The 72,089-nt window shown below is 37.8% G+C and overlaps 4 protein-coding genes and 1 non-coding gene across 11 annotated transcripts in view; 4 read left to right on the top strand and 1 right to left on the bottom strand.

Annotated features, from left to right (window-relative positions):
* Nucleotides 1-15,593: 15,593 nt before the first annotated feature.
* Nucleotides 15,594-22,268, bottom strand: znf346 (zinc finger protein 346). The gene is made up of 7 exons (XM_057360108.1): nucleotides 22,136-22,268; nucleotides 21,616-21,719; nucleotides 19,789-19,881; nucleotides 19,559-19,703; nucleotides 17,976-18,185; nucleotides 17,478-17,577; nucleotides 15,594-17,353 (listed from the first exon to the last, which is right to left on the bottom strand). The coding sequence occupies exons 1-7, from the start codon at nucleotides 22,251-22,253 to the stop codon at nucleotides 17,218-17,220; spliced, it is 906 nt and encodes a 301-aa protein (XP_057216091.1). The 5' UTR covers nucleotides 22,254-22,268; the 3' UTR covers nucleotides 15,594-17,217.
* A 127-nt stretch (nucleotides 22,269-22,395) lies between these two features.
* Nucleotides 22,396-40,099, top strand: uimc1 (ubiquitin interaction motif containing 1). 2 transcript variants are annotated; one of them, XM_057360107.1, is made up of 17 exons: nucleotides 22,396-22,976; nucleotides 23,362-23,437; nucleotides 23,528-23,667; nucleotides 24,410-25,174; nucleotides 26,201-26,267; nucleotides 26,673-26,767; nucleotides 26,957-27,328; nucleotides 27,484-27,717; nucleotides 28,003-28,058; nucleotides 28,190-28,296; nucleotides 28,527-28,591; nucleotides 28,871-29,105; nucleotides 29,945-30,005; nucleotides 35,162-35,270; nucleotides 35,370-35,418; nucleotides 35,512-35,557; nucleotides 37,582-40,099. In XM_057360107.1, the coding sequence occupies exons 1-17, from the start codon at nucleotides 22,869-22,871 to the stop codon at nucleotides 37,709-37,711; spliced, it is 2,715 nt and encodes a 904-aa protein (XP_057216090.1). In that variant the 5' UTR covers nucleotides 22,396-22,868; the 3' UTR covers nucleotides 37,712-40,099. The 2 variants fall into 2 exon arrangements, with proteins under 2 accessions (XP_057216090.1, XP_057216089.1); XM_057360106.1 differs by having other exon boundaries at nucleotides 35,159-35,270.
* On the top strand, nucleotides 26,320-26,446 carry LOC130570820 (small Cajal body-specific RNA 14). Its single transcript, XR_008965018.1, has one exon. It is a non-coding gene; the product is annotated as a small Cajal body-specific RNA 14 (non-coding RNA).
* Nucleotides 40,100-46,650: 6,551 nt separating the features above from the next.
* Nucleotides 46,651-58,743, top strand: zgc:77151 (uncharacterized protein LOC337153 homolog). Its single transcript, XM_057361181.1, is given in 10 exon segments — nucleotides 46,651-46,877; nucleotides 49,518-49,778; nucleotides 51,640-51,814; nucleotides 52,708-52,944; nucleotides 54,675-54,790; nucleotides 55,692-55,839; nucleotides 55,945-55,997; nucleotides 56,116-56,213; nucleotides 56,306-56,444; nucleotides 56,534-58,743. Coding segments are annotated over 10 exon segments (2,535 nt in total). The 5' UTR covers nucleotides 46,651-46,856; the 3' UTR covers nucleotides 57,821-58,743.
* Nucleotides 58,744-64,641: 5,898 nt separating this feature from the next.
* dbn1 (drebrin 1) overlaps nucleotides 64,642-72,089 on the top strand; it is an 89,389-nt gene continuing 81,941 nt past the window's right edge. For 4 of the 6 annotated variants that reach the window (XM_057359549.1, XM_057359554.1, XM_057359553.1 and 1 more), the window contains exon 1: nucleotides 64,642-64,805. In XM_057359549.1, coding sequence (XP_057215532.1) covers nucleotides 64,723-64,805 — 83 coding nt within the window. In that variant the 5' untranslated portion in view covers nucleotides 64,642-64,722. The remainder of the gene's footprint in view (nucleotides 64,806-72,089) is intronic. The other 2 variants (XM_057359550.1, XM_057359548.1) reach the window with 1 other exon arrangement.

Genomic DNA, 72,089 nt, shown 5'->3' with positions numbered 1-72,089 from the left:
AGCTGAAGGGGAGGAGTTAACCAATGTTCTGCCCAACCCGTCAAACTGACGTCATCAGAGAGGAATCACCACTCCAGAGCTGAATTTTCAGATTTTGATTAAAGAAAACAGTAAAAAAAAAACGTTTTTACAGATTGACTAGCTCTGATAAATTGTTCACCACAAAACTACAAATGTACACTAAGAAAGCAAACTGGATACATTTTTATTTCATGGGGACTTTAAGAACCCCACTGTAATCCTGTAGCCCTCAAACAGGTGACTTGGTCACATGTGCTCAATCTTCCCACAGTGTAAGTTTAACCGTAGCCTGATGGAGAGGAACAGAGATTTCAGGATGCTGACCTCACTGTGCTGAGGGGTATACACAACATCTGCTGGAAATCACACATGGGGCAGTGGCAACAGGAGAAAGAAAAAGAGAATTTCAACTCTTTTTCCTCTCGTAGGCATTATCTCATCCCATGAGCACTCCCGCGCAATCCTCTGTTGGCCAGCTCCACGCACAGAAGCATTATGCACATCTGTCACCCATTTATCGGCAAATTACGGAAGAAGTGAGCGTCAAAAGCCATTACCAGCAGCCGGTCACCTTGTGTCTTTCTGCTTCTCCCTTTCACCAAGTTTCACTGTCATTATTTGCAAGAGAAAAAAGAACATGTAGGACGGGGCATCATGCACCTTATTTTTTAAAGGGTGCAGTGGTAGGCCTGAAAAACAAAAGATAGTAGTTTCTGTTTACTCACAAAGAGGATGCAGGTTCAAACCCTAGCATACATGCATAAATGCATGTAAAATTAAAGAAAGAAAGAAATAATTTAAATATACATTTGTGCCTTAGGATTATTATATACGTTTAAAAGTGTATGTGAAAATATGACAGTTACCTACAAAGGGACAGGTTTGAATCGCAGCACGCATTCACAAATGCAGTAAAAAAATCTAATTTTCCAGCAGCTGAGGCACCTGTGAAATAATAGTTTTATCATGTAAAATTGCATGTTTCTCATGTTTTTCAGTCTTTTTCTGTAGTTTTTTTTTTTTACCATATTTCAAAAATACACTGTAAAAACTACAGTAAAAAACAGTAATTTTCCAACAGCAGTAAAATATCATAAAATAACAGTGTTGTCACGTGTTTTTTATTTTATTTTTCTGTAATTTGAGAATTTTTTATCATATTACAAAAATCTGTAAAAAAACAGTAAAATTCCTTAAAAATGTATTTAATATATAAAAATATATATAATATATAATGTGTGTTTTTTGTGCCTCAGGATTATGATGTATGTATGAATGTACAGTAGATGACAAAGGTGACGGTCTATTTAGGAACATGGATTAAAAATTGTTGCGTAGTTGTGCTTTGAGACAAATTTTTGGAGGATTGGCAAAAAAATTACACACAACATGATATCAAAACCAGCTGATTTCATGGGAATTCGTAACTATTTGACGTGGTGGCTAATTCATATGAATTCGTAAAACTTGAATCGTACAAAAAAGTACAATTATTAGAAAAAAGCAATACTGAAGCCCCTCCCCTATACCCCACCCCTAAAGATCACTGGCGCGAAAGCAAATCGTACTAAACGTACGAATAAGATCGTACGAATTGATACAAATTAGCCACCTCGTAAAATAGTTTCGAATTCCTGTGAGATTGTGTTGGCAAAACTCATTGAGTCAGCTCACTGAGATCAACAAAATATGAATAACTGATAAAATTCTAGTCAATGTATTATTTCCTTGTGAGCTTTTTTCTGCATTTTTTTCATATTAGAATAAACCCTCATAATAAGGTTTTCTTTTTTTTGCCAAATACTTTTGTCAAATAAATACCTTAAGCAAGTTAGAAAAGCAAACATTGCTCAAAAATGTTCTCAGAATGTCAGTTATTATTGTATGTAAAGGCTAAAGTATATTTCATACTTTCTTCGCATACGCGAGGGACAGCGTACAGTGCACGTGACGCAAATCAGAATAGTATGTGCACTGCCGGAATTTTGTTACCTTGCGAACAAAGTACGAGCAGGTCGCACATTCCATTTCTTGCAGTCATTAGTTTAACCACCAGGTGGCAACCGTGTCCTGGGAGCATCGATTCAAGGTAGTAGAAGAAAACTTGACCCCTGTAGGCCCGGAGAGGTATTGCAATATGTCGTAATACGCACGCGTCAAAACCCATGTGAACGCGTACGAGTCGAAAGCAGTATACTTTGCAAGGCTGTGCGTTCAGCTGTACGCTAACGCTCGCATACACGTTAAAAAAAGAAGTATGCCACAGGCTTAAGTGTGCTTATACTGTATATACGTATATGTGTATCCTTTAAAGGGATAGTTCACCCAAAAATGAAAATTCTATCTTCATTTAATCACCCACAGGTTTTTTCGAACCTGTATACATTTCTTTGTTCTGATGTACACAAAGAAAGATATTTAGAAAAATGTTAGCAATTTTCAGTTCTGGGACATCATCCACAACCATAGTGAATAGAAAATGAGATTTTTTGAAGAATTTAGGAAAACAAACAGTTCTATCCCTTTAACACAGATACTTTTTAGCTCTTTTTTTCACTATACAACCAGGAATCACACAAATAAATTATGACTGAAATATTCAGCATTTTGTTTCAATAAGCACAGGGCCGTCAAACACTCTAACCGTGTAAATGATACAACAAATAGAAGTTAGAAATCGGCTCCAACCTTCAAAATGTTTCACAGTCCCGAGTGTCCTTATAGGGATGTTCCTGTCAGAAATAAATCAGTACTCAACACTGGTGAAAGGAGTTTGTTTTTATGCTGGCACTAAAAGTGTCCCTCTTGATTCACTGGTACACTTGTCTTGGGCTTTTCCCAAGAGTCATAAATCCTCATGTCAAGTTACACAACGTCCCCGTAGATTCACAGTTGTTTGGTTGTGTTGAGTTTATATTGTGGCTGAAATCCACATCAGACAATTGACAACAATAATTGTCAAATAAATCACAGGTATCAAAGGCATCAAATGCATTTTATTTGCAAAACAAAAAACCTAAGTCTCATCTGGGACCAAAAACATCTCATCTTTTTCAAGATTGTACCATCGATTTGAGCCAAGCTCTAAAAGTTAATAAAGTAACAAAGTCCCGTATTTGATTGTGTTAAAGGCCAACTGAAAACATAAGAAAATCCTTGTTAATAGATAAGAAAAACGGCATTGTGAAATTCTCGGGAGAAGATTTCATGAGACACCACAAGCACTTATCCATGATTTGTGACTTTAATAAGAGAAGAGAATTTTTGCAACACCAGGACTTAAATTCTAGCCAAAGTCAATAAAAAATAAAAACATTGAGGAAAATCTTTTTACATGCTCGTTTGTCAAATTTCTTGCACGACACACAAACCAAAATATTTAGAATCATGTTTGGATCACTTGTTTTTGCTGAGATCAAATATACTCAAGGGCAGACTGTAAAACCATGAAGCAAACTTCATTCGTTTTCGCACAGCTGCGCATCTGAACATTCATTTAACTGCTCAAAGGAGCAGACCGGTCATAAAAGTTTCGGGGCAAGAGGCCGTGGAGGATTAAATTGTCCTTGCGCTCCCATATCACCACAAGACCAGAAGTACTTTGCCCCTCAAGTGTTCTGTTGACAGAGAAAATTGTCGAATGGAAGCCAGAGGAACTTTGAGATCCAATTGCAGGTCTCCCTCTGCGTTACTCGGGATCTCCTGGCCTGACAAAGGCACTCGATTCAGGTAGGGGCATAGCGGTGACCTCACGTCACAGAACTGTGGGGTGGAGGGGAGTCGCGGCGAGGCCGGCAACGGCTCAAACCGGCACTCGGGGAACAAAGAAGCACTTATATTGCCAGCAGTGACAGCTGAAAACATCTTTCAGCTTAAACTGTGGTTGTGTGTGCAATGAGTGTGGATGTGTGCATGAAGCATTATGAATGATGTCTTAATTACAGATGATTTAAAAAAGAAACATTTAAAACGTTAATTTGTAATTAATGGAACCTGAATTTACTAAAATGCTTTTGAATCTATTCTATTTGGTCCACCCAAAGATTCACACTCATAGGGACAAGCATTCACACAAGCTACGGAAATTGCTCATCCAAACGACATTTTGTCTCTTCTCTCATCCAAGATCACTCGTGGGGCTGCATGTCCCCTCTTATTGTAAGTGCAGAGATCTGGCCATCTCAAATGGAGAACAGCAGGCCTCCATGCGTGACCATGGCCACGGGCCCAGGTCTCACCCCTCCTCCACTACAGCTGTTGTTTTGGAGGTTTATGTCAGACCTACTGGTCAAGACACCAGCAACGCAGCCTCAAAATTCACTTTTCCACTGTCGGGCCAAATGAGGGCGAGCTAATGCGTTTCAATTGCACTTCCACTGTCACTTCTGGGGTTGCAGGATTCCTTGGGTTTTCCCCAGGGCCAGTTATTGACAAATGAGGTGGGTGCAATGTCAAGGGGGCGGAGTTAAGATGAGCTTACAAAAAACACAAAATGATTATAGCCCCAAAACCGTTCAAACCAAGTGCAAAATGAATTTACATAGGTTCTTGAGTTTGCATACCTAAAGTGATTCGTGCAATTCGAGCATCTGGCGCTCTATCATTTTTAAAGGTCAATAAAATTCCCAGAAAATATTGGGAAATAGATCTGATCTACTTCGATCTGATGTTAAACATATTTAGCTTGTCCACAGAAACCAACTGGCAGCGGCTTTTGAATTCCCTGAATATTTTCTTCAACACACATCGCAGATTTCATTATCGGTCACCGCTGTTTCTCTGACTGTGTTCATTCACACAAGCTGTGCTCACTCATTCTTTCTGACAATTACATATTCCTGCTGCCTTTGCTATCGGGCAGTAAAGATTATGCTGCAAATCACTTCCTGAGGAAATGTCTTGACTGCTAACAGCACTCCTGGAGGGACTGTTATGCTAATCTGGCCTTCCTAATGTTGCAGAATGCATGCGGTGGACGCAGGGAAATGCACCATGAAACGTAATAGCTCCGGGCAGGAAACTGGAATCCAGAGAAGGAAGCGAGCTCGGCATGTTTTCCTTCTAAGCCTACACCTTCAGCTCGCTATAACCCGGAGAAGTGGGGCAATATCTTGTTTTTAGAGGGGGTCCCGTCTCTACCCAATTTTACAGCTGGATGGAGAACTTTAATGGAGTCTCTGAAGCCGGGGTTAGACAATGGATTTGTAGCCAAACCGGCAATCCAACACAGGATTTCCTGGCTTACGACATGAAAAAGTTATTCAGCGTTGCACAATGAGTGAAATCTGGTTATCTGAATTGTGTCTTCAAAAGCATTCAAAGCATATTGTTTTATCAGTATGTGTGTTCACTGGGATTCGAACTCATGACCATGAAAGGATACATTATCGTTTACTTCTTTTTATGCAAAGTGGCCTCCGTTGCGTTCCAGGTATATATTTAGTCAGCACATGCGTTCCCTGTGAATCAAACCCACAACGTTGGCGTTTCTACCCCCATGTACCGCCTCAATGCATGACTGGTCTGGAAAAGCCACCGCCTACGTTCCTCCGCACCGTAAAACCTTGTTAATGGCCTTTAACTGACATTGTGCCAGTCTGCGTGCCGTTTTTTCCAGCAGGATTTGTGCCTTGGAAGTCTGCTGCCAGGCATTTTCTAGATTAACTTCCCATTTCAAAGCGAGGTCCCTGTGGTCTGCCATTGTGAAAAGCAATACTCTTGTATTCATGTGTGTAAGGAACCATTCATCCCTCCATTCTCATTCATTCACTGAAAAGGGTCTTATTTAATGGACCCATCCTTCCCACTGTCTCAATCTACTCATGCAAACAGCACTTCCTCCCAGATTACCGAATAATTATGGACGCTTATGCTCTGCCAAACCCCTCTAGTGCAGAAATCTGCGCTTTTGAAGACGTTTACATCGCCACCTAATCTCAACACCACCAGGCGCTCTGCCATTTCCTTGACTCATTTCAACAATCGGATTCCTCTTTGAAAACCAAGAATAACGACCAAACAGTTCCCCAAGGGAAGCGCAGCTTGTTTGGACCCTCAGAGGTTCTTTTTTCACGGTTCGACTTCTCGCTTTTCAGATACTCCGATCACAGCGGTGACTGCTGATTGGCTGATACCTTCATCCTTCCTGCCCCTTCCTCTTTCGAGCATTCATCCCGTGCTTCCTACCACCCCTGGGTGAGGACATAAGCTTCTTAGAGGCAGGACGGCCGGCTGAAAGGATGGAGAGGAGGGCGGCTCTGTTTGCCTTGTGCCTGGCGTTTGGGTGGCTAAGCAAACGCCGGGGAGGGCTGCTCGAACCGTGCAGCCTCGACGCCTTCAAAAAGGCCCAACAGAGCACCCATTGTGCGCGAGCAACAGGAGAAGTCACTTATAACATGTGAAAGATCCTTCCTGCTTAAAATCCCATGCAAGGCTAAAATCCGAAAGGCAAAGCCGAGCCTATTGTTTCATCTCATCTCGCAAAACAAAAGCTAAAAAGTTAAGCTCATAATTAACATGTAGAAATAAGTGCATGCTGTGCCGGACTAAAACCTTACAATGTGTTTCAGAGCCAAAACTAATTTCAGCAATTCCAAGTTACAAAACTTTACAAAGTTAGAAAATGAATTGTTCCAGTTTTACAATCCCATCGGATTAGTCACTTGTGATGTTGTTGTGGTTTAGTCAGTATATACAGCTGTGGAAAAAAATGAAGAGATCTCTCCGGTTTTGGAGAAATGTTCTCATGACGTTCAAGCAGCTTTTCGGATGCCATTATAAGTATATTGAAGGTGTTTTTGTATATTCTGTGCTCTTTTTGTTTTGTAATAAAAAAGATTATGTTAGCACAATTATATTTTTGACTCTTAAAATGTTTCTCATTTCAGATATTAAAGCAGATAAAAAGCTTTAAAAATACATTTCACTATACCTTTTGGCCAGTAGTGTATATGCATAGTTTTATTCTACAACTTTTCTGCATTACAATTAATTGGTATGTGTTAAGATAAATGGCAATTTTCTTTTATTCTTTGAAATACAAACAGCATTTCTCCCAAATTCAAAGACAATGAACAATTTTGTAGAATGCCCATTAGTCTCAACTTGGTTTTGCCAGCTAAAATCTGGAAAGTCATGTTCTAGCAGTAGTACAAGCATCCGTCAGGTCGTGCCAGCGGTCTGAAAGAGATGCATTGTGGTGGGCTGCTGTAGGGTCAAATCTCTCCCCACACTACTCTCAGCCAGCCTGCTTTCATTATCTCACTGTTAAAGCATAGCCACAGATCTGCTTCACATTGACTGGATCAAAGCGTACGAAACGGCTCCTGCAATGCAATGACCTGCGTCTACAGGGAAGTTTTCTCTGGGAAAGTTCAATAGGTTAGAATATCAGTGAGATTTGCAGGCCGACCGTAACCGCTCACCTGTTGTCTGGTCTGGATGGGTTTTTAGGCAGCACTCCATCTCTACTTCCTGGGACACTTAAACTATCAAAATGATATTCATCTGTTGGCATGATGCAGAAAACATCCTCCTTTGTTGGAGATGCGTCATCTTGCATGAGCTTTAAGGGATAGATCGCATCAAAATAAACATTATTCATCATTAACTTATCATTATATATAAATATTTAGTATATAATAATATATAAAACATCACAGCAACTTCCATTTAATGCCAACTTTAAGGAAAACATATTCATACCAAGAACCCCAAAACTTGATTTTTAATTTCATGGGGACTTTAATGGACAAATTTGATGTTGGGTGAATTCTAACTATAATGGTAAAAGTGTACATGCAATCAATAGGCTACATTGGATTAGTTGTGCCATTCGGTGCCGATCATGTGACAGGGGATGTGACAGGGGTCCTGACAGGTGGCTGTCCTATAGCTGTTCACAGGTTGTAGCACTTACTTCCGCTGCAGATTAAGTGTGTCCATCTGTCAGAAGAATTGGAAGTGGTCTGCAGGAATTCTCAGATCCTGGAAAGATTTGGCCTGGTGGGTAAAAGCGGGCTGTAGGAGAAGGAGGGACCAGAGGGGTAGGGTAAACTTTCATTGGGGTGTAATCTGAAGCCATCAGCCACCTGCACTTGTCTGAGAGCCCAGGAAATGGAGTACATGGGCCTTTCTTTCTGTTCTCCAGATGAACTAATCCTACTTGTGAACTGAATGCAGACATATACAGCTTCTATTATGGGACTAATGCAGAGACGGCATTGTTTTGGTGCAGTATGAAATTAACTCCAACAGCAAGAGAGATGTCTGGACCAGTTTAGAAATATCCTGCAGGTGTTGGGAAATGTCTAGGAGGTACGTAGTACGGTGGCCGTGAAGTGCAAAACAACAAATCGCAAAACTATAATAAATCTAAAAGCAAAATAAAAAATCCAAAATCACAATTACAAATCTGAAAACGCAACATCAAATCTAAAAACAAAAAAGCAAACCATAAAACACAACAACAATTCGGGAAACAAAATAACAAGTCAGAAAACACAACGACAGTCAAACCGGAAAAGGTAGGTCTTTTGTTGGAATGGGATATACTGCTGATTGGACGAAACTCCTGTCAATCAAGATATCCAGGACGCTCACTATGAGGAAGATACAGAGCATATTCATTGATTAACGTTCAAAGGCCACATTTTGTTAATAAAGTTAAAGGGGTCATATGGCGCGAACACGTGTTTTCTGTGTCTTTGGTGTGTTATAACTTGCCCATGCATGTATTAGACATGTAAAATTGCAAAAATGTAAGTTTCGGAACAAAAGATGCATTCTATCTAAAAGCGAATGCTCACCCAGACAAACGCCTCGTGTAACCACACCCCCACAAATCTACATCAGTTCGTGTTCTGATTTGACTAAGACCGCCCAAATGTATACGCAAGTAAGGTGGGCGTACCTGTCAGTACAACTGCTTTGGAATCTGATGTTCCAAATATGGTAAGAGGCGTTACATTTCTGTCACACGCTTGCAGTATTCCACCAATCACTACGCACTGGTTAACTGGCCAATCATAGCACACCTCGCTTTTCAGAGCCATGATCTTTGTAAAAAATCTGTGCGTTTCAGAGAGGCGGAGCAAAGAGGAGATACAAACATGCAGGGTATGTGGAAAATACAGCGTTTTTGAACCTTAAATCGTGTATACACATTGCATTACATCTAAAACAAATGATAATATTCGTTTTAGCCGTGTCATTTGACCCCTTCATCTTGCATTAGGAGTAGATTACCTGTCCGGTGAGCTAATGCTTCACACTGGATCCATGAGCAGAGCCTTCGCGTCGCATGAGCACTGAGCAGCGTTCATAGTAATGCCACTGCGACTGGCATGCCTGTGTACCATGTGTGATTGCTTTCCCCTCACATGGTACATACAATATAAGCATATAACATGATATGTACTTTTTTATGTGTCTCTGCGGGTTATGGTGAGAGAGTGGCTGACTTGTGGTTGTGTTTTCTGACTTGTCGTTTTGTTTACCGAATTGTTGTTGTGTTTTATGGTTTGCTATTGCGTTTTCAGATTTGTAATTGTGATTTTGCTTTTAGATTTGTTATTAGTTTTGTGATTTGTTGTTTTGTTTTGCACTTCATGGCCACCGTAACATTGACCCCCAAAAGTATTTGGAAACATGCATGATGAACATTTTAAAGAGAAACAGAATAAAACAAAAGGTTGTTCGGTTTCAAACAATCAAATAAAAAAACACTACTTCCAAAATTAAGCCCAAGGTTTTTGGAGATAGGTGCTACACAAGGTTCTTGCAATAGAAGAATTAGTTTTGTTCCTATTGAGGTTCTTAAAAGAACTATTACATGCCTTTTTCCACTACTTTTTGTAAAAATGAAATGTTGTACTGTACCGTAAAGGTTCCTTAAGGAAAATGATTCTTCTATGGCATTGTGTTGAAATATTGTAGAATTGTAGAATTTAATTGGGAACACATACAGTATTTGGTATCAACAACTAAAGATTTAAGAAACTTTTCTCCTTCCTTTTTGATAAGCCTGTTAATTTAGACATCTTCAAAATGCACAATTACGTATATGGTGATTTGAATTTTACCCAAACTTCAAACAAACTTGCAACCCAAACTTGCATGTGACAATTTTTTTAAAACAGGTTTTTTTTATAGCTTCTTTCTACACCCAAAAAGAAAGACGATAGGGAATCTGAGAGAGGACACCAGAGGAATGCTGATACACAAGTGCTATCGATCGCAAGCAACATGATATATCACTACCACACCATCCCCATTAACCCTCACCAGGACCTCGGGTCATAGGTTTGATTCCCGGGGAACACACATGTTGATAAAACAAAAGTATATCTTGAATGCTTTTCAGTACCAAACCACATGAACAATTTGTTTTGCAAATGTATAGTAAGCACTCTTACGTTTGACTACTAAAGCAGCCATGAAGCCAAATGTTTGACCGCCTCTTATCAACAGTTCAACATCCTCTCATGTTTGTTGGATCATGTCAGCCAAACATCCGATTTGACATTGTGAAACAGCCTTTACGTAACTGTCCATGAACGTCTGGTGGTGTAAATTCCCGGAACCACATCTCTAGGAAAGTGATGTTTCTTTCTACATAATATGTTCAAATTGAACATGTATAACGTGTGATATTTGTTTCTAGAGAATAAACACTTGGACATTGTTATAAAACCTCAGGAGAAAGAGTCAGCCCTTTTTTTGTGGTTGAAACCAAGTTTTTTTGCTTGTCTAGAGTGAGAAATGTGGGCCAACAGCTGTGTTTGGTGCCATGCCTCTTTGCAAAAGGGTCAAGTAAGGATATTACTTCATTTGCCTGACAAAAATGCAATGTCTGTTTAATCTCAGATGTTATTAAAGGTAATAGGAATATGGATTTCTCTATTATATACTGCGAATGTTTATGATTCTTTGTTTATATAATACTGGAATGACTGAGAATCAATTATGCCCTGTAAAATAGAAGAAATTTATTTTAAGAGGAAATGTTGCCAAAAGCATGAATCAAATAAAAACTGCCAAAAACATGAATAAATCCATAAAGTATATTTTGCATAAAGAAAAGGAAATCATTTTAGCATAATACAAAAAACGTTATTATGTATTTTATGTGAGTATTTATTATTTTCCATCTTTGATTTCAAAAATCATTGTATTATATGTAACTCAAAAATCTTTGTTATGCACCATGTATAGATGTATTAGGGCAATGAGAACATGCGCTCAATTACAGCACAATGCTAAAACTTTTAATGGTCTTAATATGTTAAAACATTGTTTTCATTCTTTAGATTATTTTCTAAAGAGATGTTTTTAAATAGATTCACCCTAAAAAATGACCTCCCATCTGAGAACAAGAGCCCATCAAGCAAATTGGCTGAGAACAGTGAGCTCATTTCCATATAGATGCAGTCCGGTCCTGCCACCTGTGATTCCCATTTGGTCTGTTCTTATACAGGGCTGTTTTGTTCCCTGCCTCACACAGACTTTGACCTCCGGATGTCTCCATCCCAGACAATAACCCTCTGAATCTGTCACTGGGACAAGCAGAGAGGGCAGCCTCCTGCCGCCCTCATGCTCCCCAACAAAATATTCTCTCTTCACTCATGTGGTCAAGAAGATAGCCCACATTTCCTAACTGTCCACAATCCCAAACATATCAAATCAGGTGCCACAAACACAGAGGGCCTTGCCATCAATTACATTACATCAATTACATCAATTACAAATACTGTAACACAGGAGTTATTTCATTTGAATTTCATTTGAATAGCGTTACAATGCTCTGCTTTGGTTACTAAATATAACAAAATATGCTTATTTTAATGCAGCTTTATAATGTATTCACAACTAATCTTGAGTTGTAAATAATTACAACAACAGCTATAACACACTGCAATGGTTAAGAATGGAGTGCAATGCATTTTAAGCAAAAACAGACACAAACTTCATGTACTACAGCAACACTGTAAACATATCTGTAAAAATAGGGCACAATATACTGTATTATTTTTTTACAGCTGCTAAAAGTATTTAGAACTTTGCACTGCATTGCGTTGTTTTAGCTCTAATGGAAATGTCTGTAAAAATAACGGATAATGCAAACAAATTGCAGTACATTTTCCTTTTTTACACTGTAGGCTATATTATATTACATCCAGGTCGGGATGCTGATTGGTTAATAAAGAGTTCCTGCAAAAATATACTAAAATATTCATCTGTGTATAACAATTCAAATCATCTAAAGGTCAACCCCTGTATGCCAGGAACTATATAGCAAATAGATGAACTTTTTTGCTTGATACAATAACATTAATGAACATGCTTTTTTATTATTGAACCGAACATGAGGCCATATTGTGAATATAGTCACCATTAAAGGGATAGTTCACCCAAAAATGAAAATTCTGTATCATTTACTCACCCTCAAACTGTTCCAAATGTTGAACAAGAATATTGAAGAATATGGAAAACCAAACAGTACTGGGTCACCACTGAATACCACAATAGTGCCCCAGCACTGTTTGGTTACAAGCATTCTTCCAAATATCTTTCTTTGTGTTCAATAGAACAAATATATTTATACAGGTTGATACAACTTGAGGGTAAATGAAATTTTCTTTTTTGGGTGAACTGTTCCTTTAAAACAACAACCATTCTCAAAACTGCATTGTGCCTCACTGCATAACAATGTATCAATAAACCCTCTAAAGCTGTTACGTGGATAGATCTAACAAATATTATGATTAGTATTGATAAAATGTATTGATATGGATTCCAATGTGTCTTCATAATGCGTTTAAAATACATTAAATCACAAGGCATTAAAAAAGGACACAGCTGCATAATTTAGCCCATTGATTGACAGTTTGCTTGACGGCTGTTATGTGCAGGTTACAAAACTTGAACCAATAAACAAACACTTCCACATCCCCAACAGAGGTTCAACAAACACAAGTCAGTTCAAACAAACGTCTATGTGGCCATTCAATACACAAGGGCATGTTTAGAAATGAGAAAGTAAACTGAAATGGGTCTGCCAAAGATTAGTCCTCATTCATCATGACCCAAAGCTCTCTGGGTAAATACTGGATAAATGTACTAGTGAAATGTAGTTCAAAGGATTACATTTAAACTACAACTGCTAAAGTAAAGTCAACCAATTCTCTTTTGCAGCAATGAGGTCCAGATCACTTAATTTTTATTAATCTTGCATAAATACAAGATATTCACTTGAGAGCTATTATCTCCGTAGTGTGGATGTGGATACACAAGGAAAAGCTTTAAATGACAGCGGATAGGGCTTGCTCTACACACACAAGAGTCTATGTTCGGCATATGCTGGTCGTATATGGAACAGGGTTGTTTATACACCGTGGCGACTCATTGGAGGGACAGAATCCCTCTCTCTCTCTCTCTCTCTCTCTGTGTGTGTGAATGGAAAGGCACCAGACACCTCCCCCTTTGAGTAAATAGATCTTATCAATGAAAAGAGTGAACCCTCCTCTGGGTGCTTTTTAAGAATGGAAACAGTACCTGGAAAAAACTGGGCTAAATGCATTTTTACAGTACATGAGGGATATACTACTGGAAATAGTAATAATTCTGTTAGAGCCGACTGTCAAGAAAGTAAATGTTGCTTACTTGGTCTGTTAAATCCAGTTGGTGTTTTAATAGCAAATGCAGGTGGATTCACAGAAAATTGTTATGTGAAGACTTGTTTTTAATGTATGATGCCACTAACAACTTGTTTTATTCTAGATATTGCACGGTTGACAAAACTCCATGTATTAAACATAGCCAGCGATACGTATAGATGAATTAAAGTGATTGTTCATTTATTCACCCTCATGTCATTCAAAACTAGTATATTTCAAATAATAATATGTACTATTTTCTGTGGAACACAAAAAGTCAATGGGGGCTAACATTCTTCAAAATATCTTCTTTTGTGTTCTGCATATGGTAGTCAGAAAATACAAGCTTGGATTAATATGAGGGTGATTATATATATATATATATATATATACACACTGCATTATAGTCATATATTGGCTATCCTAGCCCAGTCACTTTTATTATAGGGGAACAAGCACAGTGTGTCTGTTGTAGGGTAAGAAGTGTGTAAAGTGCTCCATCTAGCGGACAAGGTCTGAACCGACCTTTACATTTGGCCTTAAAGGGATACTTCACCCAAAAATGAAAATTTTGTCATCATTTACTCACCTTCAAGTTGTTCCAAATCTGTATACATTTATTTGTTCTGATGAACACAGAGAAAGATGTTTGGAAGAATGCTTATAACCAAATAGATTTTGCCCCCCATTGACTCCCATAGTAGGAAAAATTAATTAATTGAATTTTTTTGTTCTGTTGCACAAAAGAAGACATTTTGAAGAATGTAGGACAGCAAACAGTTCTGGAGCACGTTTGACTATACCAGTGTATTTTTTCCTACTATGGGAGTCAATGGGGGGCAAAATCTGTTTGGTTATAAGCATTCTTCCAAATATCTTTCTCTGTGTTCATCAGAACAAAGAAATGTATACAGATTTGGAACAACTTGAAGGTGAGTAAATGATGACAGAATTTTCATTTTTGGGTGAAGTATCCCTTTAAAGAAACAGTATTATGCTCCAGATTTGTTTAAAATATGAGTTCTAAAATTAACTTTGAACACAAATGTTTAGAACGTGATATTAATGCAGTTACACATTTATTTCCAGTGTTGGGTAAGTTACTCTGAAAAAGTAATTAATTAGTAACTAATTACATATTCAATAGTGTAATTAGTTTACTGTACAAATTACTCCGTCCAAAAAGTATTTGATTACTTATTACTAATTACTTTCTTTATCCAACATCAACCTTGACTAGAATTGGTTCAAGGATAGACATGAAACGGCTTATTTAATTCATTCAAATAAAAACTACATAAATTATACCAAAGTATACAAATGTGAAAAGGATACATTAAAGCATACATTTTAAAGTTAGACTTATAATTTTGATGTCATGTCCACTATTGGATATATGACACAGTATTTAGTTTAAGCACATCGGAAGTAACTATAATTAAATTACAGGGAAAATAAGAGTAATCCCTTACTTTACTTTTTCAAGGGAAAAGTAATTAAATTACAGCAACTAATTACTTAGTAACTAGTTACACCCAACACTGTTTATTTCATAACAAAATGTACCCATAAGGGGATTTTTGGGGTTGTATGGTTCCATAAGAAACCTCTAAGATGAATCGGTTCTTCTATGGCATTACTGCAGCGAACTCTTTTTAGCACCTTTATTTTTAAACGTGTGGACCCAATTAAATTGCTAAAACAGGTCATTGCGAAATCGTCCATCACAGCCACACACGTACACAAACATGTACACAAACATTCAGCAACTTCCAAGTCTTAAAGGTGCTGTGAGCAAATATTGCTTTGTTAAAATAATCTTGTCTATGCCTTGTGTACATTACACATTAAAATCTGAAATTCTCAGGCGTCCTGAGAAACGTATTGAAACACAACGAAACCATTTTCTTTTTCTTTCAAAATATTTTACTGGATGAAACGTAAGGTGCATCTCTACGTTCACACTGTATGTTGAAAAAAATGAACCAATACAACCTAAAGACAAATATGCTACACTGTAAAAAATGATTTGTTGTTTTTTGTTGTTTCAACTTAAAAAAATAAGTTACCTGGTTGCCTTAAAATTTTAAGTTAGTTCAACTTAAAAATATTAGTTCACTTAATGAATTTGTTGCAAACTCGTTGCGTTGACTAATAGTTTTAAGTTGAACTAACTTAAAATTTTAAGGCAACAAGGTAACTTATTTTTTTAAGTTGAAACAACAAAGAACAACAAATCATTTTTTACAGTGTACCAACACATGATGTTTAAAGTCCTTATCCAGCATGTCATTGCTTTTATGCTGCTTTAAAGCCTTAAACATTGCAAGAACATGTTAACAAAACATCTCAGATTGCCAAGCAACACTGTCTGTGCATTACAATGACAAGCTATTGTGTAGCTTTTCTGGCGAGTTTGTATTAATGAGCTCAACATAATATAATATTGACACAATACAGTAAAAAACTAGGTCCTTTCACTTTAAGAATATAGAAAAACACAAATGTTATCTCTCACATTCATAAAGTATTACAGTAACCTTTCACAATAACTCATAGTTCCTAACACGCGTTTTAACTGAAACTTAGTATGTAGGCGCTTAATATGAATGACATTGACATCACAAAGTTTGTCTTAAATACTGTCAGTCTTTTACTACTAAGAACATTCTGCAATGTACATTGCAAAAATAATACAAGCCAAGAGACATAACAGACATAAGCTTTTCAAACTCTTCACATTTTTGTTATTTACTTTGGACTGGGTTTACACAGCTCATAACTCAATGTTACTGGCATAGCAGTTACACATTAGAATATACGGCAAGAATAAACGTCATGAGAACTGAACCTTGCGTTTGCTCATAAACAGAAATGAAATAAATATCACTTTTATAACCTGGCAAAAACTTTCTATCATTTGACGATTTTCATCACAAGGACAAATTCAAAGTATTGTGCAACAAAATGATGTTTGCACCAAAGCACCATTTAGCTTAGCTTAAATCTCTAAGCGTATGAAGTTACATTATAGCTCCTACTTATTAATTTACTCATACATAGCAATGTGATATGCAAGGAAACTATTTTTCGCACAAAGCATTGACTTAAACTGCTTTAAAACAGATATCATAGAAAATAAGATTAAAAATAAAGAATCCTTAAAGAAGGAACCGTAAACTAAAAAACAAAACTAGGGACAAATATCTCCCAAAACTGCCTGCAAGGCTTGCATCTATAAGTGGCGTTTCTGAAAACGATTTTTTGCAAGTTTAACAAATAAGAAACACTAAAACACACTCATCATATGGGACAAAGCAGCATGTTTTAAGTTAAACCGTGTTAATTTTAGTTCTGGACAGAGAGAAAATCTATCTGCTGTGAAAGTCTGTTGTGGTCCATCAACGGAGTACGATACAGTGACCAGAAAGTGATGCGTTGAAAAGCTGGCATTAGGAGATGCACTAGACACGTGACTGTGTCAAAACGGAGGAAACTTGTGACAAATAAGCAGAGAGCAGTGAAATCTGAAGGCATGTCTTCACACACAGCCCTGGCTGAAGTTGTCCCACTCGCCCGAGGCTTCTGATGCATCATGACTGGCTGTATACTGGTAATCGGGCTGGAAGCTCTCAGTGGGGCTGACAAAAGCATTTCCCCCTTTCTTAAGTCTGACACTGTCAAAACAAGGCAATGCGTTATTATGCTACCAATATTTCATCAGTCACAAATTTGCTCACTTTTGATTAAGCTTTTCGACCCCATGTTATTTATTTTACAGCGTGCGAATGAGATACCCACTTGTTCTTGTGTTTAGAGCCGCTGATGTGAGCCTGGTACTGCTCCACCGAGTTCAGTTCAATATTGCACACTGTGCACGGGTAGCCCTTCAGTGTGGAGGCTGATAGAAACAAGTCAATTCAGAGATGAAAACTGCAATCAAATATTTACATTGCCACACTTTTTGACCTGAGGGATAGTTCACCCCAAAATGAAATTCTATCATCATTTATTCACTCGTATGTCTGTCAAAACCTGTATGAACTTTCATTCTTCTGTATAACACAAAAGAAGATATTTTGAAGAATGTTTCTAACCAAACAACACTGACCCCCCATTGACTTCCATTGTATGCACACAAAACCTTTTCTGGAAATATCTTCTTTTGTGTTCCACAGAAGGAAAAGTCATAAACAGGTGTTGAATCACATCAGGGTGAATAACTGATGGCAGAATTCTATTTTTGGGTGAATTATCCCACAAGGGTCTCTCTGGTTGGTGACCCCTCCATGCTCTCACCTGGTGTGGAGGATGCCCCATAGGTCTCCATCAGTTTCTGTTTGGTCAGACGTTTTTTATGTTTCTTGCCGACGTAGTGCTGCTGAGCCATGAGCGGATTATTAAAGGAGGCTTGACAGATAGTACAGAAGCGGTTGGGGTCCTCCTCTGCCGGCCCCTGCTCAGGTGACTCTTCGCCCTTCTTCACTTGTGCTTTGGGCTGAGGTAATGCTGGGAGATGAGTCAAAACACAGCATGTCAGCTTTTCACGTTAAAGTGTCAGACACTTACACAAACAAGGCCCAAAACAGGTCCTGAAATGGTTCGGATCATCCTTTCTCTTTACTGTGCACTAGGGCTGCAACAACTAATCGATAAAATCGATAATAATCGATAATGAAATTCGTTGTCAACAGTTTTGAAGTCAGACGTGTCTCTTCGTGGATGCGTCTCTTCGTGCAGCGCGAGGTGCGCAGTTATAAAGTCACACGTGTCTCTCCGTGCAGCGCGAGGTGCGCAGTTTTAAAGTCCGACGTGTTCTGCATGCATCTCTTCAAGCTGCGCAGTTTGAAAGTTTAAAGGGGAGAGGTGTTTTAAATGACAAAATTAAAGATTATATTAGTAAAACCCAATTTGTGGCATTTGCACTTTGCAAAGTACATATTAGGCAAAATACCCTGATTTGGTGGTTTATTTAGTTCAGAGGTGGGTAACGAAGTACATTTACTTGAGTACTGTACTTAAGTACACTTTTTGAGTATTTGTACTTAAGTATTACCTTTTCTGTTTACTTTTTACTGTACTTCACTACATTTGAATGACAAATATCTCACTTTCATGGCACAAAAAAATGATTTCCTTGGCCGACCCTCCCCTCGCTCCCACGTTTGGGAGAGACTATTGTCAGTTGCTTCTAATATGACACACATGAATCAACTCACCAGGTGTGTTAATTATGGAGACATTCACAACATTTTGGGAGAAGGCTAATGAGTTCAGTTATGTATACTTTTCCCATATCTGATTTACTTATTATAAGCAAAAGATGTAATTACATTTTTACAGACATCAATTACATCCGATTAATCGATTAATCTAAAAAATAATCGTCCAACTAATCGATTATCAAAGTAATCATTAGTTGCAGCCCTACTGTGCACTGCCTCTTGTGTATTACTGCTCTATCGTAACCCTCTTTGCGATTTTTCATCTGTCTAGCAATACAGTTTAAAATATAAGTTCAAATTTAAACAAATTTTATTAGAATATTTTGTATTGGACTGTAAATGTTACTATTGAATCTGTCATCGTTCAAATATTGGTTTGTTTCTTGTTTATTTATAATTGAATCCATTATTTGTTATTATTGGTTATTATTATCATTAGTATTTTTGTTTGTTTTGTTGTAATGTGGACTTGTGTTTGTTATATTTTGTTATGTTTGTATTATGTATTGTGGGCCCCCCCTTGAAAACGAGATGTTTCATCTCAAGGGGTTTATCCCAATAAATAAATAAATGTAAACAAAGCAACCATTTCTTTTTTGTCATTACAGGGTTTAATTTTAATTAAAGCACCAAATAACACAACACAAGTAAGCATACCTGGAGCCTGTGGACCAAAGTTATTTAAGCGAAGATTCTTGGAGTGAACTTTGCCCTGGTAATGTGACTGTGCCACCACTGGGGAGGAGAACGTCATGTTGCACACATGGCAGGCTTTGTATTTGTCCGCTTCATCATCCTCACTCTGCAAAACATTACATTGGACATTAATATGTGCACATCTGTGCTATCATATGTGTTACACTCCATCACATCTGGCCATGACTTACAGTATCATCTGAAGACTTGAACCGTTTTGCAAAGGGCTCCTCATCGCCATGTATGCTCATGTATCGGCGTACTTTGCTTGCATGTTTTTTGCTCTAAAAAAAAATGAATCAAATAAAAGTAGGAAGCTAGTAGATTGTTTTATTCAATGTAACTTATTAAAGTATTTCTGTTGTTTTCTCCAATAGACTTGTGATGGTATCATTTTTCATTTAAACGCTCCAAAAAAATATTGAGTCAAGCATGTTATTATCTACATAACATAACTGGTTCATAATGTTGCCTTCGTGTGCTCTCAGAAATTCGATAGTTCCCACTTCAAACAGGGAAAAGATTTGTGGAAAGGTGCTCTTTTAATGTTGGCAGATACGCTGCTGCCTTCACGTGCTCTCAGAAATGTGATAATTCTCACTTCTGATGTCATGATTCCGAGCTGGTTGTGTTCAGGTGTTTTGTTGTCAGAAAGAATGGAGGACACCAGATTATATGCATGCGTGTGTCTTGGGAAAATGTTATATGGTAATAGTTTTCAACCGTACATCCTACTGTATAATTTTACTAGTCAGCTTGCTGACTACTCTCGATTATTGGTGAAATACATGCTATTTTCGCAGTGTATAAAACATACAGTATGCTTCAAATGGTTATTCATATAAATTCATGTAAATATGTACTAATTTAAAGAGTAAATATAACAATGTACGTAAAATTACATTTCATGCAGTGTGTAATGTTGCTGTGTGTGTATGTAAGCAGTCTACCAAGTTGTAAAGCCGAAAGTGAACGAATAACAAAGTTATTGGCTTGGGAACAAAGGAGTCGACTCTGAATCACGCGAACGAGTCGTCTGTCACTCTAATTTCAGTTCCGGGTCGGATTTGCGTCACTCCGTGTAATGCCCGCCTACATTCCATTTGCCACACTACACGCGGTAGACCAATCACAGCAGACTAGACCATCTGACCAATCAGATCAGAGTAAGATGACAGAAAGGAGGGGATTAGACAAATGAATCGCCAAAGGAATCATTTGAGAGTCAGTTAAGAAGTGAGGTAACAATAACTGCCTATTATTAGAAAATGAAAGTGTTTTTACACCGTGTATGTACGTAATCCTCACACTCCTAATGCACTAATAAAGGCAAATGGCCAAAAATAAATATTTTAAAAAATAACAAAATATTTACTCTTTCACAAGACAAGACAAGGCAATGAAGCTGTTGCGGGAAAACTAATAAATCATATCTGTCACAGAAGAAATCATTCTCCCATCCGCCATGTTGATCATGTAAGACCCGCCCATCGGGTTTACAATTATTTCCCATCTTCCCAATGGAAACGCGCCGTCAGAGGGCGTTAATGTGCAATTTTTACCTCGGAAACTCATATTTCCGATAATTCCGAGAGCACGTGAAGGCAGCACACAAATTCATATGCACCTCACAGTATGCATACTGCGAAAATATACTATACAATTTTGAACATAACCAGCAACTCTCACAAAAGCGACATTGAATGCTAAATCTTACGTCAATGGCGCCGCCATATTGGGGAGGGCAACACACAAGTAAATGACGAGATTTTGAAATAACACTGATCACATTTGAAACCGAAATGTATTTTTAATACACTTAATACATTGTGAATTTAACTCAGCTGGCTAGTGTAAACGTAATTGTGCTTTTAAAAACTACAGCTCCCCTATTCACATATAGCCTATGTGTTTATGGAGCAGGTAACTTATGTACGACTCAAAAGTACTGTACTGGAAGGGAAATAAAGGAAGTGATGCCATCATATAAACACTCTCCACGTGTGTAAAAATCATACCTGGTAGTGTGCAAGTTTCTGGGATTCAGAGATTAAGACAGCGCTACATACTTTACACTGAGAGTCAGAAAACAAGTCACTGTTCTCTTGTATCATTTGGTTCACTGAAAGACAAGTAAACAACAAACACGTAGATTTACTGACCAGAGAACACGAGACATTTTCTACTAAATATCTAAATATAGAGTCAACAATGCTTTTAACTTACAATTAAACGTGCGTAACACTTAACACAGACCTAAAATAGAATTTAGGTAGAAATCGGAATTCGCATCCGACTGCAGGTATCAGTCATACCCCCATGTCTTACATCGACCTTGAATACACTGTCTGATCTTCCTAGACACAAGAGCTGCAGTCCTGAGATCAGCAGCGAAGCTTCAGCTAGGCTACCATGCTTTCACACGCGTTAAAAACCTCAGGAAGCACGTAATCCCAATTCAAGCACACTATTTTAACTAATATATGTTGCACTGAACATCCAGTAATTGATTCTGTGCAGAAGAGCTCAGTGTCTTACCGTCGACCGCTCCTGTAGGTAAATATGAAAGATCTCCGTTCGGCTCTTGCTGCGCCATGTTTGCGAGATACGGATCGCGCATGCGCAGAGAAGACATGCGCCGCACGAGCCTTTTCATTTTTGATGCTAACCCACCTTTATTCCATCTACAAAGTATGTGTTAAGTTAACCTACGTGCTTCACAAATGTATTGTTTATGCACGTCTACGCATCCACTAAGCAATGTAGCACACCGCGATGGGGTAACGTTGAATATGTAACGTTAGGATGGTGTCGTGCTGTTAATTTAATGTAACGAAGCCGTCTAAACTATATTAGCTGGTGTTTTGGCTTGCTTTTGCTCATCGTCACGCTTTGACTTTTTTCTGAAGCAGTTAATTAAGAAAGCTTATTTATAATTAATTTGTAGTTAAAATTAACGTGAATCGCCGTTTAATCGAATTACTTTTACAGACTTGACACAAACATGCGCGCCTCAAGTCTTTTTTTAATTCTCGTAAACTTTCTAACACGCGCGCGTTGTCTGGGTTTGCCGACGTCACGCCGTTCCCCTTGTCACGTGACATTACACCCCAACGTATGGCTTGCAGAAATCCCTGTTTTTCGTTCCTCTCAGTTCGGCTTGGTCGTACGCGGATAGTAAAACGTTTCTGAGCAACTAGGAGAGGTGGATTATCGGGGGATGTGCTCACGTGTGTTAAAGTGAGGTAATTAATGTGGTTGAGGTCGCAGGATGCCCCGCCGGAAGCGCGCGTCGGGTGACGGCGGAAGAAGACCTAAAGTCTGTCGAGTGGAGCACAGTGAGGAAACATTGGTCATATCTGACTCTGACCATGAAGAGGTACAGTAAGGATCATGTGTGTGCATTTGACAACCTCCTAGTGTGTAAATAAATGAGACACGGTCTTGTGGGAGGTTTGTGAGTTGAATGAAAGGGGTGCAACCTGTCCCTTCTTTTAAAAATATCCAGGATAGCCATAACCGTACAAAGTAGCATAATGTAGCAAATTAAATCGGGACCTCATTTGAACGGGGTAAAAAGCACAATAAACACTAAATGAGATGTTTGGGGAAAGGCACTGTCAAGTTCCAATATTTACAAAAGCACTATTAAACGTATAAGACTCGCATTATATTCCAAGGGTTTTGAAGACACATCGAAATTTTAGCAATCCGATCACATAGTAAAAAAATGATTGATCTGACTTTTATTTTAAATCTTTTAGGAGGAAGAATGTTCTGTCAGTCGGTCTTCTAGGTCAGTCCGATGCAGACGGAGGGAATGCAAGTCTCATCTACAAGGTATCACACCTGTGAATTTCCTAACAAGGGTTCATCCTTAATCTACATGTTATACATTTACAAATTTCCTTAATCTGTTGATGTTTTCAGAGATGACCGAAGAAGAGATGCTGGATCTGGCTATGAAACTGAGCGCTCAAGAAGCAAGCAGTGCTGCCCAGAGACGACGACAGCTGGAAGACAAAGACATCCAAAAAGCTATAGCGGAAAGTCTTAATGTCTCTGATAGGGTTTGTATTTATTCTCATTTTATTATAGTGGTCTACCAATATTTCAACCAATCATATGTCAACCAATCATGTCAGGGGTCTTCTACCGGGGGTCCGTGGCGGAACTGCAAGGGGTGCGCTAATAACTGATTACTCACCGGCAACTTTTTGTTTTATAAAAAATTATAAAGAATTACAATAAAGCGGTGTGTTCTGCAACACACAGAGAAGCGGAAGAAAAAAAAGAATGACACTTAATAAAACGGCCTGATTTTACAACAGAATGCGTCAAATCTGCACCAATTTCTTCAGCATCCAGAGACGACCCCTACCTCCACTAGAATAGTCTTTGTGCCATTAACCAGGGTCAGTCATCTCATTGAAGCCTTAATAAAAACTAAGGTTCAAATAAATGTTTAATTGTCCATCTCACAGTAAAATGAAAATGTTTGATGCTGCAAATCCCTTAAAATAATCAAGCAATCTATATTAAAAACAAAAATAATACACAGAAAAGTATTTAGCCTATGTGCAACAATAACATAATAGTGCTAATGTAATGTCTTAACATAATATTGCTGTGACAATAGGGTTGTTACTATTTAAATGGCTCAGTTTACACATTTAGTATAAGGGGGTCCCTGCTCCATGCATCTCTCATCTAAGGGGTCCTCGCCCTGAAAAACATTGAAGACCCCTGCAATAATGAATCAGTACATTAAGTGCGGACTGCGGAGTCAAACATGTGCATGTGTTTTTGCAGGACGGCAGTGTTGAAGCTTCCAGCTCATCAGCTCAACCTCAGCAGAGCATGTCCAATATAATATCACGTTTAAGACGAAAGCTGTCCTACCCTAAACAAACAGAGGTACACAGTGGAAGAGAGAGTCCTGTTGCTCAGGCTGATGAGACGGAGAGGGAAAGCACTAGTCCGCTGCCCGAAATGCCTGATCTGTCACAGATAACCCCATCTCCTTCATCCAGTCGTTCAGCTCAGGTGTGTGGAACTCCTGTACCTTCTCAAGATATGACGCCAGATATACAGCCAAATATCAGAGACTCCAAAGAGGATGAGTTCTCGCAGCCTATCTCATCGTCCCAGCCCTCACCCGCGTTTCCGAAGGACGGGAGCTTCATTCGCCAGCCATTGGTGTGTGTGGAGAAACTGAGTCAGGATCTCATCGATGCCAGAACAGGCTCGAGAAAGCAACCTTGCACACAGGAGAGCATCGTCGGTGCCGAAGCATCTCAGTCGCAGGAGGACTCGTCCCTTCCCAAGAGCCACGTCTTCACTCAGAATGATTTGAGAGAAAGGACTGATATGCTAGAGGACAAACATGATGCTTCAGAAGAGAATGAATCCGATACTCAGATACCTGATGAGGATTTACCAACGTATCAAGGTGATAAAGGTTTGTCTCCGAAAAACACAGATCCGGAGGAATGCTCCTCACCTTCCGGGAGATCCCAGCTGTCGGGAACGAGATGTGAAGCTGAAAATGCCAATGAGGATGTCACTGTGAAAAGTGTAAGTAAGATATTTTCGCTTTGAATGGTCGTTTTGAAATCTTCGCTTAGAATCTCAGTCATCATAGTATGTTTATTTGAAAGACTGTGTTTTAGTATGGGTTTTGTTGTTTGGAATCTGGTTTATAAATAAGATTTGGATGTTTTCTTACAACAATATTTGCAACAAAAAAAGAGTTTAGAATGGTACAGAATATTTATTGTTTAGGAACATAGGGTGGGATTTGATTTGATCCAAGGTTGATTCATTTGTTGCATTGATTTTTTTTACGTAGCAAGTGGTGAAAAGTTGCGCGTTTTGATGACAGCGTTTTGAAAACAAACCTTTTGACTTGTTTTGGGGGTTGCTGCATACTAGGGATGTAACAAACACTCAGCTAACAATTCAAAACAATACAGAATGCTGTGGTTATGATATAATAGTATCACAACATTTTTAACAATGGTAAAATCGACAACATTCAATGTTCAATGGAATCTTTTGTATGGTAATTAATAAAAATAAGTCTGAAAAATGTTTTAATATACATTTTTTATACAGAATTGTATTCAAATTTAGTTTGCTAAGAAAAAACTTCTTACAACAAGCAAAAGCACATGGAATTCAAACAAAGCGTGTTGACGCAGATCACTTGTTGGCAGATCAACCAATAGGATTAAACGGATGACGTATAATAAAACCCAAATCATTTTTACATAAACCAAAATCGTTTTTGTATCATGATATAACGTGTCACAATATTTCATTACTCCACTATTGCATATTGTACATTGATAAATACCACCAATTCCTTTTTATTAAGCAAATAAAATGTGAAACTTCATGTTGCTTTTAAACTGAAAGGTTTCTCAATCCTGTCCTTGAACGTTTAACTTCCTGTAGAGTTTCCAACCTAACTCACTTCCCTGTCTGTACTTTTAAATCAGACCCCAAGACCTTGAATGTCTCATTCAGGTGTAAGCTTAAAGCTAAACTCTGCCTTATTGAGCACTCTTGACTTACTCTCTTCTGTGATCATTTTAATAGAAAACTCCCGATCTAAAGCAGGTGGAAGATCAGATCGCTCAGGATGAGAATTCAGCCGCTGATGCTGGTATGTTATTTATTGCGCACACTAAAGATACTGCTGTAATGTGACCGTCAGTGTGGTTCCTCTGTTGCTGCAGGACTGAGCAGTGTTCTGCAGTATTTGGCACCACACAGAGCGAGTTTGGTTCCTGCCGACAGGGCCTGTCGAGTAAATGGGTTCTCTGTGCGATGGTTCCATACAAATGTCAATGTTTTCACTCACTAGATAAGTTAGACATGCATGTTTTTTGTAGGTGAAGCTATTTAGATATCCTTCACATAGTTGGGACTAAATGCAAAGTTAAAAAAATGAAAATGTGTAAGCCCTGGTGTTTAAGTGTCCTCTTATATAATATAGTCAATAATGTCAACCTATACATTTGAAGAGGACTCTGAAATTAAACCATTTTCTTCATGTTTTAAACTTCAGAAAGTGCTCAAAACACTCGTTCATGGGATGGATTTTCTAGTTTCATGGTTGTGCTTTTAACCGATGATGATGAAGAAGAAGATGGCAGTGAAGAGGTAGGATTTGCTCTCTTTCATACATGCCAGGTTTTCTATCAAACCAATAAAAGTATGTAGGATTTATTACAGGCTTTATACAGGACGATTACATGCAGGTGCCCTTATAATAGTGCTCTCAATTGCTGCCTAAATTGTAGTCTGCCCCAGTAAGGAAAGTTAGTACATCATCCATGTCATCATTTCCAGGTTCTCCCTCCGAGCCCAGACTTAGACGACAAGACAGCTTTAAAAATAGTTCCTCAAACCCAACCCCGCGTCTCTTCATCTACCCTTGAGCCTTTCGAACAAGAAACGCAGATATCCCAGCATGCCTTGCAGGAAGACTCAGAAACATCCAATGACCTCAAATCCAAATCTTCAAACTCAAAACCGCTGCATACTGGAGTGGAGAAAGGAGATCATTGCACTGTGTCATACTACTGGGGAGTGCCTTTCTGCCCCACGGGCCAAAACCCGGACGACTACACGCGCGTGATCATGTGTCAGTTGGAGGTGTATGAGAAGAGTCTGAAAGAAGCCCGGCGAGACCTGCTGCGTAAGGCCGTGTGGAGTCAGCCTGTGAGTGACAGCTGTCAATCAGACTGATTTTATAGTGTGACATGAGTCGACAAACTATTTTTCAGCATTTTTATTTTTTCTATGAAATCTGTAATGTTACATTGTAATGGATAACATGTTTTTTTAACATAGATCGTTCACATGTTTTCTTTCAGGTTCTTCCTGCCCCCGAGAGGCCGTTTGGCCCGAGGAGACTGAAGCGCTACAGACCTCCTCAGCTGTCAGAGGATGAGGAGCAGAACGAAGAGGAGAGCGGGAAGGAGAATAAGCGATCGGAGGTGCAGGCGGAGAGAGAGGAAGACAAGGCAGGCTCAGAGGGGGCTGCTGAGGGTGGACCGAGTGAAACGTATGTAGTTCTGTCTTCTCCCGAGGCTAAAGATGAAGACGTGGTATGTGTCCAAATCTTTGTGCTACTGTAATCATCAAATTCAGATTAATTTGTTAGGTTTAGTGAATCATTTCTATTGGAAGTCCAGTTAAAAATGTGTAATTCAAACGGCTTATTCATCTTTTGTACATTGTCATAACATTTGGATTTTTGAGTTTGAGTTTTTTAGGGAGCTGGTAATGTCCTCATCCACCACAAGGTGGCACTGTTTAACTCAAGGTTATAGACAGGAAAGACAATATTGTTAAGAATTTTGTTGTTGATAAGCTGTTTGCATTCCCAACAGCAAAAAAGCCCTTTTCCAAACCAGGACAAGACTACAGCAGCAACTGCACATTTGAGGTAATAAAAGAAATCGTGTCAAACCTCATCCTTGCCAAATTCATTATTATATAGATTCAGAATCTGAATCTTTGCCAAAAAACATTGACATTCAACTGAATTAGACCTCAAGCCAATGCCGTCTTTGACAGAAATGATCAACGGGATGCACCAGATAACACTCAAATAGAGCGTGCGGATGAAGAGGAGGAGACCCAGAATCATGACCAGTTTGATGATGATGAGACCGTATGTCCAGGTACACGAGTTATCATCTGTGTTTTCACTTGATGGGCATAAAACATGGATATATCCTGAAGTAATGTTAATTGTGGCATTAAAATGCATCATACTACATTTACATGTATTAATTTAGCAGATGCTTTTTTCTAAAGCGACTTACAAATAAGAGCATTTAACATTAGAAGTTCAGTAGTTGACAGCAGATGATCGCTGTGAATTGAAATCAGTTTAACTTTGTTGACGCAGAGACGCAGTTGACTGACAACAACACACCAGAGCTCATGATGACCAGTCCTGCCAGTCCAGAACAGGTAAGAGTCCTCACTATCTGCTGTACACATGATCTCTACTTTAAAGGTCCGGTGTATGAAATTTAGCGGCATCTAGTTGGCTCACTGCAACCCTCCCTTTCGAAGCACTACGGTGGCTAACACAGATTGCATTCTGTCAGTAGATCCCTCACAAAAATGACACACAGCACCTTTAATTCAGCATTAATAGAAATGAATCCAGTAGTGATTGAATTTAAGCTTTATAAAAAGATTTTTTTTACGTCAATTCAAACATGGACCTTCTTCACTCATTTACAGGATCAGACTCGTGCTGACAGCGAGGTGATGGAGGTGGATGAGGAGGAAGGTGCTCCTGCTGCAGAGGAGGAGGTGATGGAGCAGGAGAGTGTGTCAGCGGACACGGCACCTTCTCAAACTGAGAAGATGGAGTGTCCCATGTGCTCCAAACTCTTTTGCCTCAGCAGAATCGAGATGCACGCTGCTTTCTGTGATGGGGAGACAGAAGACCACAACCAGGAGGAACAATCACAAGGTATGTGCTGCATAGTGGCTCTTGCTCCACGTCTCCACTAACCTTGACTTTAAGATGTTAATTACTGATCATCCTACATGTACACTTGGCTCAGAGCTTGTCCAAAACGCATATTTTTCTCTCCGTTTTGGCCTTTTGTCCACATTGAGACAGCGTTCTTGTCAACGAAAACAGCGATTTTTGAAAACGCATTCGAAAGTGGATACATTTGGAAACGCCGTTTTCGCTTTGTAGTGTGGATGAGGAAAACGGGGAGGGTTTTTTTATTACTCGCAGTTATTGTTTGGCAGCGGAGCGCGAGTTAAGTTTTACTTTCGCTTTTGCCGCTTTATAGTCTTGTGTTACCCGCAGCAACATCTCTAAGTTAGCTCATTGTCTGTCTAAAGAAAACTTGTGTCTTTGCTCCACATTGCCGTGACATAATAAGGCAGAAAGTAAATAAACGCCTGACAGAAATGACACATGCTGACGTGTCTTAAGTTTTACTCCTGCGCAGTAAATGGATGTAAGTGTTTTCAGACGTTTCAGTGTGGATGGGCAGCGTTTGGGAAATACAATAGTGTGGACGAAGAGCGTTTTGAAAACGAAAGCTCGGTTTCCAAACGAAACGCACTAGTGTAGACAGAGTATCAGAATGCTTACAGAGGGTCTGTAGCCATTTTGCATGTGCATATTTACACATTTTATTCGCCTTTGTTTTGAAATTCTGAGACTTTTGATTATTTGCATCTACTCTGTATGAATAGTTTTGATGCTGGAAAATCTTTTTTTTCTGTAATTTACTTTTCTCACATTGCCTTGTTCTAGAATATTAGTTTAATTTTAGTTCTTCCTTCTAGTTGTCAGAAGGTCAAGATCCAGAAGAGACTCAACAGAGGAGACTCAGTACAGACCTGAGAAGTAGGTACAGCACATAGACGGTATTCTAAACCTCCTTGCCTTATCACGATTCCCGACTGGTGATGTAGTTTGATTTTGCTGAAAAATGTCAGTTGTTTTTCAACACGTATAAATATATATATGTAAAGTGACCTGCATTGTTATGTTTTCAAACAAAGGTGGCGACAGAGAGGCAAAATGTACAGAATGCAGCTTTAAAGGGGTCATATGACATGGCTAAAACGAATATTATGGTTTGTTTTAGATGTAATGTAATGTGTATACAGGATTTAAGGTTCAAAAACGCTGTGTTTTCCACATACCGTGCATGTTTGTATCTCCTCTTTGCTCCGCCTCTCTGAAACGTGCTGATTTTTTTTTCAGTCGTGAAAAAATGGTAAGAGAGTCGGACTCGTGACCAGAAGGTTGCTGGTTTGATTCCCAGGGCCGGCGGTTAACGACTAGGGTTGGGAATCGTTTCAATTTTATCGATTCCAATTCCGATTCTGCTTATCGATTTCGATTCTTATCGATTCCCAGTTTCGATTCCACAGTTGAAGTAAAACATTTAGATATCAACCTGTATGGTCATTTAGCCTGCTTATTGACTTATTGCAAAATATATTTATATATTTATGAGCACCCTTTTGTGTATATTTACACATAGAAACACACCTTTTCTGATTTATTACAATTTGTATTATCATAGTTGAACTACATCATGGTTAAACTGCAGTTACTATAATGCAACTATGGTTAATTTGTGATTCCTGTGCTTTAATGCAAATTCTATAGCTAAACTATGCTTACTATAGTAAAAAATATCGATAATTTTCATAAGGGCTTTTATTGAGATATCAGCAGATCATGCAACGCATGTACTTTCATGAAAATATGCACACAGGAATTGATAAGAGGAATTCAAATTTTAATCTCAAGTATCCGATTCCTATTCCTTTCGATTCCGATCCGATTCCTAGCCTTTCGATTCCGATTCCAAATTGGAATGATTTTTGATTCCCAACCCTAGTAACGACTGAGGTGCCCTTGAGCAAGGCACCTTAACCCTACTTGCTCCCCGGGCGCTGCAGTGATAGCTGCCCACTGCCCCGGGGTACGTGTGTTCACGACTTGCTGTGCGCGTGTTCACTACTCTCTGGATGGGTTAAAAGCAGAGGTCACATTTCGGGTATGGGTCACCATATCTGACTAATAGGTCACTTTCACTTTCACTTACAGGTTGCGAATCTGAAGCGCCAGCGAAGTTGTAATGGTTGGAACGGCCCCACTTTTTAACCAAAGCTTTCGCGCATAGCCAGTCTTAAAGAGCAGGTTTAAAGGTTTTTGTAAGTGTCCTAATGTTGTATTAGAGTCCCCAACAACATGTTCAAATGTATCAAAGGTAAAAAAACGGTGCTATTTTCTTAAAATATGCATTTAGTATCTATCCATTTCTCAAAGATCCCTAAACGATTCCTCTGAAGCTGTTCAAATTTTCAGATTCTCTAAGCTCCTCCCTAACGTGAGTCCAGTGTGCTCCGATTGGCCAACTGGCCCAATCAGTTGTGATTGGTCTTTCTTCATACACTGCGTGTCAGAAACGAAACGCCCATTACCACAGTTCTTATCTCAGGAAGGTTTTTGTAAACAAAGACGCTGTAAGTGTATAAAAATGTCATCAGTATTACCATATCACAAGTACTCCATCTATCTTCATAAACCATTCAGACTATTGTTTTCTATTGATATTTTTTCATCATAGTTGTGGGAGAACAACAACAGCTCTATCCAAAAGTTTATCATTACTTTGATTATACAGAGAGGAGTAACTGAGCAAGTTAGCGAGAGCTTCCAATTTTTTTCTCCATTTATTTTTAAATCACTGTCCATATAGGCAAAATTGACTTGTAAATGATTAACTAACAATCTGGTCAACATAGAGTTCTTTATTTGAAGCACAATTCTACGAGAAAGGTAACTTACTGAAAAAGTGTTGGTGCTTAAGGTGCTTCACTGAACTGAAACTTAAACTTAAAACATCTCAAGATAAATGGACCAGGGCTTGACATAACCTGGGAGGTTGATGGCTCCGTGTCAGAGCATTGCTTATGATTTTCGGACAGATCAGGCCTTAACTTAACATTATTCACGAAAAAGTTGTCAATCGTTCTTTTCATCTTCTCTCATCATCCGCGCTACATCCAATCTGTTTAACTGACGGGCCTATAGGCTCCTCCCCTCTCTGTCTGACTGCAGCACACGCATTTTCACACGTACACTCAGAGGTTGCGCTAGACTTTTTTATTGTCCGTTATTTTGACTGACAGGCTCGTAAAAAATCCGTCATAATCTATTATTACCCGTCACTATGGTGCAAGGTGGCGTTAGGTGGTAATTAGTATGTTCGTGATGTCATCACGCTGTACTTGCGTCTCGGAACTTGTTGTATTTTAATACAACTGAATGCCCAATAAAGCCTTTGTTGTTTATATTCATCTATATATATAATGTTTTAATGTTTATGTTCATATGTGATTCGATCTGGGAAAACCCAACACATGGTGCAAATTTATATATTACAGTTTTTGATGCCATATTCAAGCCCTTTCCAAATCAGTTTTTATTTTGCTCATACCTTGTGTATGTAACGACAGTTATGGCTGAGGTCGGCTGAAGCGCTAGGATTTTCAGGAACGGAATTTGGAGGAAAATGGATTTAAAGTTAAGTGATGAAAATAAAAGCACAACAGTCCAGTATCACAAGTAAAAGTCACTTTACAGTGGTAAAAGACTTACTCTAATAACAATTTAATAAAAAAAACATTTCCTAGTGTTGAAGTCTAAAAATACTGTACAAAACCGTTTGAATAAAACGAAAGTAAGGAAAATGGTGCGGGGCACACTTAAAGAACGTGAGCTCTGCCATTATCACTACACAAGGAAACTAGCAAACATTACGGATAACAACTAATAAGCAGTGAAGCAAGTTTTACCTTGTTTATCATGTGCACAGTGTCTGGACTTCTGATCATCCCTTGTATGTTTTGCGATCGGATAACTCCCGGTGCTGCAGACAGGGAGCTCTGTCATCTCACGAAAACATTGTATGAAAAAACTTTGCATACCGTAGTTTACACAGGACTGGTGAGAAATGTGCATTGCTACTCCTTCATTCTTCATGTTATGTGGTTTACTTCGATAGGTGAACTGTCTTTCCCGCGTCTCAGCGCGACATCCGACTGGATTTCCCAGATCGCATCACATATGTCTAGTCAGTAACAATGACAGGTGAAAACACGCACGTCCCTTCGCGAGCATATCGCGCTCTAATGAAGGGAAACGGGGAGTTACAAATTGCCCTCATTGTAATCCGTCAAAATAGCTGACGGACGGCCTTCAGATTTTTCCGTCACTGGTAAACATTTTTTGTCAATGACAGAGAATTTTCGGTTAACACGTCCTCTGGTACACACACGTACAGGAAAATCTGGACCACGGCCAATCAGAGGGGCGGTCCGCCCTTCACTATCTCTGATTGGTTTAGACCACGATATGGGCCTAACGTGTGTCTGTTGTTGAATCACAGGGAGACTTTCAGAGTCGCGGAGACTTTTTTTCTCCCTCGAACGGCTGGTCGCACCGGTGCGACCTCAGATTTTTCTTAGTCGCACCATTGAGAAATCAAGTCGCATGACCAAATTGGTCGCACTCTAGAGCCCTGTTACATAATAAAATGATATAGTGCTGCAGTTTGTTTTTAAAATAATGACAAGTAAACCGTTTTGTTTGGATCGTGACCACAGCTGAACTTTGCACACTTGACAACCATAATGTGAGACACGTTAGCAAAGTGCTAAAGGGATACAGTTTGTACAATACTACGACATGTAGAACGACAACAGTCTACAATAACCGCCACATTATTAGGTAAGAGTTGGATTATTAAAACTGTAACACTGTTATACATTGTTTACCTGGAAACCTACAGCTGTACTACATATTCAACACGGATTAGCACAATTACTTTATATTGTAAGCCCTCAATTTAACATGTACACATAACGTATTTATCATACTTACAGGTTGTGGTTCTGAGACGCTTGTTAGTCCAAATAAAGTTGGTATTGACTTGTCTTTCAGGGTCAAGCGGCTGGCAAATCCTGCGTTGAACTCGCCAAAATTTGAGAAGCAGTCGTTGGTAAAATGACGAGCACATAACACATGGTTGGAATTGTACTGCAGTGGTATCATGGAAAAAGAAATTAGCCACTGATCCTTCACATCGTCATCCTTTGGCAGCGAAAACAAAGTACATTTGCATTCACAGCACAAAACACAGCGTCCCCTCGACATGTTGTATACGCAACACTACCTGAAGTGCTAGTGGGCAGGTCAGAGTGTTCCTGTTTCACGGGAAGGCGGGGATTGTGCTGATGCGTTACACTGTGACGTATAGATGTTACACTCAAAAGATTCGAAAGCCTAACGATTTGTTTGGGCGGTTCGGAGTCGACTCCTTCCTTTAGAAGCCAATATCTTAATTTATCATGGACTTTTTGGATTAACGACTTTGCAGATCGTTAAAATTGAAGGAAAGCTACGTTACACACTGCAATGCTGGCAATTTTATGAGATTCATGAAACCTGCTCTTTAATCTCTCTCCCACGTTCGTGAAGCAATCGTCGGAGAAATGCGCTGCACAAACTTGAACATTCGGATTGTACTTTTCTGGAACAGTGTTGTAAATAAAATGTAACCATTCATTTTTAGTTGTCTCATCTTTTAGCAGGGCAAACAAAGAGTCTTTCTTTTCGCAACGAAACACACAGCGTTTCCGCGACATGGCTGCGGCGGTGACGATACAATGAGATTTACAAGTACGCCCACCTCACTTGCATTTAGATTTGGGTGGTCTTAAGTCAAATCATACCACGAAATGACATACATTCGTGGGGGTGTGGTTACACAAGGCGTTTCAGGCAGGTCTGGGTGAGCATTCACTTTTAGATAGAATGCATCTTTTGTTCCAACACTTTAATTTTAGCAATTTTACGTGTCTAAGTAATGCATGGGAAACTTATAACACACCAAAGACACAGAAAAACACGTATTTCTGCCATATGACCCCTTAAATGCCATAATTAAAAATGTGAACTTCTTTCCCTTTGCAAAGCAGATCACCACAGATGGAGAAGTGTTTCGTGTGTCAAGGGATGTTTACATCCCAGCAGTACCAGGCACATGTCGAGTTGTGTTTGAAAAAGACAGATTCCAATATTCATCAGGTATCTACATGCATATACCCATATTCAGATTTAATGTCATTGTGTGTCTGAAACCTTCAGTCCGAGGATCGGTATTGCAAATTTATCTCGGTCTTGCAGGGTGATGGTCTTCTTTCTGCTCTCGAGCGAACTGAACAGAGACCTGCTGGTATGTGATTCTCCTCACACATGGTGTGTTTAATGTCTTAATAAACCTTGTCTGGTGAGTTTTCAATTGATTTCATATAAATGGACTTTTCAGGCAGTGATGAAGCTGGACCATCAGATGTTTCTTCAAGGAGCAAGCGGTACAGTTCTAATATGGATCTCTAAAAGATTTTATATTGATCTTGAGCACATGTGTCTTGCATATAGAAATGTATTACGACTGTCAACCTTTACATTATATTGGGTCCTGTATACAAGACCTGCAGCATTAAATTGAAACATTTTACTTAGCTTCAGCATTTAATGCCAACACACTGTAACCCATCTTTGTTGGGTCTGGTTTTGTATTTTATATACAGGTGCTGGTCATATAATTAGAGTATCGTCAAAAAGTTGATTTATTTCACTAATTCCATTCAAAAAGTGAAACTTGTATATTATATTCATTCATTACACACAGACTGATATATTTCAAATGTTTATTTCTTTTAATTTTGATGATTATAACTGACAACTAATGAAAACCCCAAATTCAGTATCTCAGAAAATTTGAATATTGTGAAAAGGTTCAATATTGAAGACACCTGGTGCCACACTCTAATCAGCTAATTAACTCAAAACACCTGCAAAGGCCTTTAAATGGTCTCAATCTAGTTCTGTCCGCTACACAATCATTGGGAAGACTGCTGACTTGACAGTTGTCCAAAAGACGACCATTGACACCTTGCACAAGGAGGGCAAGACACAAAAGGTCATTGCAAAAGAGGCTGGCTGTTCACAGAGCTCTGTGTCCAAGCACATTAATAGAGAGGCGAAGGGAAGGAAAAGATGTGGTAGAAAAAAGTGTACAAGCAATAGGGATAACCGCACCCTGGAGAGGATTGTGAAACAAAACCCATTCAAAAATGTGGGGGAGATTCACAAAGAGTGGACTGCAGCTGGAGTCAGTGCTTCAAGAACCACTACGCACAGACGTATGCAAGACATGGGTTTCAGCTGTCGCATTCCTTGTGTCAAGCCACTCTTGAACAACAGACAGCGTCAGAAGCGTCTCGCCTGGGCTAAAGACAAAAAGGACTGGACTGCTGCTGAGTGGTCCAAAGTTATGTTCTCTGATGAAAGTACATTTTGCATTTCCTTTGGAAATCAGGGTCCCAGAGTCTGGAGGAAGAGAGGAGAGGCACAGAATCCACGTTGCTTGAGGTCCAGTGTAAAGTTTCCACAGTCAGTGATGGTTTGGGGTGCCATGTCATCTGCTGGTGTTGGTCCACTGTGTTTTCTGAGGTCCAAGGTCAACGCAGCCGTATACCAGGAAGTTTTAGAGCACTTCAGGCTTCCTGCTGCTGACCAACTTTATGGAGATGCAGATTTCATTTTCCAACAGGACTTGGCACCTGCACACAGTGCCAAAGCTACCAGTACCTGGTTTAAGGACCATGGTATCCCTGTTCTTAATTGGCCAGCAAACTCGCCTGACCTTAACCCCATAGAAAATCTATGGGGTATTGTGAAGAGGAAGATGCGATATGCCAGACCCAACAATGCAGAAGTGGCCTTCAGCTCTATCAGAGCAACCTGGGCTCTCACAACACCTGAGCAGTACCACAGACTGATCGACTCCATGCCACGCCGCATTGCTGCAGTAATTCAGGCAAAAGGAGCCCCAACTAAGTATTGAGTGCTGTACATGCTCATACTTTTCATGTTCATACTTTTCAGTTGGCCAAGATTTCTAAAAGTCCTTTCTTTGTATTGGTCTTAAGTAATATTCTAATTTTCTGAGATACTGAATTTGGGGTTTTCATTAGTTGTCAGTTATAATCATCAAATTAAAAGAAATAAACATTTGAAATATATCAGTCTGTGTGTAATGAATGAATATAATATACAAGTTTCACTTTTTGAATGGAATTAGTGAAATAAATCAACTTTTTGATGGTATTCTAATTATATGACCAGCACCTGTATATGTGCATCGAAATACAAATTCACGTTTATCTGAACTAAATACATTTACATTTATTCATTTGGCAGACGCTTTTATCCAAAGCGACATACAAGTAGGAGAGCGTACAAGTGTATAAAACTAGCTTAAACAGTCTCATCATACACACATCAAAGGACAATATCAGGATTGTTACATTATCTCCATATGCCTCCCCAGTGGCCCTGCAGACTTATTTGGAGAAGGTGGGCCTGAGTCAGAAGACACAGACCACCTTACTGATTTCCAACAACAAGACTCATCCAAGAACAGCCAAAGACTCGCAAGAAAAAGAAAATTCAAACGATAGTATCACGTTTTGTTTAACCAACACTGTTATGTGTTACTTTGTAGTGCTTCTGTATTTGTATGAATTTTTAAATGAATTTGTACAATGCCTAAATTTATGTATTTAATGTCTTGGTAATGTTTTTTAATGGTTGCTGCAGTCTTTGTTGAGCAGATGTTGATCTTTACTCTTTGAATGGTGTTTTCGTGTGACTGAAATATTTGAAATCTTTTTTGTTCAATGTATGCATTAAATTCTGAAATAGGGGTTAGTATATATTGGGACCGTGTATCTTTTGGTCATTTGTTTTTCAGTTTGAAATTGAACAAACGGGAGTGAGAAAACGGCGCCATCTTCGTTTTTCGTTCATCCAGAAAACGGAATAGCGAGAATTCGGCTTGATTTTTCGTTTTTAACTTAAGGGGCAAAAAACGAATTCACAGCTTGATAAATCGATTTCCACGCATGGGCGGTATGAAACGCCCCCTTCCATTGATTGGCCAATCAAAGATCAGCAAGCGAGGGCGCGACGTCTTCGGTTCGGTTGTCCCTCGGTTCCGTGAATAAATAGTCCTCCGCTGCTGTACGGCGGGGATCCTTAAAGTATGTTTCATTTCTCATTAAACAACCGTCCACAAACCGTACAGGGCAGATTATATACTGGACTTTACTTGTGCAACCTAACGCATTTCATATACATCTTTATATCACAACTATTAATGTAGTTCGCATCCGCATCTTTCTAGCTCTCCAGGGTTAAATCTGCGCGAGACACTGTACAGCACGAAGCGGATTCATATACTTATTTTATTTCATTCAAAATTCATTGTGTTCCGTTGTAATTTGTATTGAGGCTTCGTATGTTTGCACTAAACAATTAGCATTTTTTTTGTTTGATCATTTATATTTATCTTAAGATGGCTAGATGTATCCTTTTTTCATAAAGGAAAAAACTTTCGTTCTAATTGCACATTAAAGCGTGTTGTTCTGCATTTATTAAAAAAAGCGTACTTCTAAATAATAATAATAACCCAGTGATAGCTTAATTAATTTGTATTTTTGTCAGCATTTCTCTCATTGTCATCGTTCGCATGTGCCAGTCGTAAATATCACAGTAAAAACGTTTTATAAAATACTAGACTCTTGAGCATACACTGAATGATTTTTTTTCTGTGGAATCTACACAGTGACTGAGCCTTGATCAACATATCTGACAAATAGGTCACTTTCACTTTGACTACATCACTGCACTGTATGCATCCGCTGCGTACTGTCCAGTGTCTCGCGCAGCTTTGTCACGCAGCAAAACTCTGAATATAGGGGTGGGCGGATCGATCCTTGAAGTATCGATACTTCCGATACTGAGGTTGTATCGAAAAGGATCGATCCTAACATTAAAATATCGATACTAATGTGTTTTTAGTTTTTACTACTGATTTTATTCATTTACTAATGTAGCTAATAATCGTATAATGAAGAAAAACTATTTCCCATACACCTAGTTTTGCACACGTTGCTCCTCCCTGCCCTGCTGTGTTTTGAAGTCCGCTATCACGTGACTCAGCAGCACCAAGCGCAAGAACACAGTCGCTGCTGCAGCCAGCGAAAAGAAGAGGAGCATCTGTGGAGTTTTATCACCTCGGTGAATAAAAACACTGCGAACTGCGTTGTATGGCAGTGGGCCTTTGGGGGTAAAAAGCCAAAGATTGAAAGTACTTTATTATTTAAGCGCTTTATTTCCTTTGTTTCTCAATTGTGTGCATTTGTTTATAAATTCACTTAAAAAAGTGTAATGAAAGGGAACAATGTTAATTTGTTCTATTATTTTCTAAACATAACACTGAACAAAAATGGAAAAGCAGTTTTAAAATATTTGTTCTTCAGTAATAATTTTGTCCACTTTGGTTTTTTTTAAGCTATAGAAGTAGTACTGGGATAACGAGAAATTGTTTTGTAATATATCGTTTTTCAGTTCTGTTAATGTTACTATTTTCCAGTAATAATTTGGTGCAAAGTTCATGTTTGGAAATTCGATTACAGGAATAATTAAATAGATTTATTTGGTTTAAATTATGTCCCGTGTTTTAACATCTACATGATTAATTAGCCTACAGGCACATTAAGATCACAAATCACAAAATATTTTAGTGGTCATGAAAATGTATTCAGATTTAGCATATTAATGATGCATTCATCTGATAAATCATGACATTTCATCAACAGGAAAGTAAATGTAAGTTCAAGTGAATGCTTTTTAAAAGTAAAAAGTATCGGTATCGATATCGGCAATACTGGCCCTGCATTTACTTGGTGTCGGATCGATACCAGGTTTTACAGTATTGCCCACCACTACTCTGAATTCGTCTTGGTTCACTTGATGGAATGTACACCGAAGCAAACTTGTGGAAAAAAATGTGGTAACCCAACAACCACCAACACAGCGAATTTTGAATGAAATAAAATAAGTATATGAATCCGCTTCGTGCTGTACAGTGTCTCGCGCAGCTTTGCCACGCAGATTTAACCCTGGAGAGCTAGAAAGATGTGGATGCGAACTACATTAATATTTGTGATATACAGTAAATGTAATGGGGTAGAAGATATAGGGACTACAAATGAGATGGACTACAAATCCCACAGGTCAGATTGATATAAAAGGAAGTCCAATTTTACGGGCATCCTCTTTGAGGTACCATGTGGTGTGAGAGCTTAAGGTTGGGTAAGAGCTGACAAAAGGACCAGTTGATTAATAGAACTGAATTGTGCCCGTTTGGAGAAACATATGTTTGGTGCTTCAGAGAATTAAGCGTTTAAGTACAGAGAATGCATGATTGCCGTTTACTTTACTTTTTTTACTAGAAACAATGGTGGCTTAATGGGTATTTTGATATGATCCAAATGTTGATTTTGGTGATTATCGCAGTGTTGAATTTGAAGTGAATTTTGAGTTATTTTCTCTGTGATGTAGTGTGATTGTGCACTTATTGGCAGAGATTCGCTATGCAATTTAACTGGGGGACCCTGTGGTCTATAGATGTACTATTGTTATGTTTCGCATTTTGTGGTTTATTCAGTTTCTTTGCCAATTCCACGTATCCGTTAGCCAATTCTGATTATTGTTAAATAAATATTATGTGCAGAGAGACAGACTGTGGTTGGTCCTGGGTGTTGAGTCCTCTTCATCTTGAGATGTTGGGGATACATAAATATTTATATGAAATGCGCTAGGTTGCACAGAAGAAAGTCCAGTATATAATCTGCCCTGTACGGTTTGTGGACGGTTGTTTAATGAGAGCAATGAAACATACGTTAAGGATCCCCACTGTACAGCAGCGGAGGACTATTTATTCGGAACCGAGGGACAACTGAAGACGTCGCTTACTGACCTTTGATTTGCCAATCAGCGGAAGGGGGCGTTTCATACCGCCCACATGTGAAACACTAGTTTTCACGTTGTTTATTCGTTTTTTAAACGTGAGTTGAAAAAGGAAAAATCAAGCCGAATTCTCGTTTTTCGTTCAAAAATGGCGCCGTTTTCTCACTCCCGTTTGTTCAAGTTCAAACTGAAAAACAAATGACCAAAAGATACACGGACCATTTTGGTACTTTATCCTCTATATTTAAAAAATGTACGATATTAAAATAACCAACATACGATATTAAAATAACCCTATCATCGATAGTGTTTTATCAGACGTGCACTGTGATCTGAGTTTACTCTTAATCGACTTTATGCGGCGCTGCGCAGACCGATCAGAGTATGACATCAAAGTATCGCGAGAGCGTTTCGAAAACTCGGGATTTTCTTTTTCAGCCGCCTTATAAATATCCAAGGTTCGCTTTTTGCTTATTAGCATTTTCTCTTTACTATGATACTACTGCATATTTCAATTAAACTCGAACGTTACAGAAAGCAAATATTCAGACAAATGGAATATTTTCAACATACAGTATATTACCGTGACTGTCCCTTACAAACAGCTTGATCACTTGTAGGCCTACTGTATAGTCACATTTTCCCCTTGTCTAAACAACGTGATCTAATCTAGAAAAATGGCCCGTGATACTTTGGCCACCCATAAAACAGGATAGTGCGATAATAATTATTGTTTTATTCTAGTTAACTGCAAATAAATACGTAGACTTCGTATGGTGTTGTTTGACATTTTTTGAGTGACATTGCCACCTTGTGGAAGTTTTGTTATAGCTCCCCATGTTGTATTTCCTTTCTACACAGATTCTGTATTAAAGTTTCAACCTCACTGTTCTTATTGTTACATGTCTCAATAAGACCAATTAACTTTATGGACCAGTGGTAAAAATGTAAGAATTACTGAATTACATCCACAAACTAGATGATCTAAGACTTCTGTGTACCACTGGCACAAACCCAAAATCCCTGTGGCCTTGTATGGAAGGCCTCTGGGGTTTTATGTGAACGTTTGAAGGGCCCTTACATACAACTTTTCATTTTTTTAGTAAACAAAAGGGAACTAGTTTTGATTAATTAACAGTTGGCTTAATTAGTATTACTTACCAGAAGAGAACACTAAAAGAATAGATGTTGCAATAGGTATGTTGACATTTGAGGAACGTCTTGAGAAATTTAATTTGGTTTACTATTGGTCAGTGACAAAAGGGGGAAATTAAAGCATTATTCCACTGCTGTGTTTCTTGGTCCGGCAAGCGTTCCAAGTTTCAGTCACTTCCTGTTGAATGTTTTCTTTCTCTGCCACTACTGCCAATAGACATTTGTTTATTTTTTTTGTTATGGTATAATTTTCTCTTAAATGTTATAATAACTCTTAAAATGAAAGCTCCCACCCACGGTTGTTATTGAGCCTGGTTATCTGAGCTGCTGGTTTTATAAGAAATACCACATAAATAGTGCGTGTCTGTTTTTATGTGTGGTTTAATAACACAACATCTGTGTTCAATATAAACATCTCAGGGATTTTTTTATGCAGAATACTTTAAATATTAAAGATGTGTCCTAACAGCACTATCAGTACACTTTTATTGCTGCTAAAACTAAACTGAATTCAATTGAATTGATTGAATAATGAGGAAATGTTCCTATTTCATGGAATTTGTCTGTAATATTGTTGCTTTTTTAAACCCCTTTTCTTTTCCCTTTTTGGTTTAAGGTTAAATAGTTTCCTTAGGGAATTTCTGAGTGCATAGTTCCAGCAATTCAGTTCTGAAAACGAATAAACAGATGTGTATCTTTGTGTGATGTATACTCACTAAAACATTTTTCTGTAATAAAAAGTCTGTGCAGCGTGTTGGTTTAGAGAAGGCTTTTCAACATCATGCGGTTTTCAGATGTTTTGGTCTTTTGAAAGCTTCAGCATGAGAAATCATTTTTAGTTTCTTAAAGGAATGCATTGTTGCAAACTTTTCCAAACACTTTATTCTGGCCTTTCACCCCTTTTGATAAACTGTGTGAAGAGTATAGAAAAAGACTTTCACTTTGCTTTGGGCAAACTGATAAGCATGTTATAAAATGAGGTCCATCTGTTAGCGTCATATGTTGTAAAAGATATAAGCAAAACAAAAGTAGTCTCATATGGTTTCCTGAATAACTCCTGGATATTAAATGTATTTTTTTCTATGTGGCAGTCCACAAAGGTGGTTTCCATCTCATGTTCTTCAGGACGTTCATGTTAATCTGAGTATCTGGGGCAAATTATATTAAACTCTGATTTACATAAAGAAAATAACATGGATTTGTGTCTAATCCCAGTGGAACTGCTTGTATCTCTGGAGTGCATCTAAGAAGCTGATAATAAATTTAATTGGTTTCAGAGATTTTCATATAATAGTATTAGCTTCACTATAGAAACAAACAATTTCCTGATTTTGAAAAGAGGGAGGAGCTAATTTACTTGCCTCAAATGTGAAGAGGAAGTCTGCTCAAATTAAACCGCAAATGTGACTCAGAGGACATTAAACAGGAGGGTTTATCCATAAGTAATAAAAGTTGCTTTGTTCTTCCATTGTTTACGTCTCTAGTAATGCTTCAGAAAGCTGATTTCGAGATTTCCCCACTTCATAATGTATTTGCTACATTTCAAAGCCATTGTAATATCTTAAAGGGATACTTCACCCAAAAATGAAAATTCTGTCATCATTTACTCTTTTTCGAGTTATTCCAAATCTGTATAAATTTCTTTGTTCTGATGAACACAGAGAAAGATATTTGGAAGAATGCTTATAACCAAACAGATCTTGCCCCTCATTGACTACCTAGTTTACTTTATCATTGTTTTGTTCTGTTGTACACAAAAGAAGACATTTTGAAGAATGTAAGACAGCAAACTGTTCTGGGGCACTTTTGACTACCATTGTATTTTTTCCTACTATGGCAGTCAATAGGGGGCAAAATCTGTTTGGTTATAAGCATTCTTCCAAATATCTTAATCTGTTTTAATTTATACAGATTTGGAACAACTCGAAGGTGAGTAAATGATGACGGAATTTTCATTTTTTGGTGAAGTATCCCTTTAAGCATGAAAAGAAGAAATTAATAAAACTTTATCAATATAAAATGCATAAGTCTTGATTTTATGTGCATAACTGTATGTTTAGGTACTTGTTTAGGTGATTGTTACACAACCGAGCATTTACAAAATACACTGGAAAAGTAAAATATGCAGTTGTTACAATAAGGATCTGTTTCTACCCGATCCTCCCCTTCAAAGAAGTCAGGTAGGTTTGGTTACATTATGTAACATTTGGAGAATTCATCCGTTTTAGGTTACCTGACAAAACACATTATGGTGTATGTAAGCAAAGGCGACATCAAATCTTCAGTTCAAGTTAATCGATACAATTGTTATTATCACCTAATCTGAAGTATAAACCAAAACAATCTTTTACATGCTTTTCGTTATAACTTTCTTTCACTGCATATTTTGTCATACTTGTAAGAAATGGTTAGAATGTATCAGAATAAGCCTTTTACAGCAAAAAAGTCTTTAATCAAATTTAGTTGACTGTATTAAAGTAGCTGTTAACATTCACAATGGCTTTGTAGATAGTGTGAAGACTCAGTAGGGGCCATGATGAGCTGTGGCTGCGGGGTGAAAGTGAGTTAGAGGCCATTATCAAAAGAACAGGAAATCAGCTTACAGGGGGCTTCACAAGCAACTGAATGATAAGTAATGAATGAACATAACAACATTACATTTACTTATAATACTCTTTATATTACATGCATGTTTATATCACATTATAATAGATATAATTGAATGCACTTATATAAAGACCATAAAACAAACATGCCCAATATTCACTGATATGTTTCATACATGATGCACATGATATAATGTGTTCGTAATGCATCAAGTGTACAAATCAGTATTAGTGAGGTTTTGTGCAGAATGTAACCACCTCCCAGTCCAAACCATGATAACTGAAATAGACTTAAAAAGAGAAAAATACATGGAGGTTGAAGTTTGAAAAACACAAAGGCTCTTCAATTTGCTGTAAAACATCTGCGATTTGGAGGCAACAGCGCCCTCGCGAGGTCTTTGCGCGTTCGCAGAGCTACTCACGTCTGACATCACACAAGTCTTAAAGAGACCATTTTAGGTAAATTTACAGACTTTATGAAGATTAGTGGATCAATGGTGAATCAGTGATTCCATCATTAGTGGAAAAATGGTGATATAAATAACAATTTCATTATACTTGAATGGACATTGAAGTGTACATACAGTAGAAATGAAGGAACAATTGACCTTGACAGTTTCTTAAAAAAAGGAAAAACTATTGTTTTACTTCACTGCACAACACTTCATCATAAACGTTTACATAAGATGAAAATGAGACTGCTTGTATAATACAGGTAATGTTAATTTTATAATAAAAATATTTTATAATAATAAAAAAAATCATTTAATACTTTAGCTCTATTTCTTTTCTGCATTCAGATTTGTTTTTTTTTGTGTTTTTTTAATTCAGAAGTACTTGGCTTCAGGTCTTTGTAGCCTATTTCACTTTTAAAGTAATTTGGAAAACATGATGTATGATGTGGATTCATGAAGCCTTACAAAACCATATCCTGTTGTTTCTTATTGAAATTCACCAGACATTTTACAATAGCCCGAAAGAATAAAAACCAAGAGAAAATCCCAGTGTGCTACATCCTCCCATAAGCTTGGGGGACAGCATTTGTTCAGCCACAAGCAAGGCTGTGCAGGGAGGAAGGACACATTGCTCGGAAACTTGGAAAGCAACACATTGTGAATGAAAAATAACATTGAATAATATTGTAAAGAAAAGTTCCTCCCTCCGAGAAATGAGTATAGATTTAATATTAAAATGTAAAAAAATGCTCTGCTTGATAGATGTAGGCAGTTAAGTGGCCATGTGAAAAACAATAGGACCATTGAGTCCAGCATGTTTAATGCAGTCCAGGTTTCGGGTGTCAAGCTACTCCATGAATATAAGAGCAGGAAAAATGAAAATGTCACGGGCCACGGCCATTGTCTCGTGGAAATGATCACGTGTGAACCCCCCCTGCTGGAGAGCAAAACAATATAAACCAAATTAATACTACATAAATTGCATAAATCATATAATGGCTCATATTAATAATTCTAAGAATAATAACGTGTTGCTTGATTTAATGTATACAAAGATACAGTTACACATTAAAGCAGGGAATAAAACAGACAAAAATATAATTTTTTCATTCAAATATAAATAATACGGTTTTTTTTATTTTCGTCAAACTGGTACCGCTAGCTGTAGGAGTTAATTAAAGCATATTGCTTGTTTTTTTCCATGCAACTATTTTATTGAAGAACACTTTGTTCTTCTCACGCATGCTCTGTACTGTACATATAGATTTTTCCCCTGAAATGCCCATTTCATGTCTCCATATTGAATAGCTTTTCAATTAACGATCACGGTTAGTCCTTGGATTAAACTAAACAGCGAACATGTTTCCACAGGCATTTGTATGTGCAACGAAGAAAATATATTAAAGTTCTTTTGGCAAATGGAGTTAAGCCACACCTAGATCCTGTCCTATTTTCACAAAAAAGCACAAGCTTTTCTTCAGCTGCGTTTATATGTGTGTGTGCCGGTGCTGTTAGTACCCGGCTGTGTAACTTGATAGGGGGCATCGAGAGGGATAAGGGAATGTTGAGTTGCAATGGAGCAGAGTACGATACAGGTAAACTGAATTACAACTTTTTAATGCTAGTTCTGTTGCGTCTCGAGACGGCCGCGCGAGCGAGATATTTGCTCGCGTGCATTTAAAAATTAAACTCGTCATTTTTGAAGCGACGCTTTTATGACACGTCGTAATATTTGGAAGTTGGCGAAAATGCCGAATTGACCCAATCAAACGAACGAAGACTTGAAAATATTGAGTCGTATTTGCGCGTGAAACTTTATTGGTTTTATTCATTTTTTTAGATTCCGAATCGGTTTTATGTGGAGATTTATCCATATATCAAGAACGCGTGTATATGATATTTCGGATTTTTTGTTAATGATTAATTTCTTTGTGTGTCGTGTTGACTACCTAGATTCTCCCTCTTGCCCCCACCCCCACATTTTCACATTTGTCTAACAGATTTTGTTATATTTTCAATTGAAAACGAAACGATTTTAAGTGGGTGGTTGTATTCGTGTTTAATTCACGATCTGAAGTGCATTTTTCGATGAAATGTCGCGAATATTATCCTTGATTTTAAAATGACGTGGTATTGAAACTTCTAGGAAGAGGTAAACTTGGTGGAGCTGTTGATTTTGTTTCACACTTGATATTTTTGAATCGTGCGAAAGTTATTGCTACACAGGCTTTGATGTCATTTTTAAATTGGAGCATTTAGCCGAAATTGTGTAATATATTTTTATTTTTACGGAAAACTAATGTTTATTATACATAAAAGGTGTTGGCTATGAATGCTAGGCGGTAGCAATACATTCTTGTCGTGGTATATAGGAGGCTCATATATGTGGCAGACGGAAGTTGCCTCAAATGTTTTATTTTTCTTGCACACATTGAATCAATACCAATATTATTAAGACCCTGAGAGCAGAGCACCCGGATTTAGGATTTTGTGTTTCGCTGTTGTTATACATAACCTATTTAATAACAAGTAAACCATTTCCAAGCTCACTAACTCTAATAACAATTTTACCTGTTTTCAAAGTAATACATTTTTAAGTAAATTGGACACAATGGGGACCTCCAAGGTCATTTTGACATTTTCTTAATATTTCCACATCTACTCCTGTATTTCAAGAATTTGTCAGGCTGTGATACAGGCTCGATTTGCTGTTCGTTGAAGTACATAAAATAAAAAAAGTTGAGTCAACAGACGTGTATTGTGGCTTGGCTCAACTGTACAGTCTCTTTTTCACCAGTAGGCGCTCGACATGTGGACGCCGAGTGTTGTGGCTTCTGATTGGCTGGATTTTTGGTGGCTGTGTGGGCTACCGGTGGGGGTGGGGCGGGGTGACTGAACCTTGAATGTGTATAACTTCGTGAACGCGCCCTGTGATTGACATGTAAAAGCGAAATATGCGAGTATGTCTTCACGATCAGACTTCGTTCAATACAGAGTTGCCATAGAAAGCACAATAGACCGTGTGTGTTGTACATGTGTGAATTGTCATGTTTTCAAATATGCATGAAATAGACAAACTAGAATAGTTTTAAAACAACGTAAAGTACAATCAAAATGATTTAAAAAAAATCAAATGCATTTAGTGTGTTTCAAATAAAGTTTTACAAATTCTCATTGATTGTCTATGACTCATTATTTTTTTAAACATGTTTTTACAATAATAATGGTTACTTATAGTATGTATTATATTCATAAAAGTTAAACAATTAAATTGAATACGTTAAAATAAGGTATTAAAATACTCCATAGTGACTTGAAAAAATATGAAATAATTGAACTCGCATTCAGATCTAAGATTATACAAATCTTTCAGTTGGCTAACATCATTCAAGCTGAAACAATAATACATAACCTTTTGTGTATTTTATGGGTTTGTTGATGTGATGATACTAAGATTAGTCTTGAGAAAGGTTTATACGTTGACATTTTTAGTTACACAATGTAGCACAAGCACATTTTTATATTTGATATCTGCAAACCACATTTTGGCTTCATGTCTGTGGAATTTCTTTATGTTTGTTCTACCACTCGCAAAAAAATAGTATGCATTTTTCCATTGATATCAGGCCATTCTTAAGTAGATTAATACACTGGAATGTGTTTTTAACCAAAGCAACACGACCAAGTAGGAGTTTGTGAATGAATGAAGTATTTTATTTGAACAAAATGTCAAATATAAAAGTATGTATTACATTTACATTTGATAGGATATGCTTTGTTGGGGATTTTAGACGCGTTCTCTTTCGATACTAACTGATGACAGAAAATAGCTTTTTCCCCTTAACAGAGACATGGAGCACTGCAATGCTTACTGTTCAGACGCATAATGTGAATCATGTGAAGGCTGTTTGCATGTGTGTACTTGAGCTTTCCAGTTGTCTGACTAAGTGTCTGTGTAAAGACAACTGTTCTGTTTGTCTAACATACTGTATATGAACAGGAGAAAATTACAAATGGGATACAGTTTATGATTTTTTTTTAAATTTAACAAACCACCTTAGACACAATACATTCTTAACATTTGCAAATAGTTGTGGCTTATAATTCTCTTCTCTCACATATTACTTCTTAGGTTATTTTTAGACAAATGTTTAATTTTCTCAAACTGCTGTCTAAAAGCCTTGTGTCTAGTAACTAACCTCATTGTTTTGTTTTTGCACTTTTGTCTTAAACAGTGGTTAGGCTCCCCCAGCTGCCTCCGAGGCTCCTTTGCCTTTTATAAGTCGGTGTGTTGCAAACAGGAGTCCGGGGCTCCGCCTCAGGTCTGGAAACTCGGAGAGTTTTATTTTCTGCGCTGTGGCCCTCAGGAGCCTGTGTGTATAGCAGAGGTCACACTGCTGTGGGAGGATCAGACACAGCGCCACCTGCTGGCCAGCTCGAGACTCTAATTCTTACCTGAAGACACACCGAAGGGCAGAGCGGCGGGACATGGAGAGGTAAGGCGTGAGAATTGAAACTAAAATAAACAACTGTGTGAACATTGACAGTGGTGTGTCGTTGGTTTTCAAACATAAAAGAAAAATGACTGTTTATCTACTGTAATCTGTAGTGTTACTGTAAAGTGTAATGCCGCTTTATGTCGTTTTCCTGTAGATCTGTTTGAGATCACTAGGTCTTGTCTTTGAAAGCTTGAATGTGAATATGCACAACATTTTATAGTTTGAAGTTGTGTGTTGTCAAACCTTTGGGGATAGTGATATGCATTATATACAGACTTATTTTATAAATTTATGCAAAAAAAGAGTATTTTTTATTTTTATTAAATGGCACACTCTTTAGGCTAAGTGTTTTTTTTATGTTTTTTATATTTTGCTTTAGCGTGTCAGTAAAAAATAAATATAGATTTCAAAACATTCTTTGCATATCAATCAAACATATCAAGGAATATATTTTTGTATGATTTAGCATCAACCTAAATAATAAAAACCTGAATTTTACAACCTGAATTCAAGGAGGTGAATTCATAAAATATTTTCAAGATCATAAATGTGGTACCCTTTACCAATTTATGTCCTTGTGATATAAATCGGAAGTTATTTTTTTAATGTAATTCTTGTAATGTATCATCATTTTGGTTTAAAAACATTAATATCAGAGGTTAAACCACTAAGCCTGTAATGTTATTCTTCATTTTATTCTGTCCGCACAAAAATCTAAAAGATCTTTGTTCCTTCTTTGACTTTTGTTTGTTTGTTTTGTGTGTATAAAATATAAAATAATGATATTCCTTTTACCCCTTAAATACGAAATAGAATCAAAATGCAGTTAGTACGAAATATATTCAAGAGAGAATATACAAAAACATACTTCATCTTTCTGTTCTGTACCAGAGTTATAGTTTTGTTTTTAGTTTTATTTATATTTGAAATGTTTATTTTTAGGCTTTTATTTATTTTTTCTTCATTTTTTAGTGGTTTTGTCATTTTAATATTTATTTGTTTTTTTATGTTGCTGTATAAGATTAATTTGTATTTTAGTTTTTGTTTATTATTATCATCTTAGTACCTCAAACTAACTTCAGTTTATTTCTGAGGCAACATTTCAGTTTTTCGTTTAGTTTAAGTTTTTTAAATAATTTTAAGGCCAATATTTTATTTGATTTCAACGAACAGAAGTGCTTTCAATGTTTTAATTTTAGTAAACTAAAATGACATTATTCTGTACAAGAGAATGTGGAGAGTAAGAGTTGGTGCATTCCTGTTACATGATTTTGTTAACAAAAATGTTTGTACCAGAGCAGTTTGATGTAAAAATAATAGTTTGCAATAGTGTAAACATACATTGCTTTACATCTCAACATGCTGAAATTGTCAAATTGTTAATAGCAAAACTAGTTCTGCTTGCGCATTAATAATCCAGCCAAATGAGATTTAATAAATCCTTCCTCTCAAATGTTTTTATTTGAAAAACACTGTTTGGAAAGTATTGTACAATACATTTAGACCCAGCATTTATCTCAATATCTCTTTCATAATGTGTTTAGAACAAGAATCTAGAAACTAAAACAAGAAACTAAAAAGATATAATAAATCTGTCACAGTTTCCATTGCAATCAGTTAAGTTAAATTTGCGATGTTAAAAAGATTAGGATCTTAATGTCAGATGGGCTTTTTACCTCATTTTTTAAAGCGGTTTGGAGAGTTTGTTTTGCCTGAGGTGATGGGTGTACTATGGGTAACAACATAAAAAGGGGAGAGGCTTCTCCACAGCTTTCACTAGGTGTTAAAATGTTTAACACATATGTAAATGTATTAGTCATTGTTTTTAACTAGAGTTTCCGTGCATTTGTATGGCCAGGATGAAGTCCTGGCTGTGTCGAAAAAGATTGTGGTGAGAGTAGAGGATCTGGTGAAGTGGACCTGTCGGGAACCTCCACAGTGGAAGCGCAGCAGTCAAAAAATTCACGGGCCTCACAAATCTGATGGGTCACAAGATTCTTCTAATCCCCAGGAAGAGAAAACGGAGAGCACCGGTGAGTTACTGCTGAAAAATACCGAGCTATGACTTTTAGATGATATATTTGGTTGTGCTAATGCATGAGAAATTGTAATAAATGTATATTGTGTAAAAATGTATAAAATGGTTTTTACTGTATTCAGTCTTCTAAATGGAGCAAAGTTTCTGTTAGTTTATCATTTAATAGTTTTTCTCTGTTTATTTACAAGCTGTTTTATTTATGAAATGAGCGCGCATAAATGCCAAACAAATTGCCTGTAGGCAACAAGGCATAAAAACATAAATAAATAACACATCACATGGTAAGTATTTCCAAATACTAGTAATGGCAGTAGATCAGGGTTTATGTCATTTAAGATGTCGGGTGAAATTTTACAGGTTTGACATCATTTGCTTTTAACATTTGTTTAGATAAGTGAATAAAGTAACCTGCAATTTTATGTTTCAAACATAGATGGCGATAAAGAGGCAAAAGATACAGATGGCAGTTTGAAAAACGTAATAAAAATCAATAATTTTAACACTACCTAAAGTATCAGTGAACTGCAAATTTCAGGGGTTGTAGCTGCATGTCATATGCAGTATTTAAAGAGTTCATTGGCAAAAACAGATAACTCAAAAATCATGTTTTTTTATTCTGCATTCCAAGTAATATCAAGCAAACTGCAGATGGGTTGTTTTGTTTAAGTAATAACAGCAAAAACAAATGCAGCTTAAACACAATAAAACATGATAAAATAATAAAAACATGATTTTTGAAAATCTGCTTTTGCAAATAAACTCTTCATTTTTTCAATATATTAAAATGTATTATATATACGTGAGCACAATAACACGTCTGTGGTTTGTTTTCTGTATAAATTGTCTATTGAAGTCCATACACTAACAGGTGTTTTTGTCATATTGCAGAAGAGTCTACAGACGTACAGCAGAAGGTTAAAGTTCTCAGCTACCCCCAGTATTGCCGTTTTCGATCATTGCAGAGACGAGTCCCAGATCAGGCTGCTTGCCCCGGTCAACAGAACCCTCACCTGCTGGCTCTGGGGGGGATAAAGGTGACCGTGCACAACACACGGGTCCTTTACTGTCGGGACACTTTCAACCACCCTACTCTAGACAGCAGCGCCTGCATACTGACACAGTTCGGTGAGTACTATACGCTTGTTGGATTGTGATGTCACCCATGTGCTTTGTTGAGATATGGCTGACCTAAACCAATTTATAACAGTAAATAGAAATAGGTAAATTGGCAATAAAACACAGTATAGTCTAAAATTACTTCGAGTCAATTGTGTTATGCTTTAAAATGTTACATTTGTTAAAAGCAAATTGTGGTGCTTTCGTGGTTTGAAGGGACAGTTCACTCAAAAACTAAAAAATCAACCCTTATTCACCCTCTTGTGGTTCAAAATTTGTATGGAACACAAAAGATCATGTTTCGTTGGTTTTGTGTCCATACAATGAAAGTCAACGGGTTCAATGTTGTTTGGTTACCAACATTCTTAAAAATATCTTCTTTTGTGTTCTGCAGAAAAAAGCCATAGAGGTATGAAATGACATACGGGTGAATTAATAATGAAATAATTTTTCATTTTTGAGTGAACTAGCTCTTTAATGTGAAAAATTCTCCACGGATTCGCAACACAGAGTTGAGGTGAACTTCAGGCACTTTAGATGAACATCTAGGGGCGGTCCTAGTCCCAGACTAACTTAAATAATAGAGGTGTTTTAATCGAAAACAACTTGCACTGACATATCTTAAAATATATCAGTGTGATTGTTTTGTGTCAAGATGCCCACCAGTAATGTTTTTTTGTAAAGTATGTTTTTAAAAACGACTTAAATATCCGAATTTAACCAAGGCCTAGTCCTGTCTAAAGCTAATCCCTGTCCTGGAAACCGCCCCCTAATGTTAGTTGATGGAAGAGTTTTGATAAACGTTTCTTTAGAAGACCGTTTGAATGCTACATCAGTGAGGGTTCGACTTTTTTGATTCTACTTTTATTAAATCATTGAATGTTGCAGTTGGCTCTTAGCAAGTGTTCATTTTAACACTCGATGTGTAAACAGACACGTTGACAGAAATGCAACTACAGTTGGGCAAACCATACACATTATTAATGCATAACTGTCTAAACAGTTTGTTCGTTTTTCTCTGTTTGTTTTGGCATACTTGGGTATGAGAAATTATTTTTAGGAATTGATGTCACACATACCTAGTTTGTACTGTACCCAGAATATCCCTTTAGAGTGTGTGTCAGTGTGTGTGTACAGGTTTATCTTTAGCGATCCCTGTGATGGAAATGGATTATTAAACATACTAAATTATGCATATTTTAAAAGTGCAAAAGGGTTTCGGTGAGGGCTAGGGGGGAGTTATACAGCACACACTTGTCTTTTCTTCAAGTGAATGAAAATGATTGATGTTTTATGGTCTATTGAAACATAAATGCTTTCTTCCTAAAATGTGTTTCCTTTGAACGTATGAAATACTTCTGTTAGTTGTTTCTAAAATGTAACGATTCCAGTCTTGCTGTAGTATTATTAGTACAGAGTGCTGACTCAGTTATGTCTGACTGACAGCTGATTTGAATGCGATAGCTTGGCGAGGTATTCCTGTAAAGACTACATTGTCTCAAGTGAATGTAAAAAGACATTTTTAGAAAAATTAATCTTAAACGACTTATTTAGTCTTTCACCATGAACATAGCCATAGAAGTTGGCATGTCGTCAAAATAAGGATATAAGGAAAGGAAAGAACAATTTCAGTAAAAAGTCATTATTCGGTTTCTTTCTCAGCATGAATTTGCACACATTGCCTGAAGCTCATGAATATTTTGTACTAGTTGCTTAATGTTGCTACGTTTCTCTCTCAGGATGCTCCTCTCTCAGCTTGAAGGGGCGACCTCGTAAAAGAAGGGGCAGAGATGGCACAGGGCTCGACCAACAAAACCAGAACCATTTATCAGAGTCATGGATGGAAAGGATGAAGGTACACTTTGGAGTAAATTCAGTTTGTTTAGTAGAAATGCTTATAAATGTGACCGTGATGGATTTAACAGGATGTTTAAAATAAAACACACTGTGACATCACCGTGCTTCCTGTTTTGTTTTAACTTTACTTGCCTGACTTCCTGTCTTACAGTTTGTGTGTATTTGTCTATTTTTTGTCTCTGTCTCTCTGTCCTTCTCTACTGTCAGATCAGAATCTCTTGTTCCTGTTGCTTTGTAGTTTTATTTTTTGAATTTATGGTGTGTTTTGTGTTACGAACAGAGATGGCGATAGAGAGGCAGATGTCACAGTTTGCAGCTTTAAAGGGATAGTTCACCCAAAAATACTAACGATCAAAAACCTGTATATGAGTTTTTTTTTCTAGAACGCAAAAGAAGATATTTTGAGAAATGTCTTAGTGGTTTTGTGTTCATACAATGAAAATCAATGGGGTCCAGTGTTGTTTCGTTACCAACATTCTTCAAAATATCTTCTTTTGTGTTCTGCAGAAGAAAGAAAGTCATAAAGGTTTGATTAAAATCATTTTGGGATGAATTATCCCTTTAAGTAGTCCAATAAACGTGTGATTGACTTCGTTCCCAATACACTCTTAAAAATAAAGGTGCTTAAAAGGTTATTCACAGCGATGCCATAGAAGAACCATTCAGCCAAAGGTTCTTTAAAGAACCATCTCCTTCTTACTTTTTTATAATCTGTGAAACAGAAAGGTTCTTCAGATGTTAAAGGTTCTTTATGGAACCAAAAGGCTCTTCTATGACATCGAAGAACCTTTTGAAGCACCCTTCTTTTTAAGAGTGTAGAAAACAACTCCCATTTTCTTGGTAGCCTGAGAACACATGAAGCTCTTTAGCAGCTAAAATGTCTTGATACATTTCTATAGGAGAATGTGACGGGCAGTGTAGAGATGCAATGGGATGGAAATTGGCTTCCACACCCCGAGGAGCAGCTCTTCCTGGATCAGCTGTATCTTTTTATGGAGCGCCGGGGCTCCCCCATCAGCAAAGTTCCCAACCTGGGCTTCAAAAAAAGTATGTGTACATGACTGCTTGATTTTTTTCTACCCAACTCGTATTGTAATTTTACCTTAACCTTTTAAAAAAAAATTAACGCTCTACCTACTTATATATCCGCAGTTGATCTCTTCCTCATGTATTCAGTTGTGAAAAAGATGGGAGGCTACGAAAGGGTAAGTGTTTGAGGGTTTTTTTGCTTGTTGGCCGTAAACTGTAATCCAGAATGTGAAACTGATAGCAGTGATCTCAGTACAGCGAGTGAAAATCCATTGTTTTTCCTGTGGCCTGCAGGTGACATCTCAGCGTTTGTGGAAGGTAGTGTACAATGAACTGGGGGGAAGCCCGGGAAGCACCAGCGCTGCCACCTGCACCAGGAGGCATTATGAAAAGTGAGTGCGGAGCTTCGATTACGGCGACATTTGATTCCTTTTGCCCGGCTAATTGTGACTTGTGCGCTTATTCTCTGTCTTTCGTATCCTAGGCTGATGCTCCCTTATGAACTGCACATAAGGGGAGACAATTCAAAACTTGGCAAGCTCAGAGCTACATCTGTCTCACCCACCACCATCAAAAAGACAGAGGTGGGCAAAGGAGTGTCGAACAGTCCGAAGAATGTCCAGGTGGGAGTTGTACTTTTCTGTAACAAAGGAATTGTGAAATGCTAGTGTTAGTCAAGTTGAAACTGACTGAAATGAATTTTCTCTTCCAGGCATCTCCACCAGATGGCGTTGTGGTACGTAAAAGAGGAAGACCACCCGGTAAACGCAACGCTAAAGTTCTGGCTAAGGGCAGAGTTGGAAGACCACCCTTGCATCCCAAACCTCCTCCTGAAAAACCCCAGCAGGAGATCAAGCCACAGCCTATTTTCCAAGAACTCAAGCTTACCAGCCATCCTCTTGCCCCACGACTGTCCCTCGTGTCCTCTACACACGTATCTCACCAACCCATACCGGGACGAGATGTGAAGATTGTGGAGACCGTTCCCACATTCCTTTCAGGTCCTGTAAAGTTGTTGGCGGGCGGTTCCTTGGAAGGATTCAGTCCCACTAAAGGCCTTTGTCCGCTGGACCTCTTCCGAGCCCGTCTGGGCCTTAACGGACTCGGTGGTGTTGAGGGAACTCCTCGAGATTCCTCCACGCCCCACCAGACCATAACGGTTCATCAACCTAAAGTCAGTATGCCCGAGACCCCCGAGAGTCTCCAACAGTGTTCAGGGTGTAGTCTGGATACCCCGTCCCAAAACGCAGGACTCGCGATGACTAAAGTCCCCCTGCCCCCCTTGAGGATCCTCCCGCTGGACATCGGGTGCAGTCTGCAGTTGCGACAGCTGATGCGTACCCGTCTCGGTTCGGCGCACATGAACACCTTCACCAAACGTCTTTCAGAGGTTCTGGCTCAAGACCTTAGCCAGACTTCCCAACCCAATTCTAGTGTGCCACAGGAGCAGTCGCTCCCGCTCAACCTCAGCAAGAGATCCATTACGAAAAGGTCTGCTGGAGATGACCTCACAGATTCCAAAGCAAGCGATGTACAGTCTCCAACCAAGAGGATGAAGACGGAAGACGTTGATGTGTCTCTGAAATGGAACGGCACATCTTTGTTGGTTCCGTTGACTCAAGATGAGCCGGCGGACCTCAGCTCTCCAAGCCGAGCCCGAGCTATACTTCACGATAGGACAAGTGTGACTCCAACCCGCTCCGAAGCCGCCTCTTTCCCCTTAACTCCCAAATCGGACATCTCCGCTGTCAAGCCCCCCACTATTGTTGCTTCCCCAGATGCTCGACGTTGCGTTTACCAAGCGGACGACAAATGCGGCGGAATTACGGTGACCATTAAGAATGATCCCGAAGGATCTCCAGAACTAGGACCTCAACCCATCAGTGACCTCTTTTCACAGCGTATACCTACTGATGATATCAAAGTGGAGTCGGACGCGGTTTCCTGTCTCAAGATACTCTCGAGTTCACTCCTTTCCAAGCCTCCGCAAAGCTGTTAGCTTGCAGGCGGGACCACATCACCGTGTCACTCCTTTCTTCCCTTCCCGTGATCCTTCAACACATTTGCGTTGCGTCTGATCAAAGAGATTGCTCTACAGATGTGTCATTATCTGTTTTTAAAACACTACTTTGAACTCATGCAGGTGGCCACGGTTCAACCAAAGATAAGGTGCCTTGATGACTCCATTATAGTGTGTTTAAGAAACCTATGCGGTGGCCAGCCAATAAAGACGTTTAACATGAATCATGGAGGTTTTGATTTCTTTGAAACTACAGATGTTATTTATGTACTTGACGAATGTAGAATTGGAGGTTACAGTTGAATCGGATACAAATATCATATTTTTCTAGCCTTAATGTTGTTGATTCGGTAAGCTACTGTATTTTTCTCAAGCGTCAATGTTTCTTTTTTAATTCCGTGAGAAATCCAGTGTCATGTGGGTGTTGGTCGTTCTTGCAGTTGTTATTTATCTATCCATCACTTCTTAAGATGTTTCCGATCATTCTTGGGATTTATTTGAATTTGACTTTAGTCGTTTCAGTTGTGTGTGTTTGTTAAACTATTTAAAAGCGCAAAATTACTTGTGTGTCAGATCCTCTTCATTTTAAAACAATGTACTGTACTGTTTGCGAACTTAGGGTCCTCTTGCAAATTTGCTTTGGTAATTTTTAATTATCTCTCTTATTTTACATGTGTATTTTATTAACATATATTGTAGTTACATTTTGTGTTTCTGATGAACCATGGAATGGTTTACAACAGACTTTAATAATAACGTGTTTATAAAGAGACACATGTTATGAAAATGAGTAACTTAATTTGCTTTCACTCCTTTAAGACTGACCTCTCACAATGCAATATATTTCACAGGTTTACATGTCGTTTTTAATAAATTACAATCAATTTGCCATACAACTGTAATTAACTGTGTAAAACACATTTTTCTTGTAATTGTTTATTCTTTTTTTTTTGGATTATATTTCTTTCATTTTAATTGTGTACTTGAACGTAAGCCAAACAGAACGCTAATCCTTATTTAATGCTCTATTTAGTACCACCAGGTTACAGAAGTGTTTTTTCATTATCGTGCATGCTTATGCTAATAAAAAATGGACTCTGTGACAGAGTTAGCATTGCAGACACATGTTTAAACACTGAATATTTATAATAAAAACGGTATGTACTGATGGGATGGTATATTTTCCTGAAATAAGCAGGGGTTTGCTTTGTTTAAGCAAACCTTGCTTAAACCTTGCTTTGCTTGTTTTGCTGTTCTAACTAACTACTGAGGCTTTTATTTATTCATGTATTGCCTCCGTGGTTATGGAATGTTTGTCGGGATTCTCCATTAGCTGTAACCGTAACAGCGATCTGTGACCAGCAGATGGCGCCACCATCTCATTTAGAAAACGCATTCACCTACCAACAACTTTAGATCAGTTCGACTGATAAACCAGCCTTGATCAACATTATAAAAGTATAATCTACATTTTATTTAAATCTGTTCATCTGGATTCACTTGAAAGTCTCAACACAAAGTCAAACCCAACACATGAACACTGGAGGGAACAAGACATTCAATCTCATCTTTGTTTAAACTTGAGCAGGTTTAGGTTAGTGCTTCCAAAAAAGTGCTTAAGACAAGACAAAGAACTGGACACTCTGATTTAGGAGAGGATTTTTGTTTTAAGACAGAATAAATCATATAGTTGCTATTCTTCCACCCTCTTTTCTCTTTTTTGGAAATAACTCGCGGGTCTTTCCGCTGGTCAGATTCTTTGTTTTAACTTTGAAGGCTCTCTGTGGGTCTTGCTTTCATGTGTCTGGTATGTGGATTGCATTTTCACAAAGCTGCTGTGCTTTTTTAACCCTCTGTAGCCAACTCATATCTCACTGATTTTTTTATTTTTTAACATCTTATAGAGTTCATTTAAAATTCTGTCATCATTTTCAAACCTGTATGACTTTCTTCTGCAGAACACAAAAGAAGATATTTTGAAGAATGTTGGTAACCGAACAACACTAGACGCTTTTGACCATTGTATTGTCACAAAACCAATGAGACATTTCTCAAAATATCTTCCTTTGTGTTGCACTGAAGAAAGAGTCATACAGATTTTAAATCACACGAGGGTGAATAAATTTGAAACACATTTTATTTTTAATGAACTATCCCTTTAAATTTGACATGTAGTATAGAAAATGACAACACGCTTGTTTCAACCTGTTGGGATGTTTCTCTTGCGAGCTCTTATTAAACTATACATTTTTTAGATGGTGGGGACTTTACAACAGACAATATTCATTGATCATGACAAATGCTAGTATATGAGCCATCTTGTTTCCCTCTTACTAGAACACAGGAGCAGTGTGCTTGCACAGAGACTGAATAAGTGTTCTGGTTGTGACCGGAGGATCAATGTAATTGTAACACAGATCAGATTTCCTGGAGACATGACTGTTCTCTGACTGTTCACATAATGTCATTTTATTGCACAGTTACTCACTTTGTAACCCCAGCCAAGGTTATTTTAATTTACTAAAATTAACACTTTGAAAACGTCTCTTTTTAATGAAATCAAATAAAATATTGTCCTAAAAATTATTGGAAAAACTTAAAAAGTAACAAAAAATTAAAATCTTGCCTCAGAAATAAATTGAAATAAGTTTAAGGCACTAAAATTATATTAATAAACAAAAACAAAACAAAAACAAATGAATCTTAAATAGCAACATAAAAATAAAAAATAAATTATAAAATGACAAAAGCAAATAATAAAATGGCTAAAAAATACTACAATTAACATAGAACTAAAAATAAAAAAGCTATTTTAAAATATTTATAAAACTAAAAACAAAACTATTATAACCCTGATCCCAGCTCACACACAGCGCTTAGATATATGAATAAAAAGCCAGACAGAAAGTCAGGTTACAATTTCGGAACTGCTCAATATATATATTTTATTGGTTGGATCATGAAACTTCTCAGTATGATAACAAGGAGGAGGTTAAAGAGAAGAGGAGTAGGCTAAGTGATGTCATTGACAAGAAAAAACAATTGCAGTTGTAATACTATCTTCCAACCACTAGTTGTCAGTAGCTCAACCTGTCAATACAGGAATGAATGAGAACAGTATTCATTTTTCTTATGAGTACAACTTTTTATATCGCTGCTGTCCTTCTGAAACCTCATATCTCCATATTTTGTTCTTTTTTTGCCATAGCTAAATCATTATTATTAGTCACCGTCTATGTGTATCACTGGATTTTGCAAATATCTAACCAATAAAAAGTATCAAAAAGTGCTTGTCAACTTTGTCAACACAGTATTTAATCATTTTAAAACTACAGAGTTTTTTCCATTTGCACCTTATATGTTGAATCAAACTGTATTGTTGTTACTATATCGTATATTGGAATCAAATAATGACTAGACAACATATCTGCGTGAAAAACCAAAGCCTTGTTTTGGTATTAACATCTTGACTGAAGTTGTTAAATACTCAACGTAGCTGTTAAATCGGAAACTTGTTTCGCGCTTGCTAAGTTGTATTGTTGAATGGTGGACCTCTCCTCACATGCCAGCATTTGGAGGCCTGCCGAGGCTCTGCCGGACAGATGTCTTCCTTTACAACAACTCTCATCACCACTGAACATAATTGCTACCTTTGTAGGCAGTAGGAGATGCCAAGGAGCAGATGAGTGAGAAGAATTAATTAATGCTAACCCATTTAGTGGCCAGCCAAGGGGAGGGGAAGCTCTGGGCCAAACGGAGAAGCTGATTGGACGAGACTGCTGTTGAAGGTGAATGTATGTGCGTATTTGTGTGTGTGCGGGCCACTATTGTGGAGCCTGGGCTGTTAGGAGGGTGAAGGGCTACGCAAGCACTATGGCTTATTTCTGTGCGGGGGGGGGGGGGGGGGGAAGGTGTTCGTGGCACACATTACTAACATACACTGACCCATGCTGTGACCACCAAACCCTGATTTTGTGGGGATTGGAGGGAATCCAATGGTGCTGTAGGCTGTTAAGAGGTTGTTAAGTTATACTATAAGGTGTGCTTTCTGTTTACTTTGTTGTTCGCAGCACAAGATATCTCTTAAAGAAACAGTTCACCCCAAAATGAAAATTCTTTCATCATTTACTCACCCTCGAGTTGTTCCAAATCTGCATGAATTTCTTTGTTCTGATGAATACAGAGAAAGATATTTGGAAGAATGCTTGTAACCAAACAGTTCTTGGCCAACATTGACTTTGAATTTTCTGTTATTTTTTTACAGATTTTCCACGTAAAATGTAACCCCCCCGAAATGTAAGATGTTTTATGTATTTTTTATAATATGATAAAAAAACGTAAAATTACAGAAAAACAAAAACATACAACAAGAAAAACAGGAAAAACATGAAATTTTACAGTGAAGAAACGTTATTTTACCATTTTTTTATCTTGTGCCCCAGAAAATTTCATTTTTTTTAACAAGATTTATTTTTTTTACAGTTTTTTAAATACGGTCAAAACTGTAAAATTACAGAAAAAGACAGCAAATTTACAAGAAAAACAGGAGAAACAATTATATATATTATATTATAAATATATATATTTTTGTCACTCCAGCTGACAGAAAATGTCCCTTTTTTTACAGTAGTAGGAAACTTTACGATGGCAGTCAAAAGTGCTCCAGAACGGTTTGCTTTCCTAAATTCTTCCAAATATCTTATTTTGTGTTTATCAGAAAAAATAAATGTATACAGATTTGAAACAACTCGAGGTGAGTAAATGATGACAGAATTTTCATTTTTGGGTGAACTGTTTCTTTAAAAATGACTTTGTCCTACAACTTACTCCTACAAGTTTGTGTGAATTTATATGTATCTGTTATTATTATATCTGTTTACAATCTTGGTATTTCTACCATGACCTAGATAACTTCTGTTGCCTTCAGCTTTAATGCACTGTGGCAACAGCACTGCATCAGACTTGACAACATCTGCCAGCTATGTGTTCCAAGTACAGTTTGACAGAAGCCTGCAGCTCTGACTGTAGGCCCTGGAGCACTCTCTCTACTTTACATTTTACACTCAAACAGACAGTCAAAAACCATGAAATGGCTTCTTTTTAAAATGAGTAAAGATCAGCTGTCGACAGTTCGGATGGTAGAAAGGAAAAAGTTCATGTTTACCCTGAGAGATGATGTTCGCTGAGCGTTCTGTTTAAAGACAACCATGTTATACTCACCGTCCTAATAAGTAGACAACACAGCTCCTTCCGTCCCATATACAGTATGCATCCCCCATGCCACAAATCATAGAGGAAATATTAATCACAAAATCCTCTAAGCGTCTTATCTCAGAGACACAGCAGATAAGAGGGACAGGTCAAACCATTGATTCATGCACGTCGCTCTGAATTGGTTTGTCACTATTATTTTATCTTAATGTTTTTCATTCTGGAGATTTAAATGTGTGATTCAAGTCTTTGAATTTAGATTTAGCATTTTGAATAGATTTTTAAAAAGTAATTTTTATAGTTAGAACACTATTTCATTCATAATGTTATTTAGAGTGCTGTTTATTTTAAGAATATATGCACATATTAGTAGTATAAAAGGTCTATTTTAATCAGAATTTATGTATGACTCTTTTATATCTGCACCGATGTGTAAAAGTTATTTTTATAGTTAGAATATTATATCATTCATTAATGTTACATTGGGGCTGTGGAATGGATATAGTTCACCCAAAAATGAAAATTCTGGAATCGTTTACTTGTTTCTTTGTTCTGATAAACACAAATGAAAATATTTCTTCCAGTAACCAAACAGATCTCATCCCCCATTGAATCCCATATTATTTATTTTCCCTACTATGGCAGTAAATGGGGGATGAGATGTGTTTGGTTACTCACATTCTTCCAAATATTTTTCTCTGTGTTTAGCAGAACAAAGAAATGTATACAGGTTTGGAACAATCTGAGGGTGAGTAAATGTTTTTTTTTTGAGGTGAACTATCCCTTTAATTGTTTTTAGAATAGACGTTTTTTATATTTTATAATGTAAACATATAATTTTATATCTGATTTATTCAGAATTGTTGTGTCTATAGCTAGAAAAGTATATGGTTTATTAATAATATTACATGATAAGCTATTTAAAGTCACCATGAAATAAAACAGGAAATTTTCTTTTTACACAGTGTTGCAGTGATTATTATAAATGATGTAGGCTATCTGTGCACACCATTATTTTCTCAAAATTAATTTGTACTTGTAATCTTTAATGAAAAACATTAAGCTCCTCTCCCCCTCTCAACAACAACTCGTCGCCACATGACGTCAGCAACAAAAAAGAGGTAGGACTATACTCACTGTCCAATGACCAGGCATTTTTAGCCCTCCCCTCCAGGCCCAACTTACAACAAACCAATAAAAAAGGGAAAGGCTAAATAAAGCCCCTCCCTACACTTTATCCAAATGTCAGAAGCCGTTTCACTCGGATATACGTCACGATACGGAAAAGAAGTCAATCAAAACTTCCATTTCATGGTAACTTTAAATATATATTAATAACATAAAATTGTCTGTTTTATATCCAAATCAAATATAATCGTTATTTTACGGCGTATTTTTTATAGTTTTATAGTTTATTAATTATAAGAAATTAGGGCTGTTTATAATTATTTTAGAATAGACACGTTTATAATATGTAATATTATCTATCTTTGTTTATATCTAAGGATATGCTTGTTTAATGAACGTATACTTCGGCGCTAGGACCTCGCGGCTCTGCAGTGAGCGACAGCAGCGTCTCTTTGTTCCATCTCTCCTCCTCGCTCTCCGCAGTGACTCGCGCGCGCTCCCATCATCACCGCTACACTGGTCTGGATGAGCAGTGCAGCAACATGGCTGTGAATCTCAGCAAGAACAGACTGGCCCTCTTAACAGCCTACCAGGACGTGATCAACGAGACGTCTTCAACTGACTGGTAAGAGAAATAAAGCGGATAAATGAGTTTCAGGACGCGTTTACTGCGCTGCACAGACTCGAAACTTCTATTGAAACTCTATGCGGATGGTTGCACTAGAATGGGATGTGCGAGCCAATGCGTCTGGGATGGATGCTCGGTCTTCCTCTTTAACACGTTTGGGTGCTGTATTTGGATATAATGATCATATTTTACAAGCGAAATGTTTGAATGGGCTTTTAAAATGTAAATGTACATTTATGCATTTGGCAGACGCTTTTATAAATGGTAATAAGCATATATTTTGTAGGCCTATCCTTTAAAAATGCATACTAATGCATTTTTGGCTTCGTTTTATGCTTCTTTGCTGTAGTCCAGAGTTTACAGTAGATTGCAGTTTTTGTTGTGACCTCCAGAGAGTTGTGCAAGGGATTCTTCACTGTTTGCTCAGTTCAAGGGAGTCTCCTCCACAGCTCTCATGATTCGTCCATATGATCACATGTTTGTGAAAACCCAAATATTTGCAGCTCTCGGCCCTGGTTATCCATTTATCCCAATCTTTATAAGAGTCCATGGACAGGATCCTCTCCATTTGCATCGCAGCCAGAGATGGGCGAGGCAAGAGGTGTCAGTCAGTCTCTTCTTTTATTGTGTGAGCTCATCCTTCTCTTCATGGTACCTCTGTTCTAACCGTCCCAAACTATTTGAGATCCCTGTAGTGTGTTTTTGTTTTCTGTTTACGGTACACAGTCCAGGTATCATTTCTCTTTGTGTTGAAATGAAACTGGTTTGTAGATCTCGGGCGCAACTGTTTTTCAGAGAGCACGTGTTCGGTACGGCACTGTTGGTTCATCACCCCTGCAGGACTGGTGTTATTACTGGAGTGTTGTTTTTAGGAGAGTCATTCTCAGAAAATGTTTCTTTTTGTCATGTGAGAGGGTCAAGGAGAATATTTTTGCCACTGGAAATTCTTTTTTTGTTGGCTGAATGATTTATTTAACAGACAGCGTGTCTCCCCGTGTCGTTTTCTTTTGTGCAAAACGAAATATGATGTGTAACTGTGGCCATTATTACACAGCTCTCTGGAACACTTGATTCTGATTGGTAGTTTCAACCATCATGGTCCGATATTTCTCAATGATGACCATCCAAGGCTTAAGTGATATCTGTTCACTCATCCGGGCTACTGGTGCAGTTTCATGTCCAAATACTAACTAAAGGGGTATATCTGTGTTAAAAGATGGTTATGTGGTTGTTAACGCAAAATAAACCCCTTCAAGGGTGAGACAAGACCCCTGTGACCAGCTAACTGTTCATTATTTTATGATTTCTAATCCTGCTTATGTAAATATCAGTATTGCCACTGGCCATTTAAAAAACATACTGAGCAAATGGTCATTCCCTCCTTAAAAAACATACATATATGCATATTGTGTAAATATTAGGCTTATAATAAGACATCACTCAATCAAAGCCAGTCCAAAGATTTACAATCTGTCCAATTGATCAGAATACAGTAGCTACAATACTACATTCAAAAAAGAAAACAGAAGATTCAGATGCTGTCATTTCCCTTTAGATGTTTGTTTCCTGTATCAACGCTCTGTCATTTGCTCGATTAGATGCTTGTTACTTTGAATAACCACCGGGGGTGGACGCTGCAAACCGCTGCCTTCCTCTCTGCTCACCTTTAAACCTCAGTCTAAACAATGTCTCCGTCCTACGTGCTCGCAAACACACAACTATACCAAACACAACTCTTCTGTTTCCTGTAAGTGAAGTTCATAATAGGCTTTAAACCCACATAGTTGACCTTATTACCTCACAGAGTGAGGCTGTCCATGTTTGAGCAAACTCGCATTCCTCTTCCTGGTATTCATCCATGTGGCGTTAAGCCTCTGTATCTGTGAAACTGTAACAGAAAACAAAACTGTGGTCAGCAGTACTTACTACAGTGTTACGCAGTAGAGAACTGAACAAGTAGCTGTAGATAAACAGAACCTGGTGGGATACATCAAGCGTTGAAATCAAATTGTCTTGAGAGCATGTGCAAAAAGATGGTGGATGGGTTGTGCGTGGAGCTGTGGTTGTGAATTCTGGGTCTTAGATTTTGTGTTTTGCTCTGGGCTCCTTTCTTTCAAAAGAAAGATTTAAAAATGGTTCCCCAACTACCTACCTCGCTGGTTTTACCTCATTCGTTGGTTAGATGATTGTCATTTTTGTTTTCTGATGTGTGGAGAGCCGTAGGCTTCACAAAAGATAGGCTTTTGAAGTTGGGCAAACCAAGGGGATGCAAGGCCAGTTGGGATAGAGTTGGATATCAGAATATTCTCAAATATCAAACAAGAATGGTCGCAAAGAATGTTTAGGCCGCCGATCTGAAGAAAGCACCTGGACATTTGATCCGCATAACTTGTTATCTCTTCAAGATGAAGGATCTTTACCCTGAAGTGTGGTGGAGGTGGTGGCTTATGACCGGTCACCTATCAGTTTATATCAGCTCTCTTTATGACGAAAAGCATGTCAGGTTTCTACAAAAAAATCTCCTAAAAGGGCTGCAGTCTTGTAAATAGAATCTGATCAATTAGATTCATAGAAATGGTTTTAAATCAGTGATTTTGCAGTCAGAATGTCTTTCGTTCTTTGTGACACCTACCAGGGTTGCCAGATCTGCTTGGCAAAAACAGCCCAATAGCCCAAAACTATCCAATGATCCCAGCCCAAATACCAAAATTCAAAGTAATTTCACTTTTAAAATACTTAATAAATAATCATAAATACTTATTTTACTGGTATACATTACACACATTTTTCGTGAAAATCACTGCATGTGATCATATTTCATGGGTTATTTCACCTAGCGTTGGGTCAAAAATAGACAATCCCAACTATTGAGTTAAATTAACCCAGCAAATGTTTATACAGTATTCCAACAATGGGTTAAAACAAACTAGCAGTTTAATTTATAACACATTTTTGGTATTTTTTTGGTTATAACTCAAGTGTTGGGTTGAAATAACCCAAATTGTTTTAGGGCGTAAGACTGCCGATGAACCAGCTCTTTCCACCATTAACCATGGAATAAAAAACAACCAGTGGGAACGGTTTTAAAAAGAAGCGCAACGGCAAACGGCAGACCTGGCAACCCTGCTTTCATAATCAATTTCACACATCTATGATGAACACAGTGTGCATATTCCACAATCAAAGTTTTGTATAACAATTTGTTTGGGTTGTTATTAATGATCGAATGTTTTGGTTCTTCATTCTTGAATCTAAAACGAATGTGTAGAATAGCAGCAGCGCTGTGGACCAGCACACACGGTAAATTCGGCGCTGTTGATTTGTGGGACCAACAGTAATCTCACTGCAGGGCATCACAGCACAGGATGTCTTGTGTAACACTGCAGCAGGAAAAGACAGGAAAAACACACTTCTCACAGATCCTGCTTGTTGTTTTTAAGCAAGTTACGCAGGTTTAAATAATGAAACTATTTTTTGCAAACTATAGTGACATAGGTCTTATGAAAGAGAAGATTGCAAACAGGAATTAAGACTTAAATCAAGAAAATGCAGAAAAGGTACAGTGTTGAAACATTTTACATTAGTCTGGAGATATTATAGGTACACAAACGGCAGAGAAAAAGGCAAAATGTGCATTTTCTTTTATAAAACGACAAATGGGAGGATTGTTCAGAAAAGTATTATTCCTCACTTTTTAGTTCTGCTTACTCACATAAATTAAAGTAAAAATAGACACAAATGTGACTATTGCTTAAATTGTCATTATACAGCAGCAGTGCAGTGTTGGCTTGCTCACCGGGAGACTGCATTTATTTATTTATTAGATATTATTTATTAGAATGATCTTGCTTGGTCTATAAACACCATGCACTGTGCTGTGTTTTACCTTTCTGTGTTTTTCTTATTTGCTCCTGTAAAGCTGCTTTGGAACAATGCACATTGTGAAAAGCGCTATATAAATAAAATTGAATTGAATTGAATTAAAGCTGTAAAATCATGGGATAATATTCCTCAGATCATTTGGTCTAAGAAGAATTTCAGGCGAAATGTTTTTCTTCATCTTGACTTGAGCATCTTGGCAAACTTAAGCACAGTTTGAGATATTGTTAGTGTTTCTTCTGAAACTTAAGACGTGAGATGAGCAGCATCTGAAAAGGAGGCGTGAGCAAACGAGACTTAAGTAAAAGTCTTCATCTGAACTCGTTGTCTAGGAGAAACAACTGAGATATTAAAGAGATCTCATTTAATTACATTTTCCCAAATATGACGCAACAGATATGCTTTTCTGGAAGCATCGTCTCTTGGTGCGGTGTGAGTCGCATTTCTTTCCAAAAACGAAACAGACAGAAGCGTTTGCCATGGCAAAACACAAGCATTGCCTCTTCAGCAAGAAGTTTGTCTGTTCAGCAGAGCTCGAACCCTTTTGGTTTTTGTTGAAGTCTTCTGAGCATAAAGAAAGCACACACAAACCCCAGAGACAACTCTCCTGTTTGCATTCAGCTGCCAAGAAATGTCACGGAAACCAGAGCGAGGACTGGAAATTCACAGTTCACGTGGGGTAGCAGACGCTATAAAATAAAAACCGTTTCCCTAAATGTGTGGTGCAAAGTCCAGACCTCAAACTTACCTGCAGGGAGTTAAAATCACTTGAGTCTTGCAGTCTGAATCCTGCATTCCTTCTGAATCAGGTCAGTATTTTAATCATCCACAGCTATCCATCATGAAGAACCAGGGATGGGCAAGATACTCTGAAACTTGCCGAGCTACAGCTTACTCATAATGTAGAGCATCCTTCTAAAGAAAATAGATAAAAGATGGATATACAGTAGATATAATGCATATTTTTCAACAGTTTGAACGAATCTGTATAGCACATGTTTATTTCATCTGCCAATCATTCATTCAGTCAGAAAATCGTTTTTTTCACATGAAAAATCGAAACAAACTAATATACCGATCCTCAGCGGAAGAATCAACATTGATTTGAAAACAGGTAAAGTACTGTAATTCTCCTTAAAATACATATATATACAATACCGCTTCAGCCGTACGATCACACATTTGTGCGGGCAAAACTGCCACCCACAGCGTACCATCACATACAGTATTGTATGTGTGATTTATAAACAAGTGGTGACGTCACAAGTTGCTTATATCGCAGGTTATGTGGGTTTCACTCGCTACTCAAACGGTCTTTTGAGTATGTTTATTCATGTCATAGACCAGGGGTTTTCAAACTTTATGATGCCAAGGACCCCCAAAATGATGAACCTTTTGTGAGGGACCCCCTTTTCTAAAATATTTATCAATCTATATTTTTTTCTGTGTAAAGAAACGTTTAAAAATTTGTTGGATAAATAGTAAATAGGATATTATAAAGACAACACATTGTTTCTAAACCTAAATATTCGGCAACAATTTCACTTTGAGTCCGAAAAAAGAAACTATAGTGAGAAAAACTCACTAGCTTAAAAGCAGATAAACACTGTGGACTTTTATCATTTTTCACTTAATCTTTTTTTTCTAGAAAATTGCCCCCCTTGCATCCTTCTGGAGCCCCCCTGGGGGTCCCTGGACCCCAGTTTGAAAATAGACTACCGAACAATGACATAAGCAATTTTTCAATGAATCACTAGTGATTGCTAGTCATTTTTGTTCTTTTCAACAGAAGCACCTTAAATAGTGCACTTACTGCCTTCGTCTATTAGCACAAATTATCAGCACTGTACCAACGTATCCTAGTGCGTATCCCTTCCCTTGTATCAGCTTTAAGTTTATTAGTTTTCAACTTGTTTTCAAGGGTTGCTATTTTTAGCTAGTTGTTCCCCAACACTGTTGTGTCCCATGTTTTGTGCTCTTAACTGTACTCTGTAAAAACTGTAAAAACAATGGATGAAATGGTTATAATGGGAATTGTATTGGTTTTAATGGAAACTTTAATGGTGTCTACTGGTATATTGGTGAGATGTTATCTGGCACATGGAAATCAATAGAAAACCATTAAATCGGATTGGAATAATTAAAATGAAATTTGTAATGGTTTTAATGGAAAAAGCTAATGGTTCATAATGGTATTTTAATGGAAACCATTAGAATTTCTGTCATGGTTTCTATAGGTTTTTTTCAGCAGGGTCTGCAAACTTTTCTTAAATCATAGGCGCACTCTTTAAATAACATAAAGACACAAGTATAGTAGTGAGGCATACTGTATGAACCTCAGTTTGAGTGTGGAGTAATAGATGGGAATACATGCAGCGTTATGATTCTTCAGACACAGTGATGGGTGCTGTGTGGGTAGATGAATCTTTGGCTCCTCTTTTGATGGACTCAAGGCTGTTTGTGAAAGGCAGCTGATTCAGATCATGGCTCTCTACTTTTCTTTCTCGTGGGTCTGTGAGTGGCAGATATTAATGACAAAGGCGGCTCCTATCCTGCCTGTTGACCCGTGACATTACAGGAGTGCAAACATGTCCGCCTCCAAGCTCTGATAAGATGCAGGCCACAACTTTCTCAAGTAACATGTCTTCCGGAATTTACATTTTTAACAGCGGATAAGAATTGTTCAAAAGTTTATTTCCTTTTTTTAAACAATTACCGTTCATCTGATTTTTTTTCTATAAGAAAGCTATACTTAGGGCTCCAACGAGTAGTCAATTTAAAGCGATAATGAAAATAACTGTCATTATTGAGTTGTTAGATCTGTGTTTAGATTTGAGCTTTTATACTTTGTACTTTTTTCCCACAGTGTATTGTGTGGTTTAACATTTTTAGTTTGACAGCATTCACACATTGTTTGGCATTGGACAAAATACTGAAAATACATTTTGGTTTCTTGATCTTTTTAATCGAATTATTCTGAATCTACCAAGTGGATTGTTTTCGGCAGCTCTACTTAAAACTGCAGATGTTTAAGAAAAGAAATGGCACAAACCTCTTTCTGTTGTTTGTTCTCCTAACTTCAGAATTTGTGCTTCAATATTTACAATCAACTGGAAATGAAACAAGACTGAAAAAATATACTTCTGTCTTCTTTGTTGTATTGGTCATGGTTTGTTATTATGACTCCTTTTTGCCAGCTTATGGTTTTTAAGGCCGGTCAAGCGTTGATTTACTAATGTGCGGTATCAAAAGTGCGTTAGAGGCTGACACTGCATAAAACAGTAAACCGTTCAGGATTTGTGTTTGTTTTGGCAAAATCAAAATCTTGCAGGCTACACATCCATCCACACTTTTCCAAAGATGCTACACAATTTAAGAATGTGAAACAATACAGGGTTTTTC

Source organism: Triplophysa rosa, linkage group LG19, assembly GCF_024868665.1.
Source record: "Triplophysa rosa linkage group LG19, Trosa_1v2, whole genome shotgun sequence".
NCBI classification, from domain to species: Eukaryota; Metazoa; Chordata; class Actinopteri; order Cypriniformes; family Nemacheilidae; genus Triplophysa; species Triplophysa rosa.
This window is presented reverse-complemented; position numbering and strand designations above follow the sequence as displayed.

Bases quoted from the DNA above. Each gene is read 5' to 3' on its own strand.
- znf346 (XM_057360108.1), bottom strand. From the start codon at position 22,253: ATGAAAAGGCTCGTGCGGCGCATGTCTTCTCTGCGCATGCGCGATCCG. The intron at 19,704-19,788 runs GTAAGTCATGGC...AATGTTTTGCAG, and splicing joins TCAAGTCTTCAGATGATACT to AGTGAGGATGATGAAGCGGA. The intron at 17,354-17,477 runs GTGGGTATCTCA...TTGTTTTGACAG, and splicing joins GGCTCTAAACACAAGAACAA to TGTCAGACTTAAGAAAGGGG.
- uimc1 (XM_057360106.1), top strand. From the start codon at position 22,869: ATGCCCCGCCGGAAGCGCGCGTCGGGTGACGGCGGAAGAAGACCTAAA. The intron at 27,329-27,483 runs GTGAGTGACAGC...GTTTTCTTTCAG, and splicing joins AGGCCGTGTGGAGTCAGCCT to GTTCTTCCTGCCCCCGAGAG. The intron at 35,558-37,581 runs GTACAGTTCTAA...ATGCCTCCCCAG, and splicing joins GTTTCTTCAAGGAGCAAGCG to TGGCCCTGCAGACTTATTTG.